This window comes from Meriones unguiculatus, chromosome 2, assembly GCF_030254825.1.
Source record: "Meriones unguiculatus strain TT.TT164.6M chromosome 2, Bangor_MerUng_6.1, whole genome shotgun sequence".
Lineage (NCBI taxonomy): Eukaryota > Metazoa > Chordata > Mammalia > Rodentia > Muridae > Meriones > Meriones unguiculatus.
In genome coordinates, this window is record NC_083350.1 from 143,323,477 (window position 1) to 143,395,565 (window position 72,089).

Here is a 72,089-nt window from a genome sequence, read left to right on the forward strand (position 1 = left end):
ATGCTTGGCCCATAGGGCACAGCCTTGTTAGAGTAGGTGTGGCTTTGTTGAAGGAAGTGTGTCACTGTGGGGGCGGGTTTTGCAGTCTTCCATGCTCAAGTTCAACCAGTGTGGAACACAGTCTCCTTTTGCTGTCTGCGGATCAAGATGTAGAACCCTTGCTCTTCCAGTACCATGTATGTCTGCCTGCACACTACCATGCTTCCTGCCATGATGTTAATGGACTAAACCTCTGACCTGTTAGCCAGCCCCAATCAAATGTTTTCATTTATAAGAGTTGCCATGGTCCTGGTATCTCTTCACAGCAATAAAACCCAAACTAAGACACTTGCCGTCCCTTTGTTTTTTAAGTGACCACTATCAAATGCCTACTAGACACTGTGAGGAGTAGGCTTCCTTCCTCAAAAGCTCACAGTTAAGGGGAGAAAACAGTGAGAAGTAAGCCAGGGGCGCTGAGGGGGTATTAAAGGTGAGGCTTTGGGAACAGACTTCTGATGGAAAAGACTACAGCAACATGCTGACATGGCTATACTCTGGGACTTGTGGGGACAGACAGGTGTCCACCCAGAAAGGGTCTGGCATAGAAGACCCCTGAGGCAGGTGTCAGGAAGTCACTGATAGTCTTCAACGAGGAAGTAGCATCGTCAGTGCTGTGCTTTACAGCAACCTGTTGGCAGCCATGACAGCCCGCCACGTGGAAATGGAACAGGACACTACTTCAAGTTACTGGTGGTGAAAATGAAATTCTGATTAGTCTGTTTGATTGATCTTCAGTGGTTCCAACAGGAACTTCTCAAGAAGAAGAATGTTTTCATAAGTGTCTGTTTTCCTTCGTGTAGGTCAGAGCCCTTTAAACTTTATCAACTTATCATCCCCTTTCACCTGAGAAAATTTTCTATGACCCAGGCCCTTAAAGAGATGGTGAGAAATTCTGTCCTAATCCTAAACCAAAATTCACATACTGTCTTTTTCTTTTTCTTTGTTTTTTTGTTTTGTTTTGTTTTGTGTTTTTTTTTCTGTTGTTAAACGCATCATCAACTCAAACAATTTTAAAAATCAATCATCATAACACAGTAAAATCCAAAGGCAGGCTTTCATGCTGAAATAGGAAAATATTTTGTTTTCCAAAGTTAAAATTTTTGTTCTGCATAAAATTTTGTATGCATGGTGAAAACACTGCAACTCATAACATAAAAATTTTATTTTATTTTATTTGTTTTGGCTTTTTGAGACAGGGTTTCTCTGTATAGCCTTGTCTGTCCTGGGTTCATTTTGTAGACCAGGATGGCCTCAAAATCACAGAGACCCACCCACCTCTGCCTCCCTGAGTTCCTAGATTACAGGCATGTGCCACCTTGCCTGGCTAATAATCTTACCTACGAGCAGGTGTGGGTTTTCAGGCAGTGTCCCTTGGCGGTCATAGTATGCTGTCCTACGTGGTATGGTGTCAAAGGACACGTTATGTGTTCAGGACTCAGGCTGCAGTGAAGGTGTATGAAACGGCACAGGTGAGAGATGTCAGAAACGGATTCATTACGCCTTCAGGTTTGAATTCAGTTTCGGTCCCTGCACAGTCAGAATTCCTTTACTGAATTTCTTGTGATTTCCCCCTACCCTGTTTATTTACCTGGCCCCACATGGGGTGCCCCACAGCACTTAAAGATGTCGATGTCTAGACAGTCCTGGTCCTTAGCAATTGTTTGCAGAGCGTCTGGTGAACCCATGACAAAGGACAAACCTAGAGCCAGGAGCCTTGTGTTTAACATTGTCATCTAGATCTGCACTCGCATGGGCTGTGGCAGACCCCCCCAACCCCACCCCGCACAGTATGTCCCTCTGTGATCACCAAGCTGAGTCCCTGATGGGCGCAGAGGATGTCTGTGAAGAACTGAAAGGAGGAGCCTCCCCTCTGTTCTCCAGAACTTGCTGGATGGGAGACACTTTGTTGAGTGGCTAATTTGGGCAGTCCTGAGACAGGAAGAACAATTAGGCTCTTGGCATGGAGGACTGTAAATGGAGACAAAAGTGCTTCCAGGAGCTGGGAGGAGACGTTTGCTGTTGGTTTTCCCACCTCATCTCTCCACCCCAAAGAGGAACTTTTGGCCTCTGGCTCTTGCTCAGTTTGCCATGAGCACCTTGAAAATCTTGTCTGTCTGGAGAAGCGAGGTGTGAGATATGTAGGCCACACAGAATAATGGCTTCCTGGGTTCTGGATATCTGAACCCTGGGGTCCTTTGGTGTTCATTGCTTATCTGTGAAGTGAAAATAACAACGGTAGCTACTTCCTGATGTTGTTCTGAGGGTGGGCAGATGTTGATAAAACACAGATGTCTGCAGCTCTGAAAAAAGAAGGTTCTTGCTGACTGCTTTTAGAACTGGGAGGCAGGCAGGACTATTAACCAGTAAATCCATAGCTGCCTCCAACTCTCTCTGAGCAGTCAAAATGTCACAGTCAGCCACCAGTGGCTCTTGAGAAATTCTTGCAGGTCTGTGTTCATCTGCTGCTCATGGGCTTGACAGATGTGGCTCTCCTGTGACTGGTCAGACCACAGGGCAAGAAGTGCCTGAGCTGCTTAGGAAAGCCTCAGCTGGCTGCCTGTGAAAGCAAGGACCTCAGTGTGCAAGAATGAATGCTTAGAAGCTTCTCTGCATGACCACTCTTCAAAATACAGCAGACTAGCAAGGCTTAAGAAGAAAAAAAAATGATGGTCATATCCTCAGCTTCCGCCTGTCCAGCTCCACCTGTGAAAACCAGAGCTGAACTGCAGAGGGGCTGTGTTTCTTCTTGAAGCACTGAGTGGAACCGTCTGGTGAATGGCAGGCAGAAGTAGAAAATATCAGAAAGGACAGATACTTGTCAGGAAAGAACATTCCTGTTCTTTTGCTTGAGACTCCCTGCAAAGCCCAAATGGCCTGGTCTCCCTGCTTCTACTGTGCGGTGGTCACAAGCATGTACCACTGTGCCCAGCTCAGTAAAGTTCAGCTGAAGAATCGGCTATTGATGCTTTCAATCATACCTTTGCCAAACTATTGTAAGAACCAGGACATTTCTCAACAATTCATCAGGAAGACGAGAAGAGAGCATATGGGATAAAGTATGAGGTGGTACTTAATTAAAAATGATTGAAAACTCGAGCTAAAACACATTTAAAAAGACATTTTCAAAGATTTTTTTTTTTTACCTTTAGGAGTGTAGCTAGTCAAAACTAACAGATAGTTAGTAAACCAATTAATATGCACAAGGAAACTTACTATTGTTATTTTAATAATAATAATTAAATATACATTCCATGTCTAACAACTAGGAACTTGCTAAAATTTACGGTAAATATTATACAGTTCTATTAAAAGTGATGCATGTTGGTAACTTTAAATATATGAAAAATTGCTCAGGACATGAAGTAAATAAAAGAGATCCAGGATTTCACTTAATGAGTGAGAAATGAGTCGCAATAAAACTGCAAGGAGATTACAACAGTGTCCAGCTGTGGCCGTCTCTGGACACAAAGGTTATATAGCTCATTTGTATTTTCTTGTATTATATGAGTAGTTTTATGCAGTATTTTTGAAAGTGCTTTAAAAACTCAATAGAATTACCCTACACTGCTACAGTTGTGGACTTTATAGAAGGAACTAATAATTTCATCCTAAAGGCAAATTGTACTTAGTTTTGATATTAGAAGATTCAGACACATGACTTTTAAAATCACATTTAGTTAATTTATGTATATGTACCCATGTGTGTACTGCCTGTAGGCATCAAAAGAGGGTGCTGGCTCTGGAACGGAAGACATAGGCAGCTGTGGGCCAGCATGTGAGTGTATACTTGGAGCCGAAGTCCTGGAGTAGCAGTGCTCATAACCACTGAGGCATCTCCCCAACCCTGTCAAAACATGACTACCAAGTGCTTCCCACCCTGAGGTCCCCCAGCTGTTACTCACACTCCCTCCTTACCTCTTCCCTTTAAACTCTGATGAATCTCTGTCTCATACTCATCTGATACTTTCTCTCTGGTGCTAAAGTGGGCAGGGAGGGGAAACCAAAGAAGCAAACCACCACAGTCAGTGAGAAGAACTCTGCGCTTTTGGTTTCAAATAAAAATAGTACATAAAACAAACGACAAGACAGGATTACCTTCTGCTTTGTCAATAAGCCTCAGCTAGAAATGGGCCTTCTAGCTGAGCCTGGTGGCACAGGCTAGTAACCCCAGCTTCTTAGGAGGCTGAGGCAAGGAGATTGCAAGTTCAAGGTCTGCCTGGACAAGTTAGTGAAACACTATCTCAAACTAAAAAGAAGGCTGGGGAAGCAGGAACGCTGCAAAAAGCATTCCATTACAGAAGCTGGCATGAAGCCTTTGAAAACCAGATTGATTAGTTAAGGCTTGAATTTGCCTGATAGTCCCCAGGTAATTTTTAGGTTGACTCTTGGGGCTCAGGTAAGAGGGGTTTGTTATTTTGATTTTCCTTCCCCCGCCCCCGGTACAGCTAGAATGCTGGGTTTCCCCCAGCTAAGCAAAGGCCCTGCCACTGACCTAGCTGAGAGATTATTTTGAGAACAGGACTAGTACTAGTCTTTGACATAACATTTAGGAGTAATAGGAGGCAGGGAGGGGAAGGGAAACAGCAAGAAACTTACAATCAATGTCAATGCTAATTTATGGTTTTTAAAAGAATTTCTGCAATATGTTTAATATGAAATTAATGCAAATAAAGTCCAAGATAACCAAATATAAAAGAAAGTTGACTAGGACCAGTGTAACAACTAAAGCTTAATGCAGCTTCAAGGGACATGAAAGGAGCTTGCTTGAGTGAATGTTGGGTCTCACCAAGCTTTCTTCCTGATCTGCTGGAATACGCTCACCTCTTGTCTATAACACTCTTTGGGTTACATGGCGTCTCACGGTCTATCCATCTGTACTAACGGCCGCTATCTGCTGCGTATGTCTCTGTTTCCTGCTCCCTTGACTTCTCCTGCTGTCAGCTTTCTCGAGGAAGGAGTTTAACTTACCATCATAGATATTTACCAAAGATTTGAGAGCCACCGACAGAGTAATTGAAGGAATGAACGAGAGGATCAATAGAAGAAGAAACAGATGAAATAACGCACCTGCTCCCTGGAGGGCATCATCGTGAGCCACCTTCTGGTTCTGCATGTGCGGAATGTCTGAGCGCTCTGTAGCTAAGGTACCAGGGTACCTTAGAGCAGGGACAGGTAAAACCTTCCCAGTTGTGTGTGAGAAAGGACAGAGCTGTGGGAACGTTGAGGCTGGGCTGTGGGTTTTGAGTGGAAGGGCCCTCCGCTGGCTCACTGCAGTCTGGGGAAGCTGGGTGGTGACATCAATTCCCTCTCCCACCAAGAAGTCTCCCAGCCCAGTGCTCTTGATACCTGTGAGTTGAGGACTGAGAACATGAACATGAATTGGGGTGGGGGCAGGGAGTTTAAGGACATGCATGCGTGATTGCAAAATGTCCTTGGGGCCTTTTGATAACAGACTTAAGAATCCCTTAGCAATCACCTCAGCTTTCTTCTAGAGTCTGTTTCTTAAGTGCTTATGCTTAGGTAGACTGTGCCTGGGGAGGCTGCTTTGCTTTTTTGTAACTCTTGAGAGGCTATGCTTACGTAGCAGGCATGAAGAGCTGAGCTCAGATCCTCCGGGCCTATGGGAAGAGGCAGTTGTGAGGTGTACACCGTGATTCTAGGGCTGGGCAGAAGGACCCCTTCCATCAGCTTGTCTAGCCTGATCTGTACAGTCCAGATTCGGGGAAAGACCCTGTCTCAAAAACCAAGATGGAGACTGATTGCAAAAACATGTGATGTGGACACATGAGCACATACACACACAAACACACCCTTGAAAGGATTGCTAAATCCAGTGCCCTGCTCTTTAGAACAGTAATTAACATTCATAGAATTAACAGTAATTAACATTCATATTTATGGTTCATGTAGATATTTTCACACTTGTATTTCCATTTAACTTTCACAGTGACTAGAAGGACAGGAATGCACTGTTATGATTCCCTTTTTAAGTATGAGTGAAGTGAACTGAACCTATGAGGCCTACCTTCCGGCCTAGATCATCGCTCTTGGCAGAAGTAGCGAGAATCGACTCAGGTGGTATCCTCCAAACCTGGGTTCATGCAGACCTGTGGACTAGAACCTCAGGAATTTCAGGTTTTTTAATTGTTGTTTGCTTATTTGTTTTTGTTTTGTTTTAGATGGAGAGTTTCGAAACTTTTTCCTGCCAAAACTCTCTCCTTCCTAGGATATGTTAATAAATATTTACTATGCGTCTGTCTTCTATTCCAGTGGACAAGAGATGCTGTGTCTTTGTCTCCCCATGTTTAGTGGTTTGTGTGCTGGCTAGGCAATTCTCAAAACGTTTTTGTTCACCTCAGAAGTCTAGCAGACGGTGGTGTACACCTGTTCGTGTTATCGTGTTTGTGTTATCGTGTTTGTGTCTCTTTAGCGCACAGAAATTCCACACAGTCCCCTGTCAAGCAGCACATCTCTGAATCTAGCTAGCTTGTTTAGAAATCCGTTTTCCTCAGTTGAGATGAATTTTCAATCTCAGCTATAAACGAGGTTGTTTAAGGAGTCTCGATGTTAATTACTAATTCCTAAATTCTATGGACTTGTAAGCGTTACAGATACAAGACTCCACAAAAATTCCTGGGGATGGCGCCCCTCAGGACAGGGGCACAGCTGTGCTGCTGGTTGGCTGAGTGTTGCTCTGCCCCTTTGCTGATGGAGAAACTTGCTTCTACCCAGCTGAATGCCTGTCGATCTACCAAAATAACCCAAACTGGGTAGAGCCTAAGGACACAGAAGGTGAAATTCAGCCACTTGGGAGGAGCCACAAAGGCTGCCATAGTCTTAGCCCTCTCCAGCACATCACATTTCAAGATTGCAATTTTATTTAGTGTTAGTGGTCTGTTTCTCTTTCTGAGCAGACCGCTTATCTGTTTTCCCTTTTCTTTTTTACCCATCCCTCCCTCCCATGCTTTTCTCTCTTCTTTCCTTTCTGCTTCCTCTCCCTGATCCCCTTCCTTCCATCTTTTCTTCCTCCTCTTTCCCTCTGCCCCCTCCTTCTTCCAATCCCCTTTCCTTGTATCCTTACTCTCTTTCCCTTCCTCTATACATTGCTTCCTTTCTCCTTTCCCTTCCCCACCTCCCTCCTTTCTTGTGCTTTTTTTTTTCTTTCTTTCTTTCTTATTCCACTGGTATCTTTAGGGAACATAAGCCTCCCTGAGTTCTACCCCTATCCCATTGATAGAAAGGAGTAAATCAGAACAAGACTCCTGTGCTGTGAAAAATAGGTAATAAGTGGTGACGGACGGCTATTATTGCAGTTGTTATGATATTGTCAGGCTAGATTCACACAATATGTCCATTCAGAAAGCCAGCGATACACAAAACTATTCTCCTCCCTCCCCCTTTAAAGCTTTGTTTTAAAAAAGACACGTTCCTGTCATTGGCACTTATAAGTGAATAAAATGAAATTGATGCCTGGCGGGAGAAGGGAAAATACTTCTTTACTGTGTGTTGGGAGCACATGACATCTTTGCTGTCAGTGGCAGTGAAGTGAAACACATACCAAATATGTCTTGACATAACTTTGACAGAAATGTATGTCTTCTTTTCTCTCATTTATTTTTTGTGATAAGAATATGTGATTTTGCTGCCAAGGAAGCTTGTAATGTTGTAGAGAAATGGAAATGGAATTGTGTTGGATATGTCCAATTTCCCGACAGAAGCCGCTGGGCTGCAGCACTCAGGCAGCCTGGGAAATTTAACAACAGGCCCCAGCCAGCAAGACCCAGGCGCTGACATTTGTCAAAACAACTTTCCTCAACACATCAAAATGTTCCTTGCTCTTTTGTGTTATTCAGATGCATCGGGTGACTGTGGTTTAGAAAATGGTGACTGCTTGAAAATCACTGCCATCACACGTGAATGCTACAGAGAGAAGAGTCCTCTTCCCTGGCCGAGAGCAGGCCTGTTCCCTTTGATGGTTATCAGTCTTAAAAACATATCCAAATCTAACGTGAATAAAAGTGTTTCCCTTTTTTATTTTGCGTTTTGTTTCGTTTCGTTTTCTTCTCTGTTAGACAAAAGTGAATGGCAGCCTTTAGTTCCTTTCAAAGGCTTCTGTAGATAGCTGACACGTGCCGGTGTGTGTCATTGGATTTTTGAATTGTTACAGTCTTCCCTGAAACACCAGTTGCTTTGGTGAAGCTGGCCCTTTAGTAATGTCCTGTCTGTATTTTTGACTCTGTGGCTGTGGAGTAACAGGAGTCAGGTGGACTTCTGTCTTCTAAGGGACTCTTTTAAGAATCTACATGGTATTTCTAGAAACTTAGCAACAATTTCTACCACACATGGAATGACGCCTGAGTCCCTAATAGAGCAGACAGAACAAACCCTCATTGCTCCTATTTAAATAATGTCAGACCTGATGCCTCCAGAAAGCCTTCCAGGTCTAACATCAACTAGGCAATGAAGGAGCAAACCCACAGGTGCCAAAGCTTTACATATATGTTCTGGTTTGTTTTTCTCACTTAGGGGCCCATTCCCTGATGAGATGGTTGTGGTTCTTTCCAGAGAAATCGTTTTTTTTTTTTTTTTTTTTTTTTTTTTTTTTTTTTTTTAGAAGCCTCATTTAACCTTTCAAACTAACAAGTACCTTAAACGACATTTATCCCCTTATCCTTGACGTCACAAATACAATATGGCCTGTCCTAAAAACTCCAACCTAAATTAAATAACTGCTGGCAGGACTGAAAAGATTGAAGATTTGACAGGGACAGGGACAGATGAAACGCTGGGACCTATGAGTGGGATGAAAATCATGCATGTTAGGAAAATACCTGCCTGGGCCATAAGCGGCAGTTACCTTTGTTCATGGCACAGGGCTAAATCCTGACATGTGGTCAAAAGCAAACTGGACGTGTTTGCTAAGAAAAGCTTTGGTTACAGAACACAGTCTGTGAGGAAAGCATTTCCATTTAGTTGTATGAAATGACAGAATTTATGAGAAATATTTCTAAAAACAAGACTTCCTTAATTTGCCTAACTATACAAAAAATGATTGTTTAATACTTATAAGAATATAAATTTTTACCTACACATACACACACACACACACACACACACACACACACACACTGTTCCAAAGATAAAGATACTTCCTGCAGGAGGGGAGGTTTTTCATTTTCTGCCTTGTGAGAATTATTAGCTATGTTCTAACTTTTGCCTTTTGTTTATTTTGCTTCATTTCAGAATCATTCCTTGCTTTAGGGAGAAGCACAGCAGAGGATCTGCCTGGTTCTGGTGATTTCTGCCACTGTTCGGGACTCTCTTGGGTTGCTGGGTGTTCAGTCAGCACCTGTCTAAGGTTCCGTTTGGTTTTTGGCTTTGGTGATGGTAGGGGAAGATGCAGTGATAACTGGTGTTGCAGGGAGAATTTTCCTGATTCCTTGGCCACTTTCAGTCCCGGTAACAGATACAGTGTCCTTCTGGAGCCCTCAGAAAAGAATTAATTCCAACAATTAGTTATTTGTCATGCATTTCAGGAGACGTTCTCAGCTACTCAAGAGGCACTGCCTCCCATTCAAACAACAGGAAGCCTTCCAGGACACGTGAGTCCATGAAGGTTTGCACCCTTGTGGAAGAAACACTGAAGTTCCTCTCAGACCACCACTGGTGTTAGCCAAGCCCATGGTAGAGGAGCAGAATCCGTGACCCCCTATGGCCAACACTGGCAGAGCACTCAACCCCACTGCTAAAGTGTTTGGAGCACTGCCGGTCTGGGGATGTATTTTAACAGTCCCTTCCGCTCATGTTATGAACCAATGTAATTGTAAAGAAGAACTTAATCCATATGCTTTTCATTAATCTGCACTAAACTCATCAAAATGGTGTTTTGTAAGAGTGATTTGGTGCCGAAGAAGTCTTTTGAGTCTTCTGTAACAGGCCTTCTTAATGCTGTTTCTCTTTGAAGCAGGAATTGTGTTTTGCCAACAGCAAAGAAATTCAAACCCCCAAAGGGTTTGGATCAGTTTGAAACTTCAGGCCAGAGGGCTCTGTGGGGTTCTACACTTGGCAAACTGGCTCTCTCCCTTCTGACTTTGAAATACCTTGTTTCCTTCCCACAAGAAATGCTCTACTTATTGTTTGCCTAAATGGTGCGTTCAAAACAATCTTCCAACTTTTTGGTATATGCAACTTATACACAAACTGAAAAGCAGGCTTCAGGACTAATTCCTTCTCAGGCAATGTCATTGGGCTGTCCTTGGGGATTTTTGTTTAATTAGTCTGTTTCCTGACTCTGCATTTTCTTGTGACTTGGGCTTACCAAAAGATTTACCACAGAGGGTGAAAAAGTTTCTACCACCCAGAGACCAATGCAGAACAAACCACAGGCTTCATCCCAGGGTGGCCCAGCAGAGGCATATTTCTTGATATCCCAAGTTAATGTGCTCTCATACTGATGTTGACAACCAAAAATTCAATGCAGATTTCAAATAACTCAGTGGCCTGTGCCAGGAGCAATGTAATTCATGACTGTCTGTGTTTGCTAATTTTGTGGTGGTGTTAGTTTGTGCTCCAACGTTTAAAGGAGGCATGCATAATCTCACTTGGGCTTTTTAATACAGTATGTGAGAGAGAACAGGAGAAAGAGTTGGAAATGAAAACAAGACAGTGTAAGCCCGCAAGTTAAACATGAGACCGCTGTGGTCCTTTGTCCTTCCTGCCTCTGGGCTGTGAAGTGGGAGCGCCCCCTGGTGAAACTTTAAAATCACTGAAGAGCCGGGGTGCACGATGATGCAGATTTCTCCCAGAAACTCTCTTAAAAAAAAAAAAAAAAAGAACAATTTGAGTAAGTTTAGAATGAGACTTAAATAAATCAAGTAAAGCGATTTCTTTAGTAAACAAATAAAAACGAAGGTATTGTTGTCCAGACCAACAATACCTTCGGATTTGTGTCGGACCTGTTTGCCATTTATCCATGTCTCTGTGAATAATGTATCAATCTCTACCTATGACGCCACCCTAAGGCTGTGGCTACATGGATAAAAACCCATCTGAAAAACACAATTACCTACCTCTCAACAAAACGAATGGTAAATAAATCCTTTTGGACCGTGAAAAGCAGCAGCAACAACAAAAACAGGACACAACCACAGAACAGTCCTCGCGACACCCCTCAAACCTCTGTAGAGTGAGTGTAGTGTAAAACCTCATGCATTTTTTAGAAATCACAGACAGCTGGGGTGGGGGTGGAGGGTGAGGGGGTGCTCTACAGTTCCCAGCCTGGTGCTTCCTCCCTAGCCGTGTGAGCTGGGGAGAACCTCAACCTTTCTGAGATACAGGGTTGTGATCCGAACCCTGATGAGGGTGAGGTAGAGTTAAGGATTACCTGTTCCCCTTCACAGTCCTGGGGAAGCCTGGGGAAAAGGCTCCTCAGGATGACCTGTTGCAGTGTACAGCACCACGCCATGAAGTTTTTTTCAATTTTTATTTTTCTCACTTCCTGCTGGGGGCGTTGAAAGCAAGTGACCGGTTCAGGATGAAGAAGGATGGAGAGGAGATCCCCTTCTGCAGCGCTCTGGGGTAAGGAGCATTGACAAGGCGGCTTTTTTTTTTCTTCTTCTTCTTCTTATTGAAAAGGGCCACAGAGGAACAGGTGGTTCCTGGGAAGGGTGCAGGGCGGGGCTCCATCCCAGAGGAACCAGCTCTCTCTCAACTCAGTGCAGAAAGGACCCTGAGGCACCTTGCGGATGTGTATGGCCACCTCCAGTGTAACCTACTTTTGGTACCAGTTACAGCTGGTCCGATTCTCTGCTGTCCTTGTAAAGCTGAAAACATTCTGAGTTTGTTTTCCCCACAAATGATGAACTCTTCATTTGGACAAACGATCTGGTTTTGTCCTTTAGTATCGGATGACGTCATCTTAGATATGTGCTGTTAAAATTCTTTCACTTTTTTTCAGTCTCAAGCCGGTTTTTGGTGGGACATGGCTAGCTATTAGCTGTGTTCATTTTGAAGTGTACTTAACGTGCTCATTTTAAAGATCAACTTTCGGAGGGACTTTAAACTTAAATATTTCGAATCCAGAGCTTTCCGCGTTTTCTTAAAAAGAAGAGAAGTCAAAAACCAAAACAAAACACCACAGGTATCTCCGACATACTTGGTGCCTGAGTTTCCCCATTTATCTTGTGGGTGTCCAACTTCTTTTCTTTCATCCAGAGTGAGAGTCGGTCTCTCCCGTCCTCACTCGGAGGCACTTCACATTGTCCGACATGCATAATCAATCTTGTACTTAAACCTTTGTGAGCGAGCAGAGCAGATGGATAATGGGAACGAGGCTGCCATTTGGGCTCTGGTGGATTCATGAGCTGCCTCCACGGCCATGGCTCTCCTGACAAAAGTGGGGGAACATAAAATTCGTTTCAGAGGCTCCCCGGGTTCCCCGCCTGCCCTGTAAGTATCACTCACCCCTGTTGGATCCAAACAGTTGGCCTAGGAGAATGGGGGGGGTGGTAGGAGGGGATTTACCCCTTCTTCAGAATAAAATCACACATGACTTCAACTGCCCAGGGAGTTACCCGAATTAAGGGACCAGTTGCAGTTGAGTGACTGGGGCCTCCATGCCATGAAATTGCTCCTGCCTAAGCCTAGAGTTCACTTTGTCTAAACGACACACTGGTGTATTAGTGGAACACCATGGCTCTTCGATGGAAACTTGGGTCCCTTCTGTACTAGAACCTTCCCTGACCTTTGTTGAACACCACAAAGAAACCAAATGCCAACCTCTGTTTGTCTCAAATTTTCCCCTATTAATGCTTGGTCCAAGTCTACGTTTCCAGCCAGCCTTTCATTTAAAAACACAATCTCATTCAAAACCTGCCTGGTAACTCTATCACTGAGGTAACTGTTACCTATGATGCAGGCTGACCTGGGTCCTTGTAGCACTTGACATCATCTTTTGGACGGGTTACAGAGCCTTTTGAGGGAGTTGTTAGAAGCAGGTTCACCCTGCAATGCAGAACCGGTTGCAGAAGAAAATTAGTGCATTTATCTGTCAGCATTAGACTAGATTTTCAATGCAGTTCACTAGTCACAGGGTCTGGTTTTCTCTTCCTCTGGGAGATGAAACCGATACGCCGGTGGGTAGTAGAGGTGCCAGTTATAAATTGGACCGCCGGAGCATGCACACGTGAAAAGTAGAAGAAAAGACCATAAGGCCGTAAATTTAGTTCAAGGCAAAGAATTTCCCTAAAAATAGTCTCGCTTGTTAAAACACTGTAGGAAAGATGTATGTCAGGTAACTGCTGGCGATGTCAGAACCACTTCACATTTCTTTCATGAGAACCGGTGTTTGCATCTCTCTCTCCGATGCCATGTTCATTTTAACCACTTCAGGGCCAAAGGAAAGGAGGAGGCCAACTCTGTTGGTAGAGAAATAAAATAAATAAATAGAACACATAAAATGCATTGGTTAGTTCCTTCTTCACTGTTTTTTGAGCAGGAGGGGGTTGCTGCAAGCAGCTGGGCTGGTTTGGTCCATTCCCACTTCATATTCTGCTCACAGATGCAGCTCACCAAGAGCCCACTCAGTGGGGCTCCAGACCAACTCCCTACCTTGCTCAACTTAATCAGAGAAGCTGTTCTAAACAGTGTGCGCCTCATCTCCTGTCTCATAAAGACACGCAGGCAGAAAGCTTACATCCCCACCCAATAGTGATGACCCCGCATGTGGGTTGAGATAAGAATGCTCAAATTGACTCCCACAATTTCTACTAGTAGAGTCCACGTGCCTCTCAGCACAATAAATCCTGAGTGTCTCCTGACCTCAGGCGCTGTACTGACCTCTGGGTTTCATTCCTTGATCTGAGAGCTAATAAGACTAGAGACGGTGAGCAATGGTCTGCCATAGGATAATAGTCAGATAACAGCAAGAATTCAGTGGGAACCCAGCAACACACTCTTGGAAGTAGATAGAAAGGAACCAAAGATATGCTGAGAGGGCGCAAGCTTGACTCATCCTCAGCCAGGTCTTTATGGCACCTACTGTACGCCCACCTGTATATTGGCTAGGGTTTCATTTGGTTTGATTCAGTTTACAGTTTTGTCTGTATGAGAAACAGAGAGAGAAAGGGAGGGAGATGGAGAGGGGCTTCTTTTAGTTTACAATTCGAGGTGATAGTCCATAGCTGCATGAAGGTCAAAGTAGGATCTTTAAGCATCTAGTGGTACCCACAGTCAAGAACAAGGGAAGAGATGTGTACGTCCATGAGCTCAGCTCCCTCTCCACACATAGGCAGCCCAGAACTAAACCCAGGGTGAGCCCTGCCATCCCCAGTGTAACGGAGACAACGTCTCACAGGCAAGACCACATGTCCACCGGATCAGACACTCTCTCATTAAGACTCTCTTCACAGATGATTCTAGGTTGTTTTAAGCTGGCACTTCAGACTAACCTAATCATCGTTGTGCTTTTCGAAAGGAGAGAGAGAGACAGGGGCCAAGAAGCGAGACTGAGTACGTTTCTGGAATGAGGATGACATTCTACTACTTTTTAATCCTTAAGAAGCCCACTGAGCCCAAGGAGTGTAGCCATGTGCACATGGCTGTGGGAGAAGGTCTGCAGCTTTTTGAGACACGCCTTCCCTCATATAGACCTGGCTTGCCTGGGAATTGCTATGTAGACCAGACTGACCTCAGACTTTCAGCAACCCCCCTGCCCCTGCCTCATAAGTGTTGGAATCACAGCTTGATATGGGTTTGAACCCTTCCTTCATGAAGATATAGTCTCTCTAGGGTAGAGTGAGTTCTCCTTTACCCATGACTTCTTCCCTTCTTATGATACTATATCTTCTCATAGGATGGCCTCTTTCATCTTCACGTGCCTGGAATGACCCCGCCCACAGAACAGGTGTTCAATACATGCATTTTAAAGAGAGGATAAATGTTAAAATATGATGATAGTGTTTACAAAATCTTTTGTTTTTTTTTCCTTGGGTGAGGGGAAAGAATGCTGGAAAGCAAGATACTCAAAATGACTCTGAAGTGTTTAACAGGTGATGAGGAGGTTATAAGCAGGGACAGAGAACACAGAAGGGAACTCATCTGGATGAAGAAAAGGTCATGACCATCTGACCATTAGCAGTTGCACCAGGCCATTGGCTATGGGAATTCTGAAGCTGGAAATGCCCCATCTGGCAGTTTAAAGAATTGGCTGAGAACTCAAAGGAGAACAGAGAGCAAATTCATGGGTGCTAGGACCATGGAAACCATTCGTTATTGTCATGTCAGATTGTTGCTTTCCCCTGGGTCCCCAGAATCCCTATGTGGAAGTTGTAGGACTGAAAGTGGTGGCTTTGGGGAGTGGGGTCTGGTGAGAGGCCTGCTGGGAAGCACCACTCAAGGGCTGGGGTCTTAATCTGAGCTTAGACTTCTTAAATTCCAGAACTGTAAGAAGGAAATGGATGTTATTTATGAGTGAACTGGTTGTGGTATCCTGATAGCTGGAACACAGGGCCAAATTCAATTTGATAAAAATATATTGAGCCCGTGAGCCCTTCCTCCTAGCTGAGGTCCTGTGGACGGTTGCTGGCTTCCAGGGAAAGGAGAGCTAGCTTTCTTTAAGGATCCATATCTTCCACTCCTTCCCATCTTAACTGTGGGACCTTCCCTGAAGTCACAGAGTAGTCAAGGTCCTTTGTTAAATACAGTTATCTCTGCCATAGAGCCATTCAGGATATTTTAGAAATTTTCTGCTACCACTATGGCCCCAAGTAATTGTGTACCTGTCATTTCATCATGCCTGATTCACCAAGTTTCATTTACCTGCCACCTCCCAGGTGCTGACTCTGTGTGACAAGTCTATGATGGGTGCTAGAGCAACAGGCCAAGTAATGACTCCAGACTAGTCTTCATGAAGCCAAGAAGGTCAGTGCCATCCCCTACACAGATGGCTTTCTTCCTAAGTCAGAGGTCAGACATGTTCAGGCCTGGCAGCTGAAGCGATCAAGGCCCCCACAGAATTACAGAGACTGAGCCAAGGGCTGTAACTCACTCGGTGTTATCCCACTGGGCTTCGTGTTACTGTGTTTGTCTACGCATTCACACAGTGGAACTGCATTAAGTCCTTAGCTTGCAGAAACAAAAATGAGTTCCAGGAGGTCTATGGTCCATTTTCCCCTTTATTTTTAATCCTCCTTTTTCCTTTTCACATACGCCTATGAAGAATGGGTTTCTTAATAAATAATAATTCACGATGATGAGCAAACATTTCTCGGGAAGGCAAAGGTGGGATTCTCCTGTTTCTATCTTCTTGGTAGAATCTGAAATAAAATTGCTCCAAGGAGAACAAGTACCTGAAGAGTGAGTGCCGGATTTGTTCAGACCATTTTCCATTAAACTTCTGGAACTCCAAGGTCACTGGCTTGATGAGAGCATCAGGAAGAGACTGCTTGGCATCACCTGCAAGTGAACTATACCAGACTTTCAAGATCATTATTTTTTTCTATTTCTTTTTCTCAGAAATTCTATCACGTTTTCTTTCCATATTATATTTCCCCCACAAGTATAAAAGATACTATATATGAATAGAGAACAATTAAAATCTCAGGTTCAAGACACACAGGCTATAAGATATGGAAAGCCATTTACCATGCTTTGTTTTTCAACCTGTGTTATTAGGACAGTGCACCACTGAAGCCTCTCTCTTATGCTTGCTTAAAGTGAGGCCTAGAACGCTATGCACACATACTGACTCATTATTGTCATTAGAGGAGCTAAGTTTTAAAATATAATTACTTTTTTAGTTAACATACAAACTGATGTTTATAGAACACATAAAATAAAGAATCAGACAACGCAGGGAATTAAAAAAATAGCATTTTCAAGTAACTTCTGTGAGGTTTCTGCTTCGATACACAGACCCTTTGGGGAGCTGCAGAAGCAAGGGCAGTTTTGAGCCTATATGGCAAGGGAAACACAGAAGCAATTTGCGTGTATTCTCTCACTTGAGTTTTGCCCCAGTGCCTGTTTCGCAGCACTGCATCATCTCCGGTTCACAGAGGTGGAGAGCAAAGGCCTAGGAATCAAAGGGGTTGGTTAATCTTCTCAGGGACTCCTGGTGGCTACTGGCCCTGGCATTCTGGCTCTGAAGCACATTTTATGTGGAGGCTGTAAAGCACGTTCTAACCTAAGTCAAAAATCAACTTTCTAAGCTCTTGATTAAGTAGAGAGCATGAGGGTGCTAAGGGGAGAGTTGAGGTTCCCATCTTTGGTCTCGTTTATTGGTCAACACACAGAGGCATGTGAAAGGGTAGAAAGCCAAGTAGCACTTGATGACCATTAATGCCACACCGGATACGTCACAGTGGCCAGTGACAGAAGCAACTTATCAGATGAGCCCTGCTGTCACCCCTGCCAACCACATTCCAGTATCACAAAGAGAGAAATCCAGTAATGAGCAGGCCATGATGCAGGCTGGCAAGACAAATCAGGCCAATGTGAAGGTGACTGTTAAATTAGAGCCTGGAGAAAATCTACAATGACGCAAGCCCTTCAAGGGCAATTTCTGCCCTCCATACAGTGTATGCCGTGAGAATAGTAGCCATGCCTTCAGGGCCTATGCACAAAGTGGAGAGACCCTGTTCCCTCCTGCCCCCACACCCCGCAATGGGGACTTGACAAGGACTGAGCTTCTCTGTGTCCCTGATGTCCAGGTTGGTGGCCCAGGGCCTCCCACTTAGACAAGACATTACTTCTTTTACACTCTGAACTGAAAACAGGAAAAGGAAACTGAACATATGGGCTTTTCTGCCCAAAGAGCCACATCCAGGAGAGGACTGGCTTTCTTGGAACCAACCATAGCTTCAGATATAACAGACTCCAGACAGGCCCTGACAGTCCCTGAGCCTTTGAGTCCTCCGTGGCTCCTCACTTCTGCATGGGCTTAAGACTCAGCCCTGAGCTCAGGCTGCCACTAAAGAGACAGCAAAGATCCTCAGCGCCTCAGAACAGAGGAAGACACAGGTGAAACAAATCAAACAGAACAATCAGGGGTGAATTTTCAGTGTAGCCCAGCATGGAGATTTCCTGGCAGGATTTCCATTAACTCGAATGGGAGGTGTGTGGATAAATCCCTACACACTGTGCTGAAAATGTGCCTCTAAGTGCCAGGCTGCATTATGCCGGGGACAAAAACACAAACTACCTCAACCAGGAGAGGTGCACACGGCTAAGGTCCCACGACTCCCTGCGGAAGGTGTCTCAAGCTATGACCGTCCTGGGTGAGACACAATGGACCCCCACACAGCCTGGGGAAGCTTACTGGGTACAGGAGGGCTCTGCGTGGCTTGCCTGTAAGCCTCGACTCTCCTTGACACAGACTTTGATTGTGGGTCGATCCACAGCTCCACACAAATGGCTTGTGTTTGCTGAAATGGTTTCTCTCCCTCGCTGATGACCTGAAATTTCAGTAAACCTTAGCAATGCATCAGCTCCACCAGAGCCAGAGGCTCAGAGGGTGACAGTGTGTGATTCATCTTGATGTGGTTTTATGGCCTCTGTAAGGTAAATGCTCAGAAGGACTCTTACCCCAGGATCAAAGGAAATAGTCATGAAATCACTTTCCTTGCCTGCTTCCATGGAGCAATTTGCTTTCCAGGCCCTCCACGTAGTGGTTCTGAAACCACCTTCTCTCTAGGTTCCCCTCCTCAAAACTCTCCACCCGCTCTCTTCTTTACAGAGGCTTAAGCCTCCCTGGAAGACACTTTATCTTATCTGTGTCTGCACATGGACTCGTTTGTTTTTTGAAACAGGACCTTACGCCGCTCAGACTGCTCTCAAGCTCCATGTTGTGGTGGAGGCTGGCCTTGACTTGATTGTCCTGCATCTAGTGCTGAGATTATAAGTGTGTGTCACCGAGCCCCATTAACAAGGTGCACGGGATCAAACCCAGAGTTTCCGGTGTTTGAGGTACGTGCTCTGCGCACATCTCTGAGCACTGGCCTCAAGTAGTATTGCTACACTTGTCATTTCTCTAAGCAAAGTCAGTTTTGGTTGACTGTAGTCACACTGTTCCTTCTTGCTGGATTGCCACCCCCCACTGTGACCCTTCTGCCCACTCACCCTTCGAAGCCCGAGCCACATAGTACCCCTTCCTCATCACTTCTCATAGTTCCTTTCCAGTCATCCTACTGCATCAACTCTGAACTCAGCTCTCACTTAGGTGCTTGACCTTTTTCACAGTTTGCTCCCTCCCTCACTTAGGTGCCTTGACCTTTTTCACAGTTTGCTCCTTCAGTGTCTCAACTGAACTGTCAGCTCCACAAGACTTCCCAAATGTCCCCGCCCCCACAGTGTCATCCATCATAGGCTCTTGGTATAGACTTGCTAACTATCAGTTAGGTACAAAGACCAGCCCTCATCACTGTTCTTTCTCTAACACCAACTTCTGCATCTTCTTCAGGCCACAAGTGGTGAAGACATCTGCAGGAAATGAAACCATCACCAGCAGTTCTTCACTTCATCCTCACACACAACAAACAGACATTGAGTGAATGCTTTTCAGGATACTGCTCAGGTAGAATGGGCTTGACTAGGCTGCGCTCGTGGCCCCGGAGCAGACAAATCTGGATGGCAATTGAATGATGAGGAGGAACTAAAGAGCACCACCGAATGCCTATAAAAGTATGCCTACACAGAAAGGCTGCAGTCAGGTACAGACAGGTGCCCAGAAAGCTGAACTGCTGTCCCAGGCGGTGACAGCCTCACTTGGAAATAGATCTGGAAATGTTGTGGATAAGATCAAGGAGGTAGCCATGTTCTCCTTTACCCCAGTTCCCTAAAGCCCACAGTCTGAAGCTCTCTTGGTCTTATCTCTCCTCTATGAATTTGAAAGACAAGTTGTGCTTCTGCTCACCTTTGATAAACTTACAGAGTGAAGGGGCTGGCTTGGGTTCTTTCCGGGAAAAGGAAAGGAAGAAGCATGGCTTAAAGCAAGCCAGGCCTGGGACCCTGACTGGGCTCCGTCAAGGTCTCCAGCACTCACGATTTTAAGGAGCTTCGTTTTTCTCTCTGAACAGTCTCCTTGGATCTGTGGTCCTTAGCTTCTTCTACAACATCAAGCTGCTAACTGCTGTAGGGTAGGGCTAGGTAAGGACCAGAAACACTGTCCTTAGACACTCATAGTAGATACAGGTCTCTAGAAGAGACACTTTTTAGTTTGTAGTGACTTCTTGCAACACCTGCTTTGCAAATGCTGAAAAGCCAGTATGTGACAGCAAGTGGGCTTTGGAAATGTCTGAGAGCTGAGTTCAAAGTGTCAGGGAAGCGTCTGTGAAGTAGCTGACAATGGTCACGAGACAGGTGAGATGCTGGGAGTTCCCAGCCTGCCAGCAGCATTAGCAGGGGAACCTAGGCAAACTGTTGATCTCCTTGCCTCAGTTTCCTCCTGTTTAATATGTATCTGGAGATCTCCGCTGGTGGAGATTTTAATTAGTATCCGGTCTATCCTTTAGGTCCTTGGTTGGAGTGGGCTCTGAAAGCTCTAAGTCTGAAACCTTCCTGCTTTCAAGATTCCTGTATCTATTGGAAAACACAGAGCAGCAGAGCCCTTCCCCCACCCTCTTGGTACTATTTAGTTTCTAAGTTGCTTCATCAGGAGAAAATTACTGAGTTCTCCATTTCCTCTGCTCGCTTTCCTACAGAAGAGAGTGGCGCTAACATCTTCTGAATTGTGACTAGATCGACATTGTAACAGCTACGGGAGCAGGCCTGCTCCGCAGAACACAAGCGCACTTTCTTCTCTGAGAAAAGACTGGTTTCCTCAGCGTTAAAGTCCCCTTGTCCCCCAACCCGTACCACCCCCCTCGCCTCCCCTCCCACCACCAGCTCAACCCAGATCACGTTAGAGTCCCAGAGCACAGGGCACAGTTCTCATCTGTCTGTCACCAAGGAGGCAGACGGGATGGAGAAACAACAAGTCGCTTGTACCTGAAGAGGAGGACACTCCTGGGAAACAAACAGATGAGCCACCCCACGAATCCGAGCCACGCTGGAGGTAAACAGAACTGCATGAGAAAGCGCGGGCTATCTCGGCATCGTCCTTCCCTCTCACACTGCCCTGCTGGCGGCCCGAGGGGGACCTGAAATTGTAGCTGTACCCTGGGCCAATATCTGATTCTGAGAAAGTTAACCCTAGCAAAGGTGACTTGCTTTTCCCTGGGTCTCCTGGAGTCGAATAACCATCCATTTCTACTGCTGTTCTGTCGTTTAGAATCTTTTGTGAGAAGTACGTTGACAGGGAGAAGGGGCATGAATTGCTTTGAGCTAGACCTGGTGTTTGGGTAGGGAGCACTAACCTTTAAATAATCAAATGAGCACGGAGTATGGAGGAGCGGCTCTGAGACATTTTTAGGGTACTTTTCTTCAAATGCTTGCATCATAAAATGCCACTCAGGAACACCTGTCTTCATGACGGGGGCAGGTGTCCGGTGACTGGGTCCTCAGCCCCCCAGTGGGGGAGTCGAAGCGCACTCTACAGTGGCTGGCTCAGTGTTCCCTGTTGTGAATGCTTTGATTATCCCCGATTCTACCGGCTGAGACGGGATTATTAGTCATCGTGATGGCTGGGTAACTGGGCTCAGGAGGCGGAGCCAGGCAGACCACACATGTGGGCAACCTCACCTCACAGAGACACAACATCTGTGGCCAGAGAAAAGGAAAACTCACAGAAGTCTGGTTGCCACCATAAAATAAAATTCATGTCTCAATGCTGCAGAGTCTGAGCTGCCACAAACCAATTATTTTTCACCCCAGGGTTTACTGTTTATTCAAAATTCACCAATACAAAATCATGGGTTTTTTAATAGTTTTTTATTAATTAATTCAATTTACATCTCAGTCTCTCCTCTCCTCCCAGTCCCACCCTTCCTCCTGCATACCCCTCTTATATTCCTCAGAATAGGAGGACCTCCTTACCCAGACACCCCAGATCATCTATTCACATGAGGACTGAGTCCAACTTCCTCCCCTGTGGCCTTGCAGGGCAGTTCCATTTGGGGGAAGTGATCAAAAACCAGGCAACATAGTCCATGTCAGAGATATCCTCCCATTCGTCTAACTAGTGAGCCCACATGAGGCCCAAGATGCCCATTGGTACTTATATGTAGATGACGTAGGTCCAGACCATGCATTGTTCTTAGCTGGTGCTTCAGACTCCATAGGTGCCCCCTGGGCTCTGGTTGTCTCTGATGGTCTTCTTGTGGGGCTTTTGTCACCTCTAGGTCCATTTATCCCCCCCCTTCCAGTAGACTCCCTATGCTTCGTCCAATGTTTGGCTGTGAGTCTCAGTATCTGTTTTGAGCAGTTGCTGGCTGGAGCCTCTCAGAGGATAACTCTGGTAGGCTCCTGTCTGCAAGCATATCAGAGTATCCTTAACAGTGATAGGGGTTGGTTTTCTTCCATGGGGTGGATCTTAGGAGTGGATGCGTAAATCTCACTCAGAAGGGGACATAGAATCGACAGATGTAGTGGTTGAAGAATAGAAACAATGTAGAAGAGGGAGCACAGGGAGCAATAAGGGTGGAGGTCAGACCTGGGGAGAGCAGGGAGGGGAGGGCAGAAGGCCCGCAGAGAAAAGAGAAACGGTGGGTGGGGACCTAAGTCAGAACAGGCCCCTGGAGGATATGAGGGGGACTCTAGCTAAGACTCCCAGTAGCAGGGGCCATGGAGACTGAAGAGGATTCTGTCTATCCAGATAAGACTCCTTATCTAGATCACCAACTCATCCACAAAAACCTCACTCCAAAGCATACCCTACCTTCAAGACCTGCAGAGACAAAGACAGAACAGACAGAGCAGAGATTGAGGGAATGTCCAGCCAGTGCTAGGTGCAAAACTATGTTTTAAAAGTTCTATTTAATATGCAGCCTCTTGGCCAGCCTAAGAAGGATTGAGCCTCCGGAAGATACTGCAGGAACTAGAGCATTGACACTGTCACTCCAGAAGCCGAGCAGAGGGCTGTTCTTGGGGAAGGCTAGTCTGCTCCTCTTTATGGTGGGAGGAGGTAGTGCAGGAAGTGTGAGACTGATGAGCACAAGCCAGGACACATCCTTCAGTTCAGTCACAGGGATAATAATACAATATGTCAGCTAGTCACTTGCAGAATGCTGGCAAGCTGCTCCTAGGTTAGACCTTGAATGTCATCAATAATCACAGAATATATCACATCACCTAACAGAAACTAGGACAACAAGGCCAGGAAAGAGGGAAAGGACAAGCCATCAGTCACAGCGTGCCTATGTTATGAGGCATCAATCTTTACACACATCTCTTTTCTGAATTTGCCTGACATTTCCTTACAGGACATTTTCTTTCTTTCTTCCTCCCTCCCTCCCTCCCTCTCTCCCTCCCTCCCTCCCCCCCCCTCTCTCTCTTTCTTTCTTTCTTTCTTTCTTTCTTTCTTGACAAAGACACCAAGGTACAAAAGAGTAAAATAATTTGCCTTTTGACATTTATCTATGCTTGAAAATTTGGGAAAACTCAGAAAGCTAAAAAGCTAGCTGTTGTCACCCAGCATTTCTGCATCCTCCGAGTTATTGCATCCCTGTAGTTATTAATGTCAGTTCTTTTTTAACATCATTCAAAAAATCAGGTGCCAATGGTTCCCATATTCACTGGGTTGGTACACTTTCAAACTGGAGCAAGAATATCTAAGTATGACAACCTCCATACCCCTTCCCCACCTCACCCCCTTTCCTCACCTCCCTAATTCCTCCATTCTACTCCTACTTCTTTTTCCTCTTCCTTCAGTGGATGTGAGACAAATGAAAATACTTTAGCAGGACCCTCTCTGCATTTTTACGTTAACCCAAAATTACTGAGCCTGTATCCAAAACTGTATGACAGCTCTTTGGGAAACTCCTCATTTTTCCCATACTGTAGAAAGACAACCTTGTTCATGAAGGTCCCTCTTCCTATATCTTTTCCTTCAGATATTTTATAATTACTCAAAACAGACACATTTGCTATATAAATAAAGGGAAACAACCTAAGTGTCCACCACCTGGTGAATACAAAAAACATGTGGTGTGGTGTGTGAACAAAGTGGAATACTATTTAGCCATGAAAAGAATGAACTCCTGTTATGTGTGACAACATAGATGATCAGGAGATCCTGTTGAGTGACATAAGCCTGGCAAAGAAAGCCTTTACAACCTCACACACAACTTCTAAAGAGGTTGATCACACAAAAGTTGGGGTCACCTACTTTTACTGCTACAGAGGTGGCAGAATGGACAGGGCGTGGAGAATGGTTCAGTGCGTAATGGTTTGAAAGCAGTAAGCGGTTCCAGTGTGTCAGTACTTACTGTTGAGGGTATCACTCTGAACACTACAGTGACCACTGATGGCAATACTCTCCCATGAAGTTTTTCACTAATAATGGTTGTATTTTTTCAGTTCTATGTCACTTTAGGCTATTGCCTTTTTTATAATTATTTTTATTGACAATTTCATGCATACATATAATCCATTCTGATCAAATCTACTCCTCATTCCCTCCCCTCAAATTCCTCTCCTATCTTCTCTACCCTTCTGCCCTCACCCCAGCTTCATGTGCTCTTTTAAAAAAAAAGAGCAAATGAGGACCTCTTAGTACTACCTGTGTTTGATGGGTGTAGGACCACCTGCTGAATTTGAGGAAATGTAAACCTTCATAGTCTAGAACTAGCCCTTGACCAGGAACACACTGAAGTCATTCCTAAAATCACCTAAACACAGGGAAACCAAACAGCCCGAATTTTAATTCTTTGGTGTCCAAACCATCTGACTTTAAGTCTCTTTTGTTTCCTCACCTGTCTCATCTTCAGGAATGAGGACAATGGTATCACATGGTTTCCACGGAGATTACATTAGCTAATGGTACACAGCAAGTGCTTAGAATACCTCGTACACACTAAGTGCTCAATAAAGATGAGTTTTCACATTGCTCCTTGCCAAAGAATATCACCTTTAAAAAAACCTCTTAACAACTATTCAAGTGAAAAATACCCAAGGCAGAAGTCTGAAATGGGAGCAGCTGCCTAACCATTTGTATGGGTCTGACTGGCTTACACTGTGCTCAGACCACATGGGCGACATGGGAGTTCTTTGTGTGATAGCTTTGATCAAATTCAGTACCAGACTTTGCCATACTCTTGGAGTCTCAATGGGAGAGACTTAGATGATGTCCAACTCATCAGACATGCTGGAACTTCTCCATCACATCCTCTCCTTCTAAGAAGCCATTGCAAGACCTGTATGCATTTGTTCCCTGGGCATTCTGGTGTGTTTTGCTTTCCATGGGGAGGTCATAAATCAGGGTCATATCAATGCCTACCACTCATATCTTACCATGCCAGGATATTAGACAAGTGCCTGCCTCTTCAGGTTTTTCATTTCTCTCTCTTCTGTCTAGCTTTTTATTTTTCCCTTTGGAACCATGTGTATTTTTAACCCTCTTCAAATTCTGGATAAAAAAAAAAAACTAAACCAAGAGATTGAATGGCTTGAAGCACATGAAACTGTAGAATTAGCTTCTTTTAATCGGCTAGTTTATGGTGAGGTAACATCCTACTTATTTGATTTCTTGTTTAACCTTAGGATAGGCTTTCATTCGGTGTTTTAGAATCATTTTTTGCTTGTTTGTTTTGTTTACTGTTTCTCTATAAGAAAAATCTTTGGGAGGATTCTAGCTTCAGGGCCCTGGAATGCCTCGTAGAAAGATGACCTCATAGAAAGTACTCACCACAGGGTCAAATGAACCAGGCTCATCTCTGAAACATATGTCTCCCAGAGAAGGAAGTCAGACAGTCCAGATCTGTAGTTTAACAATCTCTGTAGTGGGCCACCTAAGGAGTAAAGTCAAACAAGCATTGATGATGTCATTCATCCCACCAATCAAGCGAAGACAGGTTCTAACCATGGCTTCCTGAGGAGACAGCCACTAACATAAAGAAGTCAGGTATTAGTCGCAGCTCTGGGTAGACGTCTTTGCTACATGGAAGACTAAAGAGAAAGCTGTGCTGCAGCAATCGCAGCCAAGCAGAAGGGCAGAAGCTTCTTCCTTCAGTAGACCCTCGCTCACCTGGGAAACCCAGCCATCCTACCTCCGCAGAAAGCATTTTGGTTTGGCTGCCTGCCGGTGGGTGAGCTCTCCTGGCTTCTGTCTTCCTTTGCTGGGTTTCTTCCCTCCGGAATCAGCCTTTACATTTCTTTCAGTGCTACAGAATTTCCCTTATGGATCATCCATCCCCAGTGGATTGTCCTTTGTCCTCACTGAGTTTGTCCTCTTCGAGTTTTCAGAGAGCTAAGTACAATTTTGTGCCCTTCCCCCAAATCAGGCTGTTTTCAAGAAGTGTCCAAAGAAACACAATATTAGGTGTAGCAATTCCCTCCTTTTTTCTTTTCTCAGAGTGTCATGTGCCCACTCTAAAGGTCAAAGCAGTACAGTGTGTTCTGAAGGGTCTGTATCCCATGTTACAGCTCCTGAGTGAACACACAGACCTTTTTTATCTTCTCTGGCCGCCAAGCTGCATATTCTGATCTCTAACATAGATTAACTTACCAGGTTTAAAAATTTGACATCATTTGTATTTTATAATATGTGCATTTTGGAGAATACTTTCTCTCAGTACAGTGCCTTTGAGATTTGCCTATATTGATGTATTAATTGATTGTTAATTGCTTTTTAAGTGCTAAGTAGTATTCTATTGTTCATTTTGCTTCTCTGTCCTCCTGTTGACAGGTATTTGGGTAGTTTCCTATTTGGAGTGACTGATTGTAAACCTAGAACTAAGATAAATAAATCCTGTTTGAAGGACAGGAGCCTACCACAGAGGGCCTCTGAAAGGCTCTACCCACCAGGTGATAGAAGCAGATGCTAAGACTCATAGCCAAACTTTGGACAGAACACAGGGAATCTTCTGAAAGAAGGGCCAGATAGAAAGACTTGGAGGGAACAGGAACTTCACAAGAAGAGCAAGGGCACAGGGATCTTTTCTGAGATTAATACTCCAACCAAGGAACATTCATGGAGATAACCTAGAACCCCTGCACAGATGTAGCCCATGGCAGCTCAGTGTCCAAGTGGGTTCCCTGGTAAGGGGAACAGGTGCTGTCTGACATGAACTCAGTGGCTGGCTCTTTGAACACCTCCCCCTGAGGGGGGAAAAACTTTACCAGGCCACAGAGGAAGACAATGCAGCCAGTCCTGATGAGACCTGATAGGCTAGGGTCAGATGGAAGGGGAGGACAGCCCCTATCAGTGGACTGGGGGAGGGGCAAGGGAAAAGAAGAGGGAGGGAGGGAGGCTGGGATTGGGAGGGGATGAGGGAAAAGGCTACAGCTGGGATACAAAGTGAATAAATAAAAAACATTTAAAAAAAAAGAGGAAACAGAAAAAAATCCAGTTTGAGATTCCAACCACAGGAATTTATGCCCAACACTCTTTTTTTCTTGAACATATACCGTAATTGGAATTTTTAGGTTTCCTGTGACATATTCCCCAAATAGCCATTCATTTGACTCAAACCTAACTTGCAGGCCCAGCTTGCAGTTTCCAGGAGGTATCAGGAAAAGAAGAAAAAGTTAAATGGCTGCCAGAAAGCAATATGACATTGATATAGAAGAGGCCAGTTGTCCTCAATGCTGTGAAGAAAGGTGGGAGAGGGAAGGGTGGGATTGGTTTACCCTGTGAGATTTTTAACAACCAACGCAGACAGGAACTACATGTGTCTTTAATTGGGTCTTGGTTTAAACAAACCCAGTTATCAAATATAGATTGGGAAAGTTGTATGAGAACTGGGTTTTAGGAGATATCAGAAAATACATTATAATTATATTGGTTGTGGCCCTGGGAATGTCATATAAAAATACTCTCAATAACTACTTCCACTGGGTGTGTTTAGAGGTGAAATTCCCTGATATTTGGAGACCGCTTTTAAAACCATCGCCAAAAAGAGCACACGAAACAATCGTAGGTGATTCTATGCATCCCCAAACCTGTGTGATGAGCGCAGCTGCTTATGAACAGCACACGCTTGATTCACTGTAGGTTTGACAATCTGCACAATAAAAGTACAAGAATTACTTTGATGAGCTAAAATAATTTGATTTTTTATTTGTATCCTGTTTCACTCCATAGAAAATGGCTCTTTTATTTGTTCCCCTCTTTTCTCAGCACTTTCCTCAGTAATGGCAAAACCCGGAGCTGGCAGTGACATCCTAAAACAAGCTCGTACTTAATGAACGCCCAGTTTACAATATTATCAACCTAACTGACAGCTCCACAGAGGAGACCATTATCCAGTGAGCCTCTGCGCGTTGCAAGGTAGGAACAGGAGCATAGATTTAGATTTCAATTTACAAACCTTTCTGCAGATGGTGAAGGTATTTAGACCATTAGGAATTTCCAAGCCGTCTGCCTGTCTCGCTAACAGGTTGCAATACTGCATGAAGTTTATTTTGCACAAGCAATTTCCAACACAATTTTCTAATTATGAGTACGAAACAAGAGCTTTACCTTCCACCACCCTAGTGATTCATTGCCTTCTGTCTGCTCAGCCAAAGGACCTGGTGTCTCGCTCAAGTAAAGGAGGCATCTTAGCTTCACATTCCTTCCAAGAAGTCCAGCTTGTTGCTCTGAAGGGAGGTGAAGCTTGCAGTCAGCCCTCACAGCCTCCTCAGGCCGACTGGCCCTCTCTTCCGCACTCGCATCCCACTTTTCCACTATGCTGAGACAGTGTGCTGTCAGAGCATGCCATGCCTACCTATCTGGAGTCTCACATGGTTGGTGGACATGAGGGCTTTACTGATTAAGACACCAGGGTGTGGAGGAATAGAGTGGATTAGGCTTAGCCTTTGCTCAGGGATGGTGGCTACTTAAGGCTTGTGTGTGGAGGTCTCTGTGGGTGAGAAGGAATCCTGAGGTGGATTCCAACGATATGAGTTGCGTGACCTCAAATGGGCCACTTCACGTTTCTGAGCTTCATTTTCCTCCAGTGCATGATGAGGGAGTCAAAGCAAACGATTTCCAGGATTCTAATAAATTCTAATGGTGAACTCAAAGCATAAGCCATATGACACTTGAATTAAACACAAACATGTTTGACTAACTATGGGAGTCTGTAGTTATATTAAAAACTTTGCAAGTGAAGGACATACTCTACCCATTCCTTCATGGACATATTTGTTTTGAAGCTATTAAAACCTTCCATAAAGCCTTTGGAGAAAATCAATCAAAAAGTCTATAAAATGGATCAGCCACGTAACTGAGGGATAGGGCACTTACCCAGAATGCCCATGGCCTGTGTTCAATCCCTAGTCTATCCCCACCAAATAAAGAAAAATCTGCAAAAATATTTTTTGTCTTCTTAACAAGGAAATGAAGGGGTCCTGGTGGAAGGTGATGAGTGTGTCAGATTTCTCTCAACAGCAAAAGGCCCCCTAACAACCTGGAGGATTGAATCAGCAAGCCAGCCCATATCAGTCCAATGCATGGGGCTGAAGCGTCTGGTAAGGACGGGATGAACCTGGTCCTATTCAGAGGTGTCCTTGCCATTGCCTGACCACGGATGAGCTGCTTTCATCTATCACCTACTTGTATTCACGAATTCCCTCTCACTGTCCCTAAAATTCCGCCCTTTTATTCTGTTATTATTAAGAGCAGACAAAATAGACAGAGGCTGTGAGGTTGAATAGCTGTGCACATTAGTCAAAACAGACGTTTGAGATGGCAACAATGGCTCCCAAAGGTGGTTTGTTTTACTGCCTTTCAGAGCTGGGCTTCTCCCTCACTCCACCTTTCCTGTCTTCCTCAGGCTTTGTCCCAACCAGCTCCTCTAACCTGACCAGGGGAAGGTCGGCTAGAGGTTAGAGGCAAAAGGTCCAAGAGACCCCGGGAAGGAGCCCAATTCAGGCTGGGCTCCTGCAACGTCATTCAGAGGTCATGGGTTTCACCCAGCTGATTTTCATAGATTTCTGCATTAAAAATTAAGATTCTACTACATTTAAAACAGATTGGCAGGCTGCTTAAAATTCCTATAAATAATTTATCAGCCCATCCATTCTGACTTCCTCCAAATACTATCTCGGTTATTTTTAGTGCAAAATAAATCACATCTAACTACCGAGCTCAGTGAGGATGGAAGAAAACTGCCACCACTATGCCTCTTAGCCAAAGAGATGGTGTTAATTATCTTCATATTTTAGTGTATCAGAGAATAAGAGCCAATATGTGGTCAAATTTAGTGGTAAGAAATTCTGCCCTTTTATTTTATTTTATTAAGAGCAGACAAACAGTATCCGAATACAGAAGACCAGTGAAGTTAAGGCTATGTTAAGGCTAAATTTGATCTCCTGTAACTTGCATTCCTTAATCCAAGCAGTATTAACTGAGCTCCTCTTCTGGAGTATGGCAAAGGAAGGCAAGCCGGTCTCCACATAGAACTCTCCTGGATACTGTTGAACAAATTCTTTGCTTAGCATTGGAAGCTGTGAAGTAAAAGTTAGATCTGTTGGCTAGCCAGAGGCTCTCGCTGGAGTCTCAAGGTGCAGGAGTTTCTATGCTAGAGTGGCTCTGTCACCGTGGGAAAGGGGATTCTTGCTCCAGTTCCTAGCAGAGAGCACCTCCTCTGGGGTCCTTCCAGCTTTAAGGGTGAAGATGGAAGGGCAGTCGTGGGGGCCGGCACTGAAGCACAGAGGAAGGGAGATAACTTGGGGCCAGCAGGTGCCCATGGCCACCTGGGTGGGGCAGGTGGGTAGCACAGGTGAGGTGGAGCCCTGGAAAGGTGTGGGTCGGTGGTGTTAAGAATGTGTTGTTTGCCAGGAGTGCAGTTGGAGAGGGTCGGGGTAACAAAAGCACGTGGTGTTTACCTGCTCCATTCCCTCAAGAGTATGGGGCGTCTTGAGGGTGGGTCTCCTGAGTGTTTCGGAATGCGCGTCTGTGCTGTCTCAGCAATGACAGGACACATCACAGGGTCACTGAGGACAGCTCTGCTTCTAACACAGGACATGTGGACCCCAGGTCAGCTCAGTTCCTCCTGGTACACAACAATCTTCGCCTTGCTTTGACTTCTAATACAGAGGACACATAGCTCCTCCATCCTGTTCCTTAGATGGAAGGGTCGAGGCTGAGCCAGGAAGCCATCCAAGGAAGCATCGGAACCATCACCATGCCCCCTGATGACCCATCCTCCTACTGGTCCACTGAGTTGTGAGGTTTGTCCCTGTGACGTTCCTCATATTCTCCTCCTAAAAGATCTCCCTCCCACGGCCTGCCCAAGAAACCTACCCATGTGTGAATTCACTGTGGCTTGCTTCTGAGCTCCTTGTTCATGAGTTAACATGTCTAAGTCTGGTGCATCCCCCATACAAGTGTGACAGTTTTTTAAGTGTGACAATGCTCAGAACACAAGTAGATAGATCTAACTGAAAATAGTGGACTATGAACGCAAAACTAACATTCCAAACTCCCTGCCTGGATCTGAGCTTCTTGATGGGGATTCAGCTCTCTGTCCTGCTGGCTGTATGTATGTCTTACCCAGAAGGGAAGCCTAGATCACTGGGGGGGGGGGTTGGGGGGCTGTTGAGAGCGATGGAGAGGGAAGAATGCTGCTGGGACATTCTAAAGTGTGACAAGCTGAAAATAAGGATGTCGAACCAGAGCTACACCCCGGCAACCCCTCCCCCAAGCACCTTCAAAGGCTTTTTTTGTGTACCTGCTTGACCACCATCAGCATGACAAGCGTTGGCACAGCACAAAGGTTCACGAGATACAAACATGTTCGCTCTGTCACTCTGCCCTGACAATAGCCCACCCAAGTGACTTATTCTCTGTTAACGGATTGAAAAATGGGGATTTGGCAAGACTAAATGATGTGTCCCAGATTTGTCCCGGAAGAAAACCTGAGAGCCAAACCCAAAGCTTACATCCCCCCCCCTTTTTACCCATTTGCGTGAACATGGGATGCTCACTGCATAGCCTTCCTGGAAGCCTGCAATTCACCAATAGCAGGTGTTTATGTTTAAAAGTGACCCCCCCGCCTCCCGACAGCCTTGCTTGCTTCCTCCCTTTTAAAGGATCTTCTCACAGCAATAAAATAGTAAGAAGCAAAACCAGTTAATGATTTTGTAACGGAACACTTCATTTTGGAATAATTATAGTTCGAAAGAAATCACAAAACTGGGAAGGGAATTTTTAACCTAAATAGGAAACTAATGGGTTGTCTTTGGGTGTCTCCTGTTCAGCATAGGAGGTTGCTTTGTGCTGTGGGATGAGGGACTCTGCGGGGTTTGGGTAGGCGTGGCCGCATGGGGAACTGGGCCAGGCTTCCTGCAGGAAGTGTCATTTAGACTGACCCGGAAAATACTCGAAGGGCTTCTCTGTGCAACCGCGGGGCGGAGGGAGCATTTGGGGAAGCTGACTTGAGAAAAGCAGCTGTGGTGAGAAAGCATAGGGCCGGCTTGAGAAAACAGCGAATGCCCAAAGGAAGGAAACGGGGAATATTTTTAATCAGCTCTGTCTCCCAGCTCTTCTTTCTGGTGTGCTCTGTGCAAAGGTCAACATGAATGGACAGAGATGGACTCGGCCCCTTGTCGTGAGCACCAGCAGAAGTGGGCTCAGAAGTCTGAGGGCCAAGAAAGCCACTGCTTTGTCATTTTCTGGTACAGAAACCCGAAAAGACTTTCCTTTATAGAGTAAAGAAAGTATTTTCAAAGTTTCTCTTGAAAAGTAATAAAGCAAGAGCCAGTAGTACTGAGTGGTAAAGAGTGTGTCCAAGAGGTTGTTTCTTTCTTTCTTTCTTTCTTTCTTTCTTTCTTTCTTTCTTTCTTTCTTTCTTTCTTTCCAATTTCTGATTCTCTGTGTAGATTTCAAATGTCCCTGCATTACCAACCGCTTCAGGCTTGCAAAACAACCACTCCACAAGGCAGTTGAAATTTAAGATTTATTTCTTATGTGTTTGTATGCACACATTTACACACACACACACACACACACACACACACACACACACACACACACGAGGCCAGAAGGAGTCAGGTCCTCTGGAGCTGTCGGAACAGGTGGTTGTGATCTGCCTGACATCCTTGATGGGAACTGAACTTGTCTTCTGAAAGAACAGTGAGTGCCCTGAACCACTGAGCCTTCTCCCTATCTCCAAGCTAGTTTAAAATTTAAAAGAAGAAGAAGAAGAAGAAGAAGAAGAAGAAGAAGAAGAAGAAGAAGAAGAAGAAGCTGCTACCTGCCAACGGGTCTAGAAGGGTGGTGGTGGATTGCAGGCCCCCGGTCTCAGGTGCCAAATCATGGTTCTTTGATTTTGTTTTTATGTACATACTATGTCTTGCAAGCTGATTCTTTCCTCTTTGTATTTGTTACAAGAAATGGTGTACAAACCTCTCTTCTTCGAAACACATAGGACATTACATGGTCCAAGCTTCCTACATTAGCCCCACTTTTGTCTTAGTAGTCACGAGGCATATTTCATCTGCAGAACAGGCTAAAGGCAAACAGTATAGAAAGCATTCTAATTTACTTCTAAAGTGTTGTTCTTTAAGACAATTTGCAAAGGTGTGTTCAAGAACAATATAATACCATTAGGAAAACTGAATTTAAGTAACACTACTACAGAAAAACAAAAACACAACCATATAGATGAATTAGAAAAGAACAAACTCATTGTATTAACTTTTAAAAAAATGGATCATTCCTTCGAACAGTTTCCTACTCATGCCTCCATCCCACCCCAAATTGTCTTACATAAGCATTTTAGAAACATGTTAACAAACGCTTTCTGTATGGTCACTTGTATACACAGGTTGTGTCCTTTTACTAAAACATATTAAATCTATATATCACTATCCAAATCACAGTATCCTCAGAGTAACTACTCAAGAAACGTTTGTTATTGTGTCTGTTTACACTGAGTTCCAAACACAGGATGTTTTCATTTTTTTTGAGACAGGGTTTCAAGTAGCACAGGCTACTTAACTGAAATTCACCATGTAAATAAGGATGACTTGACTGAGCAACTCATCCTCCTGCCTCCACCACCCCAGTGCTCAGAACATGAGTGTACATCAAGGCTGGAGATGACACCTAGAGCTTCCTGCTGCACTACTGGCTAAGCTGCAGCTCTAGCTCCAGGGAGGATTATTTTTATCGCAAACAAAAACACAAATATCACCTTGTTCGTAATCACTCAAGGCCATCTTCACCTCAAATTTGAGACCCTAGTTTCACAGCCAGCACGAGTTTTAGTTTTGAGTTTAAGTTCATTCTTCTTAATGACTTTGTTTTCTTGTAACTCTGTCTATGGGTTCTTGATAACAAAATATTTATGAGTTTCCCATCAAGTAAAAAATCACTGGCACAGCTTTCCTAGTTACCACACCCTGCCTGATTCAGGGTGTGGGAGAGAAGGAACTGGGACCACAAAAGACATGGCCCAGGCTGCCTCCCTCACCTGCTCAGCAGGTGGCCCCAGGTGAGTCTGGGCTTCTGGGCACAGAGCTCACTATGCCTCTTTGTTTGATCGCAGGTTGCTTTCTCTGCATGTTTGTTTTGCTGGTTTGGTTTCCTGTCCTGTCCATTAGTCATTTAGTTTTTCTTTGTTTGTTCTCCTGTGAGTTTCTGCTAACTGCTTTGCACCTCTGCACTGAGAGGCTAAATGTCCTTTGTACCTCCTAATCTCCTTTGTGGTAGTGTCTGGATGTTGTTAGACACGCGTGCATGTGTTGGGGTACACAAGACAATGTTACAGAATTCCCCTGGGAGGAGGACAGGTTTGCAGGAACAATGGCCAAGTCCCTGGGGAAGAAGTAGCTCTCATAGGCATTCTAGACCCTTGCATACCAAAGGACTTTCAAAAGGGATCTGGACCATGAATCTGGATGCTCTTTAGTAACCATGTAGTCCTCTCTCTAGCAATTGTTACTATTTGTAAAACAATGCCAAGGTTCTTGTGAGTCTTGTAACTTTCATGAACTTCCTTAGACTTTGGGGTTTCTCTCTTCCAGGAAGGGTGTTTAAATATAGAGATAACAGCTTCACAACGTTTGATCAGGTATAGTAACAAAAAGGCTAGGTTGGGACCAGAACCCCAGCATTCCTCCTATGTAGGGATACTGGCATACAAACAAATTTTAGCATTCAGAGGTTGTCCTTCCTGGGAAGGGACAGGAACATAGCTGAGTTTCAGCCATCAAAGCAAATGTTCCGCATACGGTGTGCTTGTCTGGCTGTTCCAGTCCCACGGTGCAAGTGTTTGCCCCTCTCTGACTGCTTTCTCCTTTCATGTTGGAATTTTATTGCATAAATACTATTTTGCATAATATCTAATATAGTGAGGTGAATTTGGAGTGGAGGGAGGGAGAGAGCATGAGTCATGTACTTCCACATCATGTGACTTAACTCATATATTCCTACACTAATTTAAATGTGATAATAAAGTTAATTTTCTTCACAATCACTAATATTAAAAAAATTGCAAAATTAAAAAAAATTACAATTCTGATATGCTTGTTAGTTATAGCTAAGCCAAGTGTTCTTTTTTATATTTTACATTTTCTATGTTAACCTATTTTCCTAGCAAAACTAATGTTTACATCTATCTATAGGCACATTTTCTTCATTTTTCTCCTTTAAGTTACTCATGGCATTAACTTAGGACAAAAGCAAGTTCGTCCTTCACCAACCCATCCTGGTGAAGCAGAGGCTGGGGAATCACAGCTCAACACTGCCTGAGCTACAGAGTAAGTTCGAGACCAGCCTGAGCAATTGAGTGAGACCTTGTTTCAAAATAAGAATCAACAGGGGCTGCGGAGGTAGCCTGAGTGATTGAGTTCAATCCCTAGCACAGAGTGAAGGAAGAATGGAGGAAGGAAAGAAAGAGGAAGAAAGGAAGAAAGAAAAGAAGAGAGAGGAAAATAAAAATTAAAAACAGAAAGAAAATTTGACAAAGTGACGGGACCCACAGATCCTCATTGTGCCAGGTGAAGCTACAAAGGGCCCTCTCTTCCAGGATCTGGCTCTCCAGTGCCACTTAGCACTATCATCACCACACAGGGAAGTTCAGAAGACACAGGGACTAGAAAGTGTGCAGATATCCTAGTTGAGGCAATCAAGACAGCGTGGGTAAAACTACTAGAGGAGAAACCACACACCAGACACTGAGGTGGACTGCTGCTGTTGGGAAGTGTGAGTGAGTATAACGCCAAAGAACTGCAGGAGAGAAGCTTCAATGGAGGAGGCCCTGACTAAATCACCGGGCTCCTGAGGAGGGAGGTGAAGGTTTTTATGTCCTTTGTTAGTGTTCTTCCCCTCTCAGTGGGAAGCTAGGGAGTGCCATAAGCTACTGCCTCGGCCTTGTTATCACCCAGATATTGGCAGTGGATGGGGTGGGGTAAGGCAGGACCCCCACTCCCCATCTGCACCTGCAGGTTTTAGAACACCCGCCTGTTTCTGATGCTGACACTGAAGGTTCACGGGATCATGTCCTAAATACAAAAGGCCTGAGAAGATTTAGATCTTAGGTACGTAAACTCCATCCCACCCAAAAAGACTGTAGTTAGCAATGATAGCTTAAATCAAACACGTAAACAAACACTATGCTTTCAAGATGGTTTAGTAAATATGCAAAGTGGGTGCTGGGCTTCTAATTCCCAGTCCGTGGCAGGCATCACTGATGGGTCATGAAGTCCTTTCTTGCTGTGGTCTCATTCCCCGTCCTCCTCAATCCTCCTCCAAAGCTCCATAGGAAGTCCCTACTACCAAGTGGCTGGAACTGGCCCTGAAAACAAAGGTAACCTTATCTATAATGATGAAAACAAGTCATTCAATTTGTTGTGCCGATGTCCTACAATACCATAAAAACAACAACAACAACAACAACAACAAACCAGCATCTGTAAGTCACGGAAGAAAGAGTTGGTGTCTCTCAAATGTCTCCATGGTTACCCCCAGCCTAACATATCGAAATACTGGTTTGTGAAGGCTCATATGCCGGGTAAATGACACATAACTAAAAGTACCTCACTGGAACTCTCTAAAATATTGTCAGGATAACAAGACCATTAGAAAAACTTTTTTTTTTCTTTTTCTCCACTCATCCTCAAAATCTTTATAGGAAAAGCAGTGAGGATAGCCCAACCCTCAACTCGGTGATGAGGAAAAGTTGGGAGCGAAAATGTGGGTCAAAACTGAGGCTTGGCTGAGCCTTTCTCGGCGTCCTTCAAATCATTCTCAGAAATGATCCCAGCCTCTCTCCCTTCCAAGTACCAGCGTGGTCTAGCCTCTTGACAGTGTCATCTGCACAGTTTGTGCCCAAGAATTACACCACGAAGTTATGGAGGTCCTCATGTTTCAAGAGAGCTTACGATCGTATGTTGGCCTGCATTCCTGGATATCCCAGCCCCTTGCAAGCACATCTACACAACCTTTGTGACCCACAGGCAGCCAGTAAACATCAGGCATGTGACCGCTTGCTAGGAGTGCCCCAATACCATCTCAGATAGTTCTTACTATCTCCACTAGTGTGCCGCCATCAATCCCTACTTATAAGTCAGAAGCCAGGGATTCAGAGAAATTAAGTCATCTGTTTCCCTCATACAGTGATTAAATGCATAAACATGATTTGAATGTCGATCGCTTTAGCGCATGCTGGGTACTGAGTCCAGGCCCTCCTGCACACTAAGTTAGCATTTGAGCACTAAGCCACACATTAGCACACCCAACATTCCCATCACTGCTGTGTGTTTGGAATTTTCCATCTGTGCTTCCCAGTGCTCGTGTGTGGCTGGTGAACATCAGGAGTGTGGCTGATGCCCCTGAGAACTTTGTTAGATTTGAGTATGGATAGGTGATTAGATGCTGCTGCCCTGCCCAGTAGCACGCACCAGAGATCCAAGCATCAGGGCTGGCTGTGTTTTGTTAACTCTGTCTTGTTACCCGGCTGGGGTCTGGTAAAAAGCAAGCATATGACAATGCTCTCCAATGAATCAATAACTTTAAATCTGTGTACATAATTCACACAGCAGTTCTGTCGCTAAGGTACTACCTTTTGGAAAACTCCACCCAGGTTCCTTACATTTTACAGCCTACTCTCAGCAGTAGATACAGGATGGCAATAAAGATAATATGAGTTACCAACCCCTTCATTTGAAAAATAATCAAGACCAATTTTAGGAGAAAATTTTACCTATGAATCACTGGTCATCTAAAGGACCAAAAAAAAAAAAAAAAAAAAAAAACTTTTCATCTTTTTCCCATGGAGAAAATTAATTCTTACTTGATATAAATGAGCTAACTGAATTACATGTTATTTAACCCTCATCCCAAAACATTCTAAAATGTGGTGGTAAACTGTTTCTTATACTAAACATTTGTAATATGGTGGTATCCACCACGATGACCAAAGAAAAATTAAGATATAGTTTATGTGTATGATTTTTTTTTAAATCTCTTGAAAAGGGAGATGTATGTATGGGGTTGGGGAAATGGCTCAGTCAGTAAAAGGCCTTCCAAGTCTGAGGCCCTTACTTTGGCCCCCAGAATTCAAGTAAAGCAGTCGGGAAAACAAAATATCATGCCCTTATGATCTCTGTCCTTGGAAGATGGACAGAGAGATAACCTTGGGACTCTCTGACCAGCCATGTTAGCCTGCTTGCTGAGGACAAAGACAGACCCTTTCTCAAAGGGGGGGTAGGGGAGAGCGTCTGAAGAATGACACCCAAGCTTGTCCTCTGGCCTTCACACCCATGTGCATGTCATCCATCCACACATAGGCACCTGCACACATAAAACTTGTACATAAAATAAGAGAGAACTGCAATGCATCATTCTTCAAACTGCAGTATGCCAAAGAACTGGATTCAATCGTGGATCATAAAAATGGGGTACTACAAGTCACCTTGTAAGCAGTTTCAACAGGAGAAATCTACATTTCTGCAGGATAAAGCAGTTACCATTAATTTGAGATGTTTTTCAGGTGGGACCATTGATAGCTAATGTGTCCTGTACACTTTGCAAAGGTATTGGCAAATTCATTCATGCTCACATTCATTTGAGCATTAAATTTCTACAGAATAAGTGACCTCTAAGTTTTTGGTGGGCATGAAAGCCACCAAGGAACTCGCTAGGAATTCAAACTCTCATCTACTTATATTTACTTGCAGAAATTCTGAAAGATCTAGGGATCTTCATTTAAGCCACCTCCCTGCAATTTGGGTCCATGAACTGCCTTTTGAGAAATAGTGATAGATGTTTCCAAGGTAACTGTCGCACAGAAGCTTTATTGGATGGAGGCTGTCCATCAAGCTGTGTTTGGGTCAGCGCTCATTGTGGACACTGTGGCCACCCTGGCTCCATCACTTCCTTCCACACCAGCCCATTTTGTTTTGATTCCGGGAGTGAGTATTGAGTCACCGATTTAAGTCTGCTCCTACTGCCAAGGGAAGAACATTTCAGAGGGAAACCCAGGACTTTGTTTGGGAGAAATACATTTATCTCTTCCCCACGCTGCCTTTTTAGCTTGAATGTAAGAAAGCATGCAGTCCAGATACTGTAGGCAACTACCTTACAACCATGTAGAGGGTCACGCACGCTTGGAATAAAATTTGCAGAGCAACGAGGCTGCTGGGATCACAGGGACACTGTTAAGCCAAATCAATCGCTCCAAGAAGTCTGCTTCAGACTGTAGACATCCCAGAACACACGTCAACACATTCTTCCATTCTTTCAAACAGTTTGGTATTTGGAAGGAAAAAAAAAAAACCACTTAATTGATATAGGGTGTGTTTTTAGGTTTTATGCAGCTTTTTTTTTTTTTAAGTAACTTTTATTCTCCTGGTTCAATCGGCCTCCTTCTGCTAACCTAGGCCTAGTCCTAGAAGCTTCTAGCCTCCATACCATCTAATCTAGGCCTAGAATGTTTTCAGCCTCTGAGACTTCCTGCTGAATATGTTCACCCTTTCTTGTTCTTTCTGAGCTCTGGGCTGGCTGGTTCAACTCAGGTGTTCTGGCTCAAACTACTCTCTCAGCTGACTTATTCAATCTGGCTTCTCTCTCAGCCCCAGAATTTCTCCACTTGGACCTCAAACTCCTGCAATCTTTTCTAATCTTCTGGCTTCTTCTCATTCTCTGGCTCATGCTGCCTTCACCTGAGTTCTCTGTTTGCAACCTCTCTCTATTACTGTCCTCTCTCTCTACTACCCCTTAAGTAGCTCCGCTTTCCTCTCTCTTCTCATGAGAGTTGGGTGTATCCTATTCTGTCAAGTCTTTCTCCGATTCGTCACTGTTTCTGCCACTCAATTAGACATCACTTTCAAGCATATGTGCTTGAAACTACAAACTAACTTTACCTTCGTTGTTTGGGATTAAAGGCATGTACCACCATGCCTATATCTAAGCTTTTCTTTATCTGAAACTTGCTCTATACCAGGCTGGCCTTGAACTCGGATCTGCTTGCCTCTGTCTTAAAGGCGTGTCTGTATTCCAGCTCGATCACACAGACCTAGAAGGTCTTTGGGTGTGGTCTCTTGCCAGAGCAGCCTTGTTCTGAATTAAAATCCTTCTACAATTTTTCCAGCACTGAGTTGTGTGTTCAACATATTTTCCTGTCTTCTCAACAGGCCTTTGAGCATTCTGTGTGAGAGTCATTAAGTCCATGCTACCCCTACCCATCACTTCTTCTTTAACAGCTGCTACCACATCTGTATGTTTTCTTTCTCATTAGAACTAAACAAAACCATCAGATTCCCAAGCAGTTGTCTTTCTGGCAAAAGAGCTCTACTAAAGACCTGGAAACATATTAAATAAAATTTATACCTTTAGAGGAAACAGCCCCTCCATAGGCTAACAAATGAAGACTCTCCCTTTCAGGCTCTTTCAAGCAGTTTTATTCTTGGTGCCCCCAGATTTTAGGCGTAGTCCAAAAGCAGTTTGGTATTTATCACTCATTGGCCCCTTCATGCAATATGGTGTCTCATCACACTAAAAAGATGCAGATCTACTAAGAGCCACAATCAAAGCTCAGGAGGAGTACAGCCTTGGGCCTCAGTAATGGTTAAATAGAGGAGCCAGTCCACCAAGAAATTCCTGGACTGCTAACCAATGCCTCCAAGAAGCAGCAATTGTTGGGTTTCTCTCTCCTACAGACAACTCAGGGAAATTTTTGCCCCATTTTTCTTGATTCACTTAAGAATATAAAAACAAATAAAGTGAAGAAAAAATATCAGTCACAGAAAATCAACCCAGAAGCCTCCCCCCCCCCCATCACCACCACCAACAAAAATCCAGAATACTGTGAAAGAACTTCTAAAAACCTCCTAATTCCTGCATGGGCCACTGTGGGGTTGAAATGATTTAAAAACATGAAATATTTTCACTGATCTCTCTCACTTTCCAAGAAAACTGTGGTCCTCTGGAGAAATGTTGTTACTAAACTTATTTGTTTGTGCATTTATTTAGCTGTTGCTGTCTGATTTATCCCTTATATAATGTTAACATTCTTTGAAAATGGGCAGATGGACCTTATTCAAGTTCTGACAGTAAGTCTTTGTTATTGTACAAGCGGCTTCAGAGGTATTTCATTACCATTCGCAATCATCCGTTTGCTTCTAGCTGGTGACATTTGGAATAGTAAGCAGGGGACATTCTTTGTGTCCAGTGAGTTCATAGAAAGTTAAACTTACTTTCGACAACAGACTCAAGCTTAGCTACCATAACCCTCTTCAGTTACTGTGTGATGTGTTTGAACAGTATGAATGATTAATGAAGGCTAAATAGTCCAGTTTCTATCTTAAAACCTTTTTGTTAACTGCCAGAGAGCTGAGTGACTGTGAGGTGATTTCTGCTCAAATGAGTATTTATGCAATCTGATGCTTGTTCTCTGGCAAAAAAAAAAAAAAAAAATTAATGTATCAGCTGCTCATTTTCAAAAGATGTAAAAAGTCAGAAACTCTTCCTGATGCCTTTTCCCATCCACAGCCCAACACCAAGCTCTGTGGTTCTTGCCAGTTTGGCACCAGAAAGCGAACTTGGCTTGCCTGTCTGAACGCAGTGCATGGTTGCTTTCTCCCAAGGAAACCAAGATAAAATGTGGCAACTGGTAGCATCCATTACAAAGGTCCTGAAAGTGCTTCACAGTTTTCCTGGACCAGAGTCTGGTATTGCTCCCAGAGGAAGGCCACCACCACCCATGAGCTAAGAAAAAACAGTCATGCCTGCCTGGCAACTTGCTGGAGGGAGGGAGGTGTGTGAAATGCTCTGGTGTTTATGAGTTGATCTGGAAGAGGCATCTTCAGAGATAATTCCTCTGGAAACATCTTTGGTAAAGGAGCTTAAGGGTGATGGAGAAACAGATTAAAAACCCATGTAGAGAGCTTGAAGATGACAGCTGATTGGATGAAAGGAAACTACATGAGTGAAGGAAGAGGCTTTCCAGGACACAGCACAGCCCAGCAACACAGTCGGAGCACATATTACATGAAGCTGCTTTGGCTTATTGTGTAGTGCTGAGCCTCAAACTCAGCCCCTCCTACAGCCAAGGCAAGTGCTCAACCACTGAGCCCTTCTATCTTTAAACACACTTTACATTCTTTCTTTAGCCATGCTTTAAATGCCCTCGTATTCATATTTATAAATTGATGTCATTTGAGACATTACTTGTGACATGCTTGTCAATCCAAATCCTCCAGAGTTCAGATGCATAGCAAGCGATGTACATATGTATGTCCACCTGACATTTTCCTTTAAAAAACAAAAGTGATAAAACCTTTATTCTTTCTCGTTTGGTGGTTTAAGAGTTTCCAAATAAAGTGCTTTAGCACATCTGTAATTAATAAGCCTGATGCTAATTTTGTATCATTCTCTGTCATCACTTTTCTCAGTTGTGTGTTGCTATGGTCAACCATTTCCTTTCAAAACGGAGGAAGGGAAATGAAATTAAACTAACTTCAATTCCGAAGAGAATTCACAGGTCTACTTCGTTCACTTGGCAATTCAGCAAACATGTTACTGTTCAGTTATTACATGTCCAACAGTGACCTGGGCATTGGAAGCACAGGGATGTTCATGCCCAGTCTTTTACATAGCATCTCTCTATTATAGGGAGGTGAGTCAGGATGCTAGCAATTGATCATGGGTATTAACCCAGGGATGAAGATGGTGTCCAGGATAACACCATATATATAACCATATAACCATATACTTGTGAGAAAGAACATATAAGTAGCGGAGCCAGTGGCTCGTATAAATTTTCTGAAGGTGTGCTTAGCCTTCAGTGTGAAAAATCTTTACCTCATAGCTCCTCTGTAATGGTTAGGGCCAACTCACAAGGTAAGGGCTAGGGCAGGAGTTTCCTGGGTCGATTTTCTTCAGTCTGGCCTTACAGACAATTGACATGGATATCTAGATACTTCCTGGACCTTCCTCTTTTTTTCTCCATAGGTAATTCCCAGGATGCCCGTGGAAGGACTAGCCATGCTCCTGTTGGCAGAAAGTGCTCTCCGGATTCATGCAGCATTATGTCCTGAGCTGAGTGGGGCATGGTATCTCGCTTTTACTTCTTTCAGGAACATCACATCTGAATGGCTGGCCTCATGGGCTGCTGGTTGGAGTCTGTGTTTGGAATAGAACACAGTGTAACATTTGGCTTAAGGTCACCTTTTGCCGTGCGGCAGGACACGTGGGCAGGCTAGCCAAGAAAAATGGCACGTGAGCCCAACATACAGAACTATAATTAGACATTCTCTTTAGATTCTAGCATGCTGTCGGTTGTGGTGTCAGCATGAAATATTCGTTTCACTTCTGTTGTTGTTTTGAGATGAGGTCCCCACTATTTTCCTCAGGTTGGGTTTGGATTTCTCTGAAACTGCAGGTAGGCTTCATCACACCTGCAAAGTGAGGTCATGGATGACCTCACCAACAGAAGAAAGTCCTTTACATTAGTTATTTGTCTTATCCTTGTGACAAAACACCTGATAAATGTCACTCAAGGAAGGAAGGAACATTTTCCTTTGGCTCACAGTTTGAGGGTACAACCGTCTTGGTGGGGAAGTCACCGCGACAAGAACACAAGATGGTTCTTCACACTACGTCCATGATTAGGAAGCAGAGAGACACAAGTTTGTGCTCACTTGCTTCCCCCTCTTTGTTCAGTTCAGGGTCCTATCCCACGCGATCATGACACCCACTTTCAAGGTTTATTTTCCCCACAGTCATCAAACCTTCAGGTGCATGTCCATCGTGATTCTAAATCCAGTCAAGTTGATCGTGACTGGCTCTTACACACCTTAAGTTGAAAGGAGGCTTGAGTTTATATACAAACCTTTACCCAATACCATAGTACTAGGTTAGGGCCTAGTACTCGGTACTCCAAACTAGCCTGGAACTTGCAGGAGAATTCCTGCATCAGCATCCAGTGTTGGAGTTAGAGGCATGCTTAGCTCTATCAGCTTCAGTTTGGGGGTCTGACTGTGAAAAACAAAAAGAGTGGGAAAGAGTGGGGTATGACAGATTGTCTCAGTGCTCAGAAATACACTGTTGAGATAAGGGGTGGGCTCGAGGATAGAGACCCCTCAGGAGGCTGCTGAGAAAGACCATGGACTGGAAAGGAAGCCTTCCCATGAAAGAACGATGGCTGAACAGATGAAGTTATCAAGCCTGACTTCGGCTCTGATCCCATCTGTTGCAAGCCGTGTGTTTTTCTGAAATCTCTTTCTCTTTCCCTCGGCCCCAGTTTCCACATCTGCAGCATGGGTAGAGAAAAGAAAATATCTGCCAGCTTTAGACGTGAGACTTGACTGATATAGTCCCTGTGTAGGCAGCGCTTGCCAGGACTTCAGTACCACATCAGGGCAGTAGTGCAGACCATCAGCTGTGCCACCGAGCCTCAGAACACTGCTGAGATTGTCCCCTTAGCATTTACCAGATCAGCTCACAGAAACTGGGGAAGGTTTGCCAAGCTGCAGTATAGTGATGTAAGATTCGCATCTCCTAAGTGGCTAAATGTTTGCACAGTCTCCGTTCTTTCCCATTAATCTCAGCCTACACTTACTGAGGTTTTTAGTTGGCTCCCTTGTTATTATATGCAAATGTGTCTGTATTTGCTTGAAGTCTGGTTTCTCCCAAATCTCACACTCTTCTACAGCTTCAATGCTTTACAATGCTGGTCAGCTCTAAGCCCCGGTACTTTCTCCACACACCCTGGCTTCTCTGTAGCTGTGCCAAAGAGTTCTTAACTTTACTTAAAAGTGTTGCAATGCTATGACCGTCAACCCACAGGACTGGTTTTCCAAGCACCACTCTAAATAATGGTCATTTTATTTACTCTGCAATCTGGGCAATGCACATAGGCCATGGAGTTGGACAGGAAGGAAGGAATAGCAAGATGTGTTTCATGCTTGGCCAATTCTTAGTCCCTTTGGCAAGGTCAGACTCCTTCTGAAAGGCTTCCTACCTTCTGTGGAAAAAAAAAAACAGTGAAAAGGCCAAAGAGAGTTATTTATCAAGGGCCTCCTCACACAAAGTCCTCTCTCACCTCTGAGCCCAGATTAAGCTTTTGAGAGGAGAAGTGTCAAGGTACTCTCAGGGCCTTTGACATGGGTACCACAATCATGGCAACCATGTCATTGTCCCGTCCTGTGGCTCTTTGCTTTCTTCCTTTGGGATGCTTCTCCTGCCAGAAGCTTTGGACACCTAAAGTTTGCCTATGTGTTCTCAGGGGCAATGATGTTCTGTTGAAAAGCTATGGGATTGGTATCTGGAAAGATGTTTTGGGCCACAGAACTAAAATTGGTCTCAAGTGTATTATTCCACATGATTTGAAGGTTGGAGCCAAGGAGGTCTTAGGCCTCTGAGTCTAGTAACTTAATAGCCTCACGGAAAATCTAGGTCGGTTGTACTTTTCTTACAGGTGGTAACAGTATCTAGATGTCAAAGAGAGTCACTCTTTTCTGGACCTATCTTTAAAAAGCTAGAGAAATCCTTCCAGCGGTATCCAGAGCAGCTGGCCCTTGAGTTTCTGTGTCTGGATTTCTATCTTAGTCTGCTGTTGAACCAATCAGTGGCCAAGATGTCAGCAACTTCTCAAGAGTGACTTCCTGGTGTTGGTAAGAGGCGTCAGCTCCACCACACGGCACAGTTCCCAGGAGCTTCCTTCCGCAAACAAAGAAGAACCACAGTGGGCAGTGCCCACGAGTAACCACGCCCATCATGACACCCATGGTTATACAAATCTGCCTTTGAATCCCCAGCTCCGACACTTGCAAAAGCAAACAATTTCACCACCCCAAAGTTTAGCACCCTCACAGGTAAAACAATCAGACTTGAAAAAAAAAATGAAGCAAAATGATTTAGTGAAGGACACCACATGGAGCTTGGCACATGTTGGTGGCTGGCTGCCCACTCACTACCTCATGCCTCCTCCCCTTTGGAAAGATCTCAGAGAACAAGTATCCATGGGAACTGGGGATTTCTCACCCTTCCATGTCTCTTTGGCTTATCTTACGCTGCCTTTCCTCATGATTTCTGGTTTCCAAATACTGGGAGGGTTTTCAGAATCTGATCATTAGTGGTTATTAATCCAACTATTACGACGACTGGTAAATACATAGCCTAAAACAATATTTGCCCCAAGTTTCTATCTGTTTGTTTTCTTTGACCCTGTAATGTGGCCAGTTGGAGATGCTCCAATTAAAGGTAATGAACCAATTTATTCCCTTGCAATTTGTTATGTTTAATAAGTAAGAGCCTTCCTTGCCCTTTGTCCAGTGAGCATACCCACACATTAATCTTGATCAATTGCCAGCAAGCATCTAATGAGTGCCTTTGTTGGTGGAGTTTAGGATGATCCTTTGCTCTATTTACCATTGGTGGAGAAAAATGTAAGAAAGGAAAATTCATGTACGTTGTCACTCAGTGAGATTCCTGCTGCCCCGAGAATGAGACAAGTATTCTGTTTGCATAACAGAACACAAGAAGGGCTAATGAGGATGCGCTGGATCACATTACCATTAACACACACACACACTTTCAAAACTGAAGATTATCTCTACATGTATGAGCTGTAACGGCTCCTAGGTGAAGCCTAGGGAAAAAAAAATATTTATTCTGCACTAGAGCAGAGTGGATGGTTTCTCGTTAACATTATGATTTCTAAATAGTATTGATTTCCAAAGAGAAATGCACTCATTCTAGCCAATCATTTATTGTGCCTTGGACAAGCCTGTGCTGGGTGAAGCAGAAGGGATTCAACTCAAAGAAGGCCTCTGGAAACTCTTGAAGGTGGCAGCTCTGCAGGCAAGAAGACGCTATGAGCATGGAAATGCAGCACTCACAGTGTCGATGAGGAGCGGAGACATCTGCCACTGTCTAGCTGCTGTGCATACAACCATCTTCTATGGCCATCCTTATAAACCAGTGATTTGAGACAGAGACTCTGCCAAGGTCAGCTTCTAAACTCCCAGGCTTCTCCACGTCTCCTGAGCTGTAGAAAGTGGGAACAGTCAGAAAGCAGTTGACAAGACCAGAGTGACTTGGGGTGGTGCTTGAAGGATGAACACAGTGGCAACACAGTGCAAAGAGGAGGAGGAGATTCCAGGGCAGCAGGAACTGGAAATAACAAATAATGTCCTTGTGTTCTAAGTGTTGCCCTGGCCACAGTGAGGGGGTCTGCTGGATAATTACCCAACGTACTTCAGTGTCCACGTGCCAATAGCAGTCACCTCCTAGAGTCATCTCAAGAATTACATGGATATTTATATTAAGAGTGTGGATATGTGTAGGTCGCGTGTGTTGTAATTGGCGTCATCTTGGGTCCTTTTCTTTTCTGGTCTTGTGGATTATAAATAGATTTTTTTTCTTGTTTCTTTGTATCCAACACCCACATCATGTGACCTACTAACAGTTTTTTTATTTGCCAGAGTCACACCTTTCAGTTTATGTACTTAGATGTACTACATACATTTTTGAGAGCATTTTAAAACCTGAGCAAGGCCTTGGTCTGTTACACCTCTCTGCCTGGTGATCCAACAACCTCCGACTGAGCCATGGCAGCTTCCTGCTTCCTAGCACAATCTGACATTACCTGCTACTGTTTAAATTTTATGAATCATGCTGCAGCTATTTGAACTCCTGAAGTCTCTGGGACTATATAAATAATTACCAAGATGCAACTGTCATAGATTATAAAAGATGTTGTAAAAAGTTCTTTCTCCTATTTTTTTCCTCTTTTTTTTTTCTTCTTCTTCTTCTATGAACCCTTTTTTTTCCCCCTTCAAATTGTAGGATGAAGAAAATGTCAGCTATTCTCCAGGGAAGAGAGAAGGGGATTCTTAGAATCAAAAAGCCTGACATCCGGTAAGCAAACACTCCCTTCTTCAAAAGGCAGTGGGAGTGTGCCATGGCAACCTTTTCTCGGTGGGAACTCTCAGCCTGGGCCTCATGCACGCCCCCCCCCCCCCCCATACACTGACTTCGGTGCAGTGCCTGGCAGAATGTCAATGAGGAAACAGCTAAGTGCAGGACGTCCTGGAACACAGCCCTGCTGTTCCGATGGAAGAGCAAGGCCTTTGGATGAGATCTCCCTGACTGTTGTGTTTGTTCTTAAAGGTTGTGCATTTGAATTCATGTCTTTGTCTTGGGATACCTTCAGCAGTAGTGTAAAGATGGAGAGAATGCCTGCATTCTCTTTCCCTCCCCAGAAATTGAGCAGACTCAGCAATTTCCCCAACAGTCTTCTTGGTCCTTCCAGGTCCCTGGTTAGCTTTCAGATGAGGCATATTCCTGGAAACTTCGGAAATCAGCCCTGTTTTCTCATCCTCTCTCAAACTTGGCAGTTAAAAAAAAAAAATCTCATCTTTGAATGCATTTTTTTTCCCCTCAACCCATATGAAATACCTGGTAGCCCTTCTATGTTTCTTTCTTTCTTTCTTTTTTCTTTTTTTTTTTTTGGCAGAACAGAGCAAAGTCCATTTGCCAAGACTTTTTTTTTTTTTTAGGACCAAGTTCTTGCCATTCTGAGGCAAGAGGTTTCTGGATCAAAACGGAACCAAAAGGTGCATTTGGCACCATTCAATCAACCTTATCAGTAGCACCCAGGAAGGCTTTCCTCTGACACAGGGGGTTTCATCTGAACACAGAGTTCCTGTGAATCCTGCAGGCTGCATTCACAATCCTTGCGACCTGGAAACCAGCCCCAAGCAGGCAAGAGCCGCTGACCCCCACCCTTTCCTTTCTCCAGAACCTCTTTGTTTCTTCCTCTTGAACCTCCAGGATTCTTTTTGAGAATGCATTGTATTTCCTTTTCTTGAAACATTTATACAGAAATTGAGTCTCCTAAATTAGCACTCAGGTTAGGACAGAGCAAGACCTGGGAAATCACGTCTGAATTCTGCACAGTGCTGGGACCAGATGGAGCCTCAAGAGAGCTTATTCAGAGAACTTGGATCCTCTCACGTCCCTTCGACTGGGCCAGCCCACAGAGGCAGGTTACGGCAGGAACGGAGGATGAACTTAGCTCTTGGTTTTCTTTGTTCTAGAACCTTTATTTGCATGTTTACTTTGAGAGAGGCTTTCCAGTTGCACAGTCTGGCCTTGAACTCTCCAGGTAGTCAAGGATGATCTCGACCTCATCATCCTGTCTCTACCTTCAAGGGGAGACACCCATCACCATACCTGGTTTTATGTGGTGTCAGGGATTGAACTCAGAGCCTTATGCGTGTGAGACAAGAACTCCACCAACTGAGCTACATCCCCAGTCTTGCTCTAGAACTTCTGAATAATGTGGACATGGTTCAAGGTGCACTGAGCAGTTCCTTGCAGCCTGTAAAATTATCGGCGTTTTCAGTTGGAGCGATCGACTGTTTCCATTAATGGAGCTTGGTTGATAATGGAGAGTGAGTAGAGAGATCTCCCTTTGGAATAATGGGGAAAAGACAAGTAGCCATCCTTGCAATGACTCTGGTTATTCTCATGAGAAGTAGCTATCTTTTTTTTTTTTTTAAACACTTCTGAAATGAGGCCTGAGGCATCTTTAGTAGTTAGCCACTGGCTGGCCAACTGCACCTGAGAAAGCCTGAGTAACTCCCATTTCCTCCAGGCTGTACTCGCTCTATTGACTTTTCTAACTTTTCATCCTGTCGGTTCCTTTCCCAAGAAAACTTTAATTTGACTTCACAGTTTAGACATGCTAATTCTTGTCTGTATTATATTAAATTGCACATTTTTAACATATAGGCTTTTGAAAATGGAATTCACATGTGGGATATTTTTGTCGTAAATTTTTAGAATTGCAGTATATAATTATCACATAGCATAACAAACTGCCATGTGGATCACCTTCTTGCACTGAGGTGTTTATGTTGTAAACAAGCCTATCCTTTAATGGAATATTTGCCAGTGCCTGTATTCAGAGAACTGCTCCAAAGGCGTGTGCTCAGAAGTTAGGAAATAATTATATTTCCAAACATAATCTTTTCTAATCATCCCATTTTTGTTTTATTTAAAAATAACCTGGGGGTCTCTAAGACAGGTACAATTATCTTTGATCTCAGCTCTGAGGTACCACCCTTAGAGAAAATTATTCAGGGAGGGAGCCAAATGAAGGGAGAACTGAAAAGGGAGGGGCAAATAAATTCATAGATTAAGTTTTCTTTTTCAGAAGAATCTTCACTCTAACCATAAATGAATATACTAGCAGGAAGCTGCCTAAATTTAGCTTCTACCAAGCGGGGGGAGTGGCTACAGAGCACTGAATTGATTCTTAAGATTTAACGGATCACCCATGTCATTTAGTGCACAGCAATGTTCAGTGATATTCACAACTGGGCCACTTGCACACAACTCTATTTGAGGGCCAACAGGAAGCACAGATGTTGATGAGATTTTGGGGCACCACTGTGAAGCATATCAAGTCCTTGGTTTACAGAGCTGGATGAATGGTGGGTGAGCAAGGAGCAGAAGGACTACCGACCCGAAAAGAACAGGACAGGAGACAAGGTGAGGAAGTGGATCCCAGGGATGTGTGCTGAGCCTGGAGAAATTGGCATCTCCTAGGTGAGACAGGCAACAGAAGCAAAGAAAGCAAAGACAAGCAGTCTGGTGGTTTGTGGAAACACCCGGATATTTCTGAAATCAAATAATTTTATTCCCAGGGTGGGCCTGGGAATAAACCAGTGTGTGTACCAGGCCCCTGGGATGCATGAGCCATGGCACCGTAGGAATTTTGTTTTCCCTGAACAAAAAGTAGTTTCTATTTTAGTCTCTAGTCTGGAAGCTTTAGTCTTTTAGAAAGGTACAGCCATGGGGCCACTCATGGTGTACGCTTTGTACTGCTCCCTCCCCCCATCCCATTCCATCGCCTATAGAAAACTCTCAGACAGAACCCGACACTCTGGGCCTTTCTTTCCACTGCGCTGTTGAGGAGAGCTCAGACACCTGCCATATCCTAGACTCCGAGAGGCACGGCACGGAGGGCAGACACAGGCCTCCAGGAACCCACAGCCATGCATTCATTCCTCCGTGCCATCTCCTCGGGTCTCAGAGGATGCTGCAAGGTGGCGAGAAGCCAGATGGCAAACAAAGCCACTCTGTGTGGAGGGAACAGGCTCTCTCCTCTGTCCCTTTTCCTGTCCGAGGAATGTGTAAACATCGTGCCAGTGGCATTCCCAGAGACACTACTCGCCTTCCGTAAAATCCAGTGAAATAGACTTTCCCAACAATGTATAAATGTTTCGTTGTTAGCTTTATTGTTTCGGAGTTCCAGAGTGTTTCAACACTTCTTACATACCCATATTGGCTCTTTCCATACTACGGTGTGACCAGGTGTGATCAAGATCTTCCTCTGGCAGGAGGAAGACCAAGGTGGCATAAGCGTCTTCTACCAGCTGGAAAGGCTGCAGCATGAGGGGATAGAGAACACCCCACTAAACAAATGAGTGTCTAAGAGCTGGCTGCTGGGGATATACAGGGCCCTGGAGAGCAGATTCTACCATTACACGGCTGAGAGAGGGAAACTTGAGAAATTGGGAGAGGTGCTGAGACTCAGAGATGGAGTGGTGGGATGTCAAGAGGGTTTTCCATATAGAAGAATGGCAATGACACGTGCAGGAGATCATAGAATTTATATCACCCAGGGAATGTGTGACCTAACAGGTTTCAGTGGAGGAAATCTAGACCTTTTGTGAATCTTGACTAATAGAGTGCTTGCCTTTGGCCTTGGGTATTAGCTATAGCAAAAGGCGCTCTCCCCATAGCTAGTGATACTGGGGAAGTAGCTCGTAGTTTGCAATCGAGGGGTTGAATCCAGTTAAGGGCAGACTGGGGCTGGAGGTCATCTGCTGGGATTGTCTATCAAAGCTCCTAGACTTCCATTAGCTAGAGCAAGGTAACCATAACTGGAGAAGCACCCGCCTTGAAGGAAGGCTCTCTCAATAACTTTAATGGGTGGTTTTAAGTGGCGTTTTCCTGGTTGAGTTACAGTGTCACCTCTGTGTGTGATGCCAGCTGCCATGGCAATGTTGTCCCCACCAAATATACCTTAGTAATTAGGAGAGTTAGAGCAGTCTAATAGAGTGATTGAGGACTCATGATTTGCAACCAGAGAACACACAGAGCTGTTAGTGAAATAATCCAGAATAACATAGAGTCACTGGATATCCTCACATAGGTATGTTCCAGGGGAATTGGCCCAAAGACACAATATTCTATAAGTCACACTCACCCAATGGCATGTGACCACAGGCTTGGGACTACTATAACCCACAAGCCCAGTTTCTTTTGTCCTTTGGGATCCTCTCTTTGGTTCATTCCAGCTGCATCCACATAGACCTTTACTAGGTATCTTGATTACTGTTAATGCAGATGGTCTCTCCCTATGGTTGAGAGTTGTGCTCAGCACAGTAAAACTCACTCATATATTCCAGGAGCCTGAGAACAAAGTCAATCGTCCCAAACATTTCTTTCAAATGTGGGGATCTCTCCATCTATTTTCTCTGACGCAATAGTCAAGGCATAGAGTGATATGATATAATTTATAGAGGTTTTTGCAACATGGGGAAAAAATAAACTAGTTCCCTGAGATCACTAACTATGGAGACTGTAAGCGTTAGAACTGCAAATCTCCCCTGGGAGCCAGGTGTAGGCGCTTTTTTATTTGAGAGATGATCTTCGGCGTGATCCTGGAACTCAGGGCTGATAAGAGTTCAACCTTGCTAAGTAACCTTGCAAGTGGCTCTAAACCCCTCCGGTGCTCTGCTTCCTCCTCTGTAAATGCATGAGATAATCCTCACCTTTCAGACCTGAAGAACACAGTGACACTTGGCACAAAGAGCTTGGCACATTACGAGCGTGGAATATACTATAGATATTTTGTTTGCCAAGGAGATCAAGATATTTGGGAGGAGCAGGGATGATATTCTTTACCTACCATTTAAGGAATACTCTCCCAAAAGTCCTTAAAGTAAACTTGACTCGAAGGCACATGATTACATTTATAATACGGTTCCGATTGCACAAGTTCACACAGGTGAGCTAATCCGCGGATCCATAAGCCATCTTCACCACTGTGTGGGTTATTCTGACCTTCTCCCTGTTATGAAGTCAGACACTTGGTGTCACCCAACCAAATAAAAACAAGGCATACTCTTAAACTCACAGTGCCACGTCAGGCATTTCCTGCGTGGACGAAGCCATTCATAGACAAGACAGACACAGAGCAGACTGTCAGGGAGACAGGGATCAAAGGCTTGCTTTGTTTCTCTGAGCCACAGTAGCAGGTGAATAATGGCATTTTCTTAGTGGTAAGAACGGGTCTGCTTTTAGATCATTCCTCTGTGTTTTCCTTGGATCCAGGAAGTGTCTGTGAGGACTCAGTAAAGCACAAGGATAAGACTCAATCTTCAATAACAACACTCATAGGAAGGGTGATTCTCAAAGACAATTAGGAAATTGTCTGTGAGCTTCTAAAACCACTCAGCGAAGTTTACCAAGTCTGAGAAAAATGTTGAGTGTCTCTCTTTGTGACAAGTACCATAAAGCTACTAAAGGAACTATAGGGAAGGAACTCCTTCTGGCCCCTTCTGTTTGGTCCTTATGTATAGGACCCAGCGCAGGTTCAATGAAGAGGATCCAAGAGAGGGTATAGAGTATATGGTACTAGCATTCGACGGTAGATGTGTAGGTGGGGGCATAGCTCAGTGACACACTGCTGGCCTGGCACGCGCAAGCCTGCTGTTTCATTAACAGCACTTAACATGCACAGAAAGACCACGTGTCCACACTGGCCAGGTAACATCAGAGCTCCTAGGACCTCCCTCTGGACTCCTAAAACTCAACTCCTCATGGGCTTGTACTTGATAATTAGTGATGAGGTTAACTATGACTTATCCTGACATTTTAGAATTTAAATACACAATTTTATGTAAGTGCTCAATGCTAAGGATTTCTGGATGAGATAGACCAGGTGATGCCTCTGTGAAACCGGTAAAGATGACTCAAAAAAAAAATTATAGGGAGACAGATAGACAACAACGCACCAGAAGTAAGCCTAGCCAGACATCACTAGTTCTGTCGCCCCTGACTGACAGTGTGAAGATGCTGAAGCCTCATCCTAAAGATAAGTCAGGATGCCGTGGAGAAGAAACAGGACAGGCTCAGAAATAGAAGAGCACGGTGGTGGCGGTGGCAGCATTCGCAGCAGCCATAGCTTCAGTGACAAGGAGCAAACTTCATTCCCCAAGAGTAACTCAGGACTTCCACGACCCTGCGCCTGAGGTCAGAGGGTGAGCCGACCTCCAGAGCCATCAATCTGCCACTCACTGCTGTGGAGCCAAAAACTCTCAAGGACCAGCAGGGTGTACTTGATGTCTTCAGTTGCGTCTCTGCGGGAGAACGCTTAGGGGATCTGGAGGGTATGAAAATGGGTCCTTGTGCACATCTGTCAGTGCCGTGCATGCCCCTCGTACTTGTGTCACACTTGGGAGATACCTCCCAGCTCTCACATTAGCCAGTTTAAGGGAACTACGAGCGTGAGTGAATTCCCAGCCCATATACTGCAAAGCTGAGTGTGGCCAAGACTGCTTGGTGTGCACAGAAGGGAAAATAGTTACTAAAGAGAAGACAGCTCTGGTGGGACCCCAGACACGTGGCGGGGTGGGGGTAACACTGTGTAAACCCTAAGCCCCGAGGTGTAACCCCAGCCCCCGCTTCCTCACACACAGGCCTACTGCCGCCAATCTCAGAGACCATTGTTCCAGTTTCACCTCTTCCCTCCTCCCCCCTCCATTCTTTCTTCCTCCCGCCTTTCTTTGTTTATTCTTTCCTTCCTTTCTGCCATCATTTCTCTCTTCTTTCCTCCTTCTCTTCATTCCTTCGTCTCCCCTCACCCTCCCTCTTTCCTTCGCACCCTGTTCCTTTGTTTATTCTTTTCTGTTGCCCTTGTGTGCCTCCATTTCTCTTATATTTTAAATGATATTTTTTTACCTTATTGAATTAAAAAAAAAACAGGTTTTATAATTCCTTTTTCTAATTTGTAAAATTTTCTTTATGCATTTTTATCATTGAGCAGTCATTTTCTCCTTCATCTCTTTTTTTCTTCTTTTTACTATATTTGACCCACCTTTCCCATTTGCATTTTCCTATGCTATTTGGCTTCATCTTAATTTTAAAACTCATATACCTACGCGCTTGCCTTGAAACGTTCTTGTAATCGTTTGACCTTTTCCTCTATTCCTATCCTTCTTTCTTCTAATTAATCAACTAAGTCTATTGGCGAATCTTTTCCTTGGATTTGTGTATTCCTTGAGGTTTCAATTTCTCACTTTTTGTTTTTCCTCAAGTTTCAGCTTTCTTGCTTAATTTTTCTTTTCCATTACTGACTTTCTTACCCACTTTTCCTGACTCTTTGGTCTATGCTGCTGACTCTCTTTTCCAGGGCTTGGAGTGGATTCATTGCTTTTTCTTATCCTTTTCTGATCATTTCTCTAGTAAAGTTTTGTAATCTTCTCCATAATTTTATCTATTTCTGTGTCCTGGAATTCAATAGCTGAGGCGATGTGGTCTATTGAAGGAGCGTTCATTTCCATGTTTCTTCTGTTTCATGCTGGGTCTTGCCCTCTTATCACATAGCTTTTCCTCATGTGCTCAGTCCCCAGTACAATTAGAGAGATAAAACTAGATTGTATACCAGTAACCACATAAAGCTGTAGAAGACAAAGAAATACATTAAAAATTTATTAAAAACCCATTACTGTATCACAAGTGAGTATAAAACAAAACAAAACAAAACAAAATTACAAAACCAATACAGAATTTATAATGAAGTTACAAACTATTAGGCTCAATAACTGATAACATAGATTTCAAACCAAAATAGACACAAGCGATAAAGGAGAAGTATTCACTGCAGTATTAATGATAACAAATCATCAGGGGGACATAACACTCAGAGGTAGTGTCCCCTGATTTGTGGGCTCCCAACTTTATAAGTCAACACTGAAGAGCATAAACAGTCACAGAGCTCTAGACACGACAGAGGTGGATGACTTCACTCTCATTTAGACATTTTGTCAAAAGTACGTTTAACAATACTTTAAAGCGAGTGAAGTTCCCAGAGAACTAGAGAACATTTCACTAAACTCAAGCTTCTCAACAGCATTGCAGCCTTCTTTACCGTAGACCACAGACTAGTCCACAAGGCCTTAACAAATGCAAAGAGTTGAGACAACTTCTTCTGTTTATGAGAAGACAGAGAAATTCAAATCAAGAAAATTACACAGCTTCCTGAAGACTCTGGAATGACTTATTCACAATGGCTTTTAAAAAATAGCAGTGATAAATGGGATCACACAAAATTAAAAGATTTTGCTCAGTGACAGAAGTAACAGCCATAATGAAGAGACAGCTGTAGAATGGGGAAATCTTGCCAGCTATACCTCAAGTGAGAGTTTTCAATCTAGAATGCAGTTTAAAAAAAAAAAACTCAAAAAATTAAGCATTTTCCTCCAAAATAAGTCATCCAATCAATCAATGTTTCAATGAACTGAGTATACAGATCTTAAAAGAAAAACACAATGACCAATACATACTTTCAAAGGTTTCCAAAGTCCCTGACCCATGAGGGAAATGCAAATTAAACAATTCAGTTCTCATCTTGCTCTAGTCAGAAGGGCTATCATCAATGAAACAAAGACAACAAGTAAAGGCTTGGAGAAAGAGGAAACTTTATTCACTGTGGGTGGGAATGTAAGCTGGACCTGCCACTCAGGAAATCAGTATGGAAGCATATTAGTGAAGTGAAAACAGAAGTACCCTACCAACCTGTGTATCCCTAAAGCACTATATATTCTACCAAAGATACTTACGCATCCATGTTTATTCACAGCAGCAAGGAAATGAAACAAGTTTAAATGTCCATCAACAGATGAATGAGTAAAGAAAATACAGTACATGGGTGCAGAAGAATGTTATTCATATGTAAAAGAAATGAAATTGTGACATTTTCAGAGAAATGAATGGAACTAGAAATCATTATCTAATAAACAACTATGTTGAACTGTGATGGTTTGAATAAGAGTGGCCCCCAAAGATTCATGTGTTTGAATGCTTGGCCCATAGGGAATGGTACTGTTAGGGGGTGTGGCCTTGTTGAAGTAGGTGTGGCCTTGTTAGAGGGTGGCCTTTGAGGTCTCCTGTGCTCAAGCTACATCCAGTGTGGCAGTCTCCTTCTGCTGCCTGTAGATCAAGATGTAAAACTTGAAGCTCCTTCTCCAGCACCATGTCTGCCTGCACGCTGCCATGCTCCTCACCGTGACCAAACCTCTGATATTGTAAGCCAGCCCCCACTAAATGTTTTCCTTTAGAAGAGTTGCCATGGCCATGATGCCTCTTCACAGCAACAGAAACCCAAACTAGGACATGAGCTAAACAGAAAAAATTCATAAAGACAAATGCTACATGTTTCTCCATATGCTGAACTTAGATTTAAATTCGTGTGTGTGTGTGTGTGTGTGTGTGTGTGTGTGTGTGTGTGTGTGTAGAACAGGATCATGCGAGCAGGAGATCTCAGGGGATAGGGAAAGGGACATAGTGGACATGGAACAGATGAACAAAATGTTCCTTGTTAAGTTGCTTTTGTTCAGGACACTTTATTACTACAACAGAAATGGAGCCTGAACACCGTGCAAGGAAAAACAAACAAACAAAAGAAGATCCGGTGTGATGGCAGGTGCTTGTAAGCACAGCACTGAGGAGGAGCAGCAGAGGCAGTCTGCTAACCAAGGCTTGCTGCAAGCTAGCCTACTTACCTGGTTAAACTCAAGCCAATGAGAGACCTTACCTCAAAAAACAAGGCAGATGAAAGAAATAAAAATGAAAGCAAATAATCAATTAATTGTAAAACCCAGGAGTGGTGGCACAAGCCTTTAATCCCAGCACTAGGGAGGAAGAAGCACATAGACCTGAGTTCAAGGATGAATTTGAGGACAGCCAGAGCTACACAGAGAAACTCTGTCCCCAAAACAAAATAAATAGACAGATAGACAAACAGACAGACAGATAGAAAAATGATAGGTAGGTAGCTAGATAGATGATAAATAGACAGACAGATGATAGATAGGTAGAAATAAGATAAATAATTTTGCCTCTGCCTACACACACCCCATGATGAAAATCATTACTTAGTATGCCGAATTCCAAAATTAGTAAAAGCATAAAGAGCATTTATTTTGTTTGTTATATGTGACAACTCTAAGAAATGACTAGTCGAAAAGTGCTGTTATTAGCTGGGCAGTGGCTGTGCAGGCCTTTAATCCCAGCATTCAGAAGGCAGAGGCAGATGGATCTCTGTAAGTTTGAAGACAGACTGGTCTACAAAGTGGTTTCCAGGACAGCCAAAGCTACACAGAGAAGAAACAAGCCCCTATCTGGAAAAACACACACAAAAAAAAAGAAAAAGAAAAAGAAAGAAAAGAAAGAAAGAAAGAAAGAAAGAAAGAAAGAAAGAAAAAGAGAAAGAAAGAGAAAATCATCATTCAATCTTCCTAATGCTGCAACTCTTTAATGCAGTTTCTCATTTTGTGGTATCCCTCAGTCACACAATTATTTCATTGCTACTTCATACCTGTAATTTAGCTACTGTTATGAATCATAATGAAAACATCTGATATTCAGGATATCTGATATGCAATCCCTGTGAAAGGGTCACTTGATCTCCAAAGGGGTCATGACCCACAGGTTGAGAGCCACTGCTGCAGATTATTTAGACTAGGACTTTGACAAGGGTGGAGGGATGTATCCATTAAGTAGAGCTAGAGGACACACACACACACACACACACACACACACACACACGAATTAGAGTTGGGCTAGCAAGGCAGCTCATTAGGGAAAGTCACCTGCTGAAATCCACATGGTCTCCCCATGTATTCTAAGGCACACTCAAGTCTTTCACCGTGCAATACATCAATAAAAATTCACCAAAAAGTAAAGAACCAATAGTAAAGACATTCACAAACTAGACTAGCAAACCACCTTGACAGTGCACCTTCCTGAATATACATATATTATTCTCACCGATGCAATGTTTGGAATTTAAAAAAAATCCTAGTCAATTAAAACTAAAGTTATGATGTGACAGTATTGACCACTGGACAGTCAGGAAGTGTGACAATAGAACAGGCTAGCGGGCAAACCGGCTCCTCCAAGTTGTCCTCTGATCTCCACACGCACACCTCAATGTGTGGTCACACATTAGCACGCGTGAAGAGAAAAGAAGTGTAAAATCAGAAAAAGGCGCACACTTGGTTCAAACCGATGTTTTTGGAATTCCTCCGTGCATTTCTGTGAAGCGTTTGCTATCACACTAGCAACGGCACTCTGACTCCCAGAACTACAGCAGAAACGAAAGGCCCGTCCCACGGGGCGAGCCTAGAACTAACGGGAGAGGGCTACAGGCTGGAGTCCTCGGGAGCACCCGTGTCATCTGTCCGTAGGGTCTACTGCATGAGTAAGAAGACTCAAGTTAGAATGAAGGGCTGGAGTGGGGGTGGGGGACCAGCACAGCTTTGTCCCTCAGCTCTGCTCAAGACTCCACTGCAAAAGCAAAGACTGTTTGTTGTTTTATTTTTTTCTTCTTCTTCTTCTTTTTTTATTTCAAGGCTAAATGGTAAAAGTGGAAAACTAATTTAATGTTGCCTTTGTAAAATAAAATTAAAGTTTCCCTTTTATAGAAACGCTTTGCTTTTCCAAGGTTAAGAAATAATGAACAAAATCCTGTGAAATTATTCGTTTCTCTGTGGTTTTCTTCTCTTTTGTTCTTCTTCTATAGTTAGAAAGCTTATTGACGTGTAAGTGACTCTTCATGCTAATATGCACAATATTTATACATCTATAAGCAATACCTACTTGCCCAGTGCCATTCCACACAGGGAAAATAGAATTTTATGTATCATTAAACAGTTTCCAAGGTGTTGGTAATCTCACGCAAAGCATGAGTATAATGGCTAGTAGCATACCTACTTCCAGCCTGTTGTTTGGGGGGTTTTAAACCATTGCGGTGGATACACCTGGACTCCCACGCTCAGCGTCCCTCACCCCCATAACAGCTGAGCATGCAGGGTCCTGACCGGGGCTCTTCTCTAGGGAAAAGGCCCTGGGAAGGGGCATATGGTCTGAGATTCCACCAGGCCCAGCGGCTCTCAGCAGAGAGACTCCGGCACAATGTAGGGAAAGCAGCACTCTTGCAGGGAAAAATGAAATTTGGATTCCTGGGATGAAGACTCAAGAAAAATGCGCCATTCAAAGTGTTAAAAAAAAATTCCCCTTTTACCCGTGGTTCCTCTTGGCTTGCTACTGTGACTTATATTTGCTATTTAACGTCTTTATAGGGCTGGGGAGATAGCACAGTCAGTAAAGTGCTTGTTACCCAAGTAGGAGGACCTGAGCTTCGTCCTCAGAACCCACATTTAAAAGATCAGGTGTTGGAGGATGCACCTGCAGTTCCAGGGCCAGGGAAGTGGGGGGCCTGGTGGATCCACGGTGCTCACTGGCCAGTCCACCCAGCCTAGGCCACAACTCTTAGGCCAATGATAGCCCCTGCTTCAAAGCAGATATGTATGGCGCCTATGAAATGACACCTGGGATGATCTCTGCCTTCCAGGACATGCACACACACTTGCAGACATGCACATACATATCCAAAAAAAACCACTTAATTCTTTATAAATTGAGAACAAAATTCAAAATATAAGGATTACCATTTAGCTCTGCTTTGTGAGTTTCACTAAACAACATAGAACTAACTATAGTGCCATTGTCAAGACACGAGTTGGCATGTGGCGCTCATACGTGTGTTTTATTGTCAGGAGAACAGAAACTGGTTCCAGCTGTTTTTAGTTTGCTTCTTTGTTCGTGCACATTCTGCTACTTCCTGTGGCCAGCTGCTGAGCAAGGATGAACATGGAGGCGAGCGGGCCCTGTACCTCATTGCTTCCTTTTCTTCCTGCCCTCACCTCAGCTTCACTGAGTGCAGGCGAGGACCTGGGGAAAGCTTTTGGTTCTGTGTGGCCCTCAGAAGGACCCAATGTTTGCCTTTCATCTCACTGAGTCCCTCCCTTCACATAAGATCATGAGAATCTTTCTTGAAAGTGGGGAGAGAGGGTACTGTAGGTGGCGTGCTCATTTCCTGTGCACAAGTACTAGTCCCATCACCCCATTGTATTTAACTTAACAAACGAGAGTTCAAAGATAAACTTAAAAAACCTAAGAAGAGTGACAGTAAAGTAAGAGGCCTTCTGAGGGTGTGCCCAGTGGAAACCTGTCCTACCAGAAAGAATTGGACAATCGTACAAAAAATGTCACTCTAGTTTGTGTTCACCTTGATTTAATTAAGATAGTTAAATTCACTGATGTTTGCTGGGACATTCAGAAGGACTAGAGCCCTTCACAGAATCATAGCCTGCTGTCCATGCTGCTTCCAGTCCATGTGTGTGCATACTATGTGCTGAAACACGGGAAGGCATTCAGCTGCATTACACTAAGATGAGTGGTAGCTGGGTTCATCCACGGCTGCTCTAACAAGTTACAGCAAAATGCTAAATACATATATTTATGGGAGAGTCCAGTATTTATGAAGAGCACTCCCAGGTTCCTAAAACTTCCAAATCAGAGGAAATGTGAACATTTGAACGTGCCCCTTGGGTCTTCTACAGTCATGAATTTACAGCTGAACAGACATTAGTGGGGTTGGAGGAGACCACGCAGGATAGAGTGCTCCCACATATGCAGGAGCCTGTGGAACTGAGGAACTCTAATTACTAGTCAGGGGAATGGGACCTGAGTTCCATCTCTGGCCCTGGGAGGAGATATGTCATCCTGAACTGCCCAGAAGGTCACTCACTGATAACTATCTAGACCCGACTCCAGGAGCTCTGAACCTTATAAGATTACTATCTAGCAGGAAACGTTGCGGCACAGAACAATGACATCCTGTTGCCCCTTCTGTAAGGGCTCCTCCAAATGGGCCTGTCAATCACCTGGCAGGAAATCCATCCTGGGAAGGCTGTCTCTTCCAAATACTTTAAAACAGTGTAAACCTACTAAAGGGCCTCTTTGGCCATTGTCCACTCTCACCCATGTGATGTCCTACCTCCCTCAAGAGTGCACAACACTGTCTTTGCTACAGTCACTGAAAGTCTGTTCCCTGTTTATTGGACATTATTGCACACAGAAGCAAACTTTACTAATAATTACTTCTTTAGAGTTGCTATGTTCAATATAATGAGTAGGAAAAAAAAAAAACGAAATGAAATGCGACTTCTACAACCAGAGCACACACATGTATTTGGTTAAATTTGTGATTCAGAAAAATTGACAAATTGTGCCTATCTGAGGCTTACTACCCAGTCTTGGTGAGTATGAAGCCTTCCTGTTCCCAGGACCTGAGCTCCATGCTCCTGTGTCCATCTGATGTCAGCGTTTCCTAAGCACCGACAGGTAGAATGTTCACCATTGGTGGGACTTCATGTCTTCGTTTGGGGTGAGACCTTTGACCTTGTTTGAGTCCTAGCTAATACCGGTCCCTTTCTTTTCCCTTTTTATTACCTTAGTATGTTCACTTTTGACTGAGGTGGAGAGCAGCCCAATGAGAATCTTCTGGAATGTTACAGGTGGCATAATACCACAGACTACGCTCTTCCATACGTTCCTTAACCGAGCAACTGTTTTCTTGGCGCAGTGAAAGGTGCAAAGGATGGGTCAGCAATCTGAGGCAGGTTTGCAAGTAGCTCAGGGACTGACGCAGAGGACAAGCATCAAACAGTACATAACGAGCAGAAGTAGTTTTCCAAGAGCATGCGTGTATATCGTGATATGCATGTGTCATGTAACATACATAGTGTATGATGTGTATCGGCAGGTATGCATGTCTATGGCATGCCTACGAGGTATATACATGCTACATGTAATGTGTGGTGATGGGTATTTATAGTATAGACATGGGTGTGATAGGCATACATGTGATACAGGGGCGTGTGTAAAACAAATGTGTGGATACATGTGAGTATGATGGTTTGTGCGCTATCCGTGCGTGTAATTTGTATCGTACGTGTATGACACATTTGTGATATGCATGGGGATGCGTGTTTCATTCTATGAATGTGTGTGATATATATGGGTATGTGTGTGATATATATCTGTGTGAATAAATGCACATATTTGTGTGTGGTGACCTATAATATGCATATGGTAATCTGAATGTGTGAAATGCATGCATATGATACCTACCATGTATTTCTGAGATGTGTGTACTTGATATACATAGGTGATGTGGTGATGTATGTGTGACGTATGTATTATAAGTGTACCATGGTATGCATATGAGCGCTATATCTGCACGAGATACATATGTGTATGTGGTACATAGGTGTCATAAATGTCGTGGATTAAGGGGAACAAATGGGGTCAGTGGAGATCCTCCTGGAAGGCCTGGGAAAAGAAGAGAGGTGCAAAGGGAAGGTAGGAAATGGGCAATTGCAGCTGGGTAGGAAGGTCCAAGGTTAGGTGTGAGAGGTGAGTCTGGGCACACTGAGGTCCCCCAATGAAGTCTGTGCTGAGTAGAAGTCTTAGAAGCCACACCCAGAATATTGTACTTCGGAGACAGTGGGGATTCAGAAAGCACGTTGGAGCGGAAGGTACCACTGACCCGGCAGAACTGCCAAATGCTGCAAGACTGTAAAGCATCGCTCAACTGAGACAAAGCCAGGCTTGTGTCATAGAAGAGAGGCTGTCTAAAGGAGAGTTTCTCAACACGTGGGTCGTGACCCCTGCAAGGGTTGAACGACCTTTCCACAGTGGTCGCCTAAGACCATCAGGGAAATATGGATATTTGCATTACGATTCATAACAGTAACAAAATTTTGCTTATGAAGTAGCAGAAAAAATACTTTTTTTTTTGTGGTTGGTGGTCACCACAAGGGTATTAAAGGGTAATGTATAAAAGCATTAGGAAGGCTGAGAACCACTGGGCTAAGGCCTCTGCCCATCGGCAGATTGGCTTCTCTGTATTCAAAATGGAGCAAGAACTGAGTACTCTTCTGTCCAGAGAGCCCTTCGCTGGCAAACACAGGTTCCCTGAGATTATGCAACTGACTGAGAGAATCCAAGACAATAGAATAGCTTTCTAATCTATTATGAAAGGGACAGATACAAGCACCAACTTAGCAGTTAGTATTTCCCAAGTAATGTGTGTTAAAGTTGTCCTAATAATGGTCAAACCACAGTGCTTATTTCTTAATACAGATATAATGGGAATATGAGTTAGCAGCTGGCAACAAAGTTTGTCTGTGTCTTCTAAATTAGGCTCCTCTGCTTCTTGGATTCTTAGGGTACAGAGAACCCCTTTTATGTTAGCGTGAAAAAAATTCTGGAGAACAGAACAGAATCTCTGGCTCCATGTGGAGGCCTGCCCATCCCCCATAGGGAGGCAGCTCACATAAACCATGATAATCTAGCGAGTATTTAGATCTTCAATGAAATACTGAACCTGTCTCTTCCCAGAATCCTGACCCCAATGCAGTGACTTACAGCCACAGCCATGAAGTGCTGTAATTCTGTCCACTTGTGACTTTGTGACTTTTCCTTTTCTTTCTTCTGTCTCATAGAAAAGCATTCTAAACACTTTGGCCTTTTAAGCCAACGTTTTGGGCTTCCTTACTCTCTAAAGCCTCCCTTCCTGCAGTGTGGCTGTTTGTGTGGGGTATGGTATGTGTGTGTGTGTGTGTGTGTGTGTGTGTGTGTGTCTGTCTGTCTGTCTGTCTGTCTGCCCTCCATGTCAACTTCCATGTGCTTGTTTTTCCCCTTCTCTTCTCCATTCTCCTCCTCTGGGCTCTGCTGAGGTTTACAGCCTGTCTGCCCTAGGTGTTTTGTTTTGTTTTTAACTCTAATAAAATTGTCCTTGTGTTTCCATTTGAGTCCATTCTAAAAATCTTTTATTAATGAGATTAATAACACAAAGAGGGGACCCGACTTTCCCTTGTATCTTCAGTCTTGCATGAGTTCTCTCAGAACACAGTAGTGTTGATGCAAAAGGCAGCTTTATCTCTTTCCCCCAACAGAATATTTCTATTAATTATTTGGAAATTTTATACAATGCACCCCAATCACACTCACTTTCCATTTCTCCCAGGTCCACCCTTCCACACTTGTGCCTTCCCCACAGAAAAGAAAACACCAAGTTCAATTTGTGTTGCTTTTATTCTCATTGGAGAATGGTCAAACTTCTAGTGGCCAGCCCCTTCAAGAAAACTGAGTCCATGGCCAGGATGTGGTGGCCCACACGTTTCATCCCAGCACTTGGGAGGCAGAGGCAGACAGTCTGGCCAGCCTGGTCTATAGAACAAGTTCTAGGACATCCAGGGCTACACAGAGAAACCCTGTCTGGAAAACCAAACAGATCTTCTCCCCCTAAGCTCTGTCTCTTTTCTGTTGTTCTGAAGATACTTTGAGCGCTGCAGCCTAATCCTCCACCAATTGCTTCTCTTCAAAGCCTCCCTGGTTTTCTCAGGTGCCCTGGAGTGGAATCTCCCACAGCTCTCATCTTAAATGGAATGAGAGACAGTTTATTCTGGCACCAATCTGAGTGAGCATGGCCTGGGAAGACAGATTGAAGTTACCCATGTGCTAATTTTCATGAAGTTCCATGTGCTAACATGGAAGCAGTTTCATGAAGTTTCACAGTGCTAACAGAACAAAGACAGACACAAATCAAGGCACGTTTAAACACACTGATGGCTACACCAGACAAGTGGGTGATTTTCTATGCCTCAGACACTACCTGATGCCATCCTTAGCTTTTGGGTTGTGAGAAGCTAGTGGCCTTCTAGATTCCAAAAGGATTTTTATCTGTTAGTCAAAGGCTGTTAGTTCTGACAGGAGTGGACAAGGAATGGCTGTAGCCTGTGGACAGTCTAGTCTCTCAAGGGCATTGCAGTTCTAATCAGATGTCAGTCTCTGCAGTCCGTTTCTTCTCAGAAGGTCTCCCTCATAGGACTTTGCTGTGTGCTGGTCATTTATCCACTCTTTTATCCAGGCATTGATGGCAAGTAACAGAAGAGAGAGGGTGCAGGCTATCTGAGCTCCAGCTTATAACCTGAGATCAATTTCACTGGGAAACAATTCCTTGTTGCTTTTGATTCTTAAACAGACCACATCCCTAACTGCGGGATGCTCGGAAACCCTCTCAGCCCTCAGTGATCCTGACGGACTCATGCCAGCAGCCCACCTGATGCTGGGGCCACTGAGCAATGAACGCAGGCTGCTTACTCAGCTTCCTGCTCACATGATCACAAATGGCAAGAAAAACGTTGGGTCAGGCTGGATATTTCCAAATCCAGGTGACATCCAAAGGGTCAAGTGTGGTGATGACCCCAACTATGAACTGGCAAAGGTCAATTCCTGCAGTGAACTCTGGTGCAGTCATCATTTCAGAAACATTTGGCTTTTGGCTAAAATTCATAGGTGGGAAAATGATTAGTAAAGGATTCTCTTTCTCACAGCTCCAACAAGGGCACAGTGGGTTCAGATACAAAGCTATGGAGTGACTGAATTGTGGGTTTCACTCTAGATGGGCAGCTAGCTCAGCATTTTGCTGAGATTAGAGAAGAAAGTGTATTTAAATATTGTCTTCCCAAGGAGGACCTATTTGAAAAGGACAACTCAAGCCTTTGCTGCTTGTTGCACCTTTCTTGTAGGCTTTGGTTTTATTTATAGCAACCACGGGGGGAAAAAGCCCACTTTCTGTATTTTCCTGCAGGATTTCCACAGAAATCTTTTGAAAATAATGTGTTTCATAACCATAGTCTGAGACATTTTCGTTGAATGATGAAGAAGAAAAGAAAAAAGGGCATGGTGGTGCCCAAGTACAATCTCAGATTCAATAAACCAAGGGAGGAAGATCACAAGTTCAAGTCCAGCCAGGGCTACCGGGCTAAGTCTAAATGGACCTTGTCTCTAAAATAGAAACAGACAGAATGTAGAGAATTCTGTTGAGAAAAGTCCACAGATTACATCTCTCTTGTATTCGCAGCAGCAATGTACATTAACAGAAGAAAATGCTGGGAAGTCCCATGATGAGGAAGCTCATGCACTTTTATCCCCCAGACTCCCCAAGTAGCAAAAAAACAGACAGCAAAGCCTTCTTTTCAGGTTAGACCTTCCAACATCCTATGGTACATTGGCTGCAGACTATCCTATGGAAAGGCTGCACTAAAGCAGGAAGTCCCCCCCCAAAAGCCGAGCTATTTCCCCCTCCTCAGCTTTCCTAAATAAATGCCCTATTCTCACTGTATCTGTTCAGTGTATTAAATATGAAACACAATTAAAGTGCATTTTAAATATCCATTATGTTAGGGTCAGGTTCTAGGCTTATCAATACAGAATGGTCCTTGTGGGAGTCACTAGCATTTCTAGAAAGAAAAGATATATCATTGTAAAAGGTGCCTGCTCAGAAAAGCCACTTGTAATGATGTAAAGTTGGGTGCTTACGTGTGCGCTGTGAGCTCTCTTAGGATTAAGGGGCTTGAGCTAGGGCAAGCAGTACTCACTGTCACTAGAGTCATTGAGGATTGCCACACAGCCTTTGTTCCTCTCTGCCTGTCATGTTTTCCCCCTTTCCCGGAGACACCCAGAATATAAAATGTGTTATTTGTTCTGTGCCACAGTTTTGGCAGGTTGGAATCCCTCCACTAGTAAGCGAAAGCCTATTCAATATTAGAATTTCCTGTCAGAAAGTCATAGATCTTAAAGCCAAAGTTGCATGAAAATTGTTGTCCCCCTCTAAAAGCCCCTGCCTAGCCCTGGTGTTCTTCTAGCTCAGACAGGGGCCCCTCTGCAGTTCCCCAGACTGACTCTTTTCAGATGTAAATCTTACTGGGGCTTCCCACTACAGTTACTATAAACCCAACTCCTTACTTCCCCTACTGTGCCTGCTTCTCTGCCTGTGTCTCCTACATTCCTCTGCTGCAAGCCACTCTCATGGAGCCCAACAATTGTAGTTTCAGGCCTGAGTTCTTGGTGCTCCTCTCTCCCAGTGTCATTTCTCTTAATGTCCCCAGATCTCATTTGAAATAACTGTCTCCTTCCCCAACTCACTCCTCCTTGTTCCTTCAGCCCTCAGCCTCCCATTTCCTTACTTTAATAGGCTTGTTTTAAATTTTGAAGTATTTGTCTGTTTACTTGTATACCTCTATGAGGGCTAGACATGATTCTCTGCTATCCAGCTGTGCAACCTGCAGTGCCTGACACGGGTTAGGCACCCTGTAAATATTTGTTGAATGCATAAGACACCAAATAAATGTTTAGTAGAATGAACTTGCACAACAAACAGGATATCTGAATGAAAGAAGAATATAGAAATGAACTAGAAAGCAAATGGTTTCAAGCAAAGGCATTTAAAGGAGATTACTGAATAAGATTATCTAGAGCCAAAACAATACAGAGCAGTAGCCTGCCCTGATTCTGAGGGCTAGGGACACTGCCATTTCAACTCGTTTTGAATTTCTTCCTTCTTTCTTAGCTTGACAGGAGAGAGCTACATGAAAAGCTAAAAATAACAGAGCATTTTGATTTTGTAAAAGTTGAGGCAGTCCCAAAGTTGAAAAAATAATATATTTCAATGTAATCTTCACTTACCTTCTACCAATGATACTCAGCCTGACTCTCTGTGTCAGAAGCAGGAATTAACATTGCTGTGTTCCTATTAACTCAGAAAAAAAAAAAAAAAACAGCACTTATTCAAGTTTATACGAAGCATTGATTTTAATTCCAGAGTTAACAGTTAAATGTGATAATATTTCCTTTCTGTTAATCAGACCAATGAGCCCCACCTGCATATTAACATAGAAAATAGTAAATGAAGCAATTGTTTACATTTTCAGCATGTTTTAAGACCTACTAGTTCCAATCCACCCAGAACTGATCTTTCCATTATGGGAAAACAGGACAACTCACCCCCACCACCCCCACCACCCCCACCACCCTGTTTCAAAAGGGTGGGGACGAAATAATCTTTGCTATTAACCCCTAAAAGTAAAGCTCTTCTTGCCCTGAACCTCCTTTTCTACTAGTCATGTGACTGTGTTAGTTACATGGCTGTGCTGTCACAGAAATAAGGGATGTGCTAGATGAGGGCCCAGACAGTCTGAGACAGCTGTCGTGGACATAAGGTGTCTCCAGTACCCAGGAAAGTCACAAATCCCCACTGGTGCCTCTCAGCCTCTGCAGGCGCCAAAGCCACCTACAGCCATGGGTCACAGAGGCCAGCTGTCTCCCCCAAACCACAGTCCCCTTGCCCCACAGTCTCTTACCCGCTGCTCCTGCCTGCTTAAGGCGACAAAGTAGTGTTCTGTGAAATTCGTTAATTTGGTGGAACAAAATGAAGTACACAGATAGTCTTTACAGTGGAGAAAAAGCTAACATTACAGCACCAGCTGCAGCAAGGTACCGACACCTGTGCTCCGGTAACTAAATTCACTCAGCTTTCTTTTTTTAAACAGCCCAGCTACCCACAAGAGTGGGTTCTTTGAATCTGGCCATATGGCCTTGACTGTCTCTGCTGGAGAAGACCCATGCTTGGTAATCACAGTGGTTTGAAGAAGAACATGGGTTTCCCTTTTGAGGCAGTCCTCATTGAACTTCTGATCTTTATAAGACTCACACAACGTGGTAATTTCATTTTGTGAAACAGAACGAGAGACGGTCGAGCTGCCTCTGCTCAATCTTGAGTGAGGAGTGAGAGCTTGGAATTTAGAAGAAGACAACTGGGCTGCATCCTTTCTCCACAGTCTACTTCATGCTTAAAGCTTGGGCCATCTTACCTTCCGTTTCCCAGTAATTCTGGGAGCATAAGAGCAGCAACAGAAAGGTGAGATCATAAATACTGAGGTCCTTCACAAATAAAGGGCATCGTAAGACTATCCTCACAACTATGGCATTAACCAGAAAACTTTGGCGAATGAACTCCAGTTAAATCTCAAACATTTTAACACAACTTGGACTAGTGCCCTAACTAGATGACTTCCTAGGAAGGCTTTCCCTTTCTTTCCTTCCCTTTTCCCTTGTTTCTCTTCTTTTGACAAGACTGAGGGAGTATTTAGAGAAAGGATTAAAGAGAAGGGAAGCTGTTTTTTTTTTAACTTAACAGAATATTTTATTCTTTCTCTGTAAATATTCCCCACAGAAGGAAATAAACCATATGTAGATTCATATGCAAAGTCTAGCCAACAATGTATGTAATATAGGTTAGCAAGTGCATTCGTAGGTGCAGTACAACATGAAGAAAGAACATAAAAAGGCTATGTATAAGGGAATGGGGAAAGAGTGAATGCAGGCAATGGACTCATATATATATACATATATATATACACACACACGTATGTATATGTACATATATATTTTTCTAGTTCTAACTCTGTCATGGATTTTGTTGCTCTATGTGCATAAACTATACTCGATTGAAAGTCTAAAATTTGATGCAACACTTTTGTTTTGAGTGCCAATCAAACCGCACGCATGTTCATTAACTTGTGTAGTCTTTGGGACTGGTTCATTTTGGTGTGTGATGGTTTTGTTTATTTCCAATATTTTTTTTTTAATAATAAAGAGAAATTAAAAAAAAATCCACATAGCTGTGCTTTTATACTGCCACCGTAGAAAAAGTCATCAGGGACAAGCTTGAAGCCAGGCAGAGAGAGCTTTCCCAAGTCTTCGTGAGAATAAGAAACAGCTACACAAGTTGGTGAGCTAAATTAATTAAATTTACATGACTGTCATTTACCCTGTGGCTTCGTCCTTCTTGCGTTAGTTGGTGTAAAAATCCTCCTTTCTCTTCGGCGATGATGTGATAGGGGATGACACCTGTTTTGTTTGCTTTCAATGGTCTTCCTCTATGTCAGGCCCCAATTATGTTTTGAGATTGGACTGGCCGGTGACATGAGAGTCTGTGGGACATGCAGGTCTGGAAGGCTGATGGGAGGTAGCTAGGGGGTGGCAGGGAGCTGGTGTTGCCACGGGGGTGGGGTGGGCGGCTGAGCCCTGTCAGTTCCCAGCCGCCCAGGCAGCATTCTCCATCCTGTGCCCCCACCTTCCGGTCCCCCTTCGCCCCCTCCCCCAGTGCACCTGGCCGCCATGCTGGCTCCGCATCCTGGCCGCTGTGCCCCACAGCACCACAGGCTGGCGTCACTGCTCTAGATGCAGCTCCCTAAGTTTGCCATGTGCGGTGACCCGGTACTGACCTGGAGCCATGATACAAACTGTGGGACTGTAATGAATCTCTAATTGCCCAAGGTACCTCATTGAGCCGCTGGCCCTGCTGCTGAGTTCTTTGCGTCCCCAGCGGGGCACGCACCCCTTCCTGCACCCTTGTGCTGGGAACACCTCTGCCTAGGCCAGAGCAGGCTGAGCTCCTTCCTAGACCAGGAAGCTGGACATGCGAGTCTTTCTGCTCTGCTTAGGGCCCTTGCTCTTGGTTTCCCTGACT

General features: G+C 44.0%; 1 long non-coding RNA gene across 3 annotated transcripts; it reads left to right on the forward strand.

The window, feature by feature from the left end:
• Positions 1 to 20,570: 20,570 nt before the first annotated feature.
• On the forward strand, positions 20,571 to 55,823 carry LOC132652462 (uncharacterized). Of its 3 annotated transcripts, XR_009590083.1 has the most exons (6): positions 20,571 to 21,085; positions 28,247 to 28,396; positions 43,511 to 43,611; positions 47,288 to 47,509; positions 48,350 to 48,421; positions 49,063 to 55,823. It is a non-coding gene; the product is annotated as an uncharacterized LOC132652462 (long non-coding RNA). The 3 variants fall into 3 exon arrangements; XR_009590081.1 differs by lacking the exon at positions 47,288 to 47,509; XR_009590082.1 differs by lacking the exons at positions 28,247 to 28,396; positions 47,288 to 47,509.
• The last annotated feature ends 16,266 nt before the right edge of the window (positions 55,824 to 72,089 follow it).